The sequence below is a fragment of the Triticum aestivum genome, chromosome 4A (genome assembly GCF_018294505.1).
Source record: "Triticum aestivum cultivar Chinese Spring chromosome 4A, IWGSC CS RefSeq v2.1, whole genome shotgun sequence".
Classification (NCBI taxonomy): Eukaryota; Viridiplantae; Streptophyta; class Magnoliopsida; order Poales; family Poaceae; genus Triticum; species Triticum aestivum.
The window spans coordinates 123,757,194-123,829,282 of NC_057803.1; the positions used below are offsets into that span (position 1 = coordinate 123,757,194).

General features: G+C 43.6%; 1 protein-coding gene and 1 pseudogene across 4 annotated transcripts; both read left to right on the forward strand.

Annotated features, from left to right (window-relative positions):
• Positions 1-30,065: 30,065 nt before the first annotated feature.
• On the forward strand, positions 30,066-32,413 carry LOC123085548 (uncharacterized). Of its 4 annotated transcripts, none has more exons than XM_044507206.1 (3): positions 30,066-30,257; positions 30,857-31,060; positions 31,488-32,413. In XM_044507206.1, the coding sequence occupies exons 1-3, from the start codon at positions 30,169-30,171 to the stop codon at positions 31,507-31,509; spliced, it is 315 nt and encodes a 104-aa protein (XP_044363141.1). In that variant the 5' UTR covers positions 30,066-30,168; the 3' UTR covers positions 31,510-32,413. The 4 variants fall into 4 exon arrangements, 2 of the variants coding, with proteins under 2 accessions (XP_044363141.1, XP_044363140.1); XM_044507205.1 differs by having other exon boundaries at positions 31,493-32,413; XR_006439821.1 differs by having other exon boundaries at positions 30,099-30,257; positions 30,857-31,315.
• Positions 32,414-37,560: 5,147 nt separating this feature from the next.
• Positions 37,561-45,544, forward strand: LOC123083755 (tubby-like protein 4; annotated as a pseudogene).
• The last annotated feature ends 26,545 nt before the right edge of the window (positions 45,545-72,089 follow it).

The following is a 72,089-nucleotide window of genomic DNA, read 5'->3' on the forward strand; positions in this document are numbered from 1 at the left end:
TTAATAAAGGCATCTTTGTAAGCACACATCCTAGCGGTTCTTTCTTTGCACTCATCAATGGAAATTCTCATGGCTTTGAGAGACTCATTGATATCATGCTTAGGAGGAATAGATCTAAGCTTTAAAGAATCAACCTCAAGAGAAATTCTATCAACGTTCCTAGCCAAATCATCAACTTTAAGCAATTTCTCTTCAAGCAAAGCATTGAAATTCTTTTGCAAATTCATAAACTCTTTAACACTACTCTCAAATTCAGAGGGCATCTTATTAAAATTTCCATAAGAGTTGTTGTAGGAATTTCCATAATTATTAGAAGGATTACTAGGATAAGGCCTAGAATTAAAATTCCCTCTATACGCGTTGTTACCAAAACTATTCCTACCAACAAAATTCACATCCATAGATTCATTATTATTGTCAAGCAAAGTAGATAAAGGCATATTATTGGGATCAGAAGAAACACTCTTAACAAATAAATTCCTAAGTTCATCCATCTTTTCGCTCAAAACATTGATTTCTTCTATAGCATGCACTTTTTTATTAGTAGATCTTTCAGTATGCCATTGAGAATAATTGACCACAATATTATCTAGGAGTTTAGTAGCATCTCCTAAAGTGATTTCCATAAAAGTGCCTCCCGCGGCCGAATCTAAAAGATTTCTAGAAGCAAAATTCAATCCAGCATAAAATTTTTGTATAATCATCCATAAGTTCAAACCATGAGTAGGAAAATTACGTAGCATTAATTTCATTCTCTCCCAAGCTTGTGCAACATGTTCATGATCAAGTTGCTTAAAATTCATAATATCGTTCCTAAGAGAGATAATCTTAGCGGGAGGAAAATACTTAGAGATAAAAGCATCTTTGCACTTGTTCCAAGAATCAATGCTATTTTTAGGCAAAGATGAAAACCATGCTTTAGCACGATCTCTAAGCGAAAAAGGAAATAGCTTCAGTTTAACGACATCATTATCGACATCCTTTTTCTTTTGCATATCACATAAATCAACAAAGCCATTTAGATGAGTAGTGGCATCTTCACTAGGAAGGCCGGCGAATTGATCTTTCATAACAAGATTCAACAAAGCAGTATTGATTTCACAAGATTCAGTATTGGCAAGAGGAGCAATCGGAGTGCTAAGGAAATCATTGTTATTGGTATTGGTGAAGTCACACAATTTGGTAGCATCTTGGGCCATCACGACAAGCAAGCAAACTAACACACGAGCAAACAAAAGGCAAAGGGAAAGAGAGGGCGAATAAAACGGCAAGGGTGAAGTGGGGGAGAGGAAAACGAGAGGAAAATGGCAAATAATGTAATGCGAGAGATAGAGATTGTGATGGGTACTTGGTATGTTGACTTTTGCGTAGGCTTCCCCGGCAACGGTGCCAGAAATGGCTCGTTGACGGGAGAGTAAATCTTGACTTGACTTGGCGTAGGCCTCCCCGGCAACGGCGCCAGAAATCCTTCTTGCTACGTCTCGAGCTAGTGTTGGTTTTCCCCGAAGAGGAGGGGGTGATGCAGCACAATAGTGTAAGTATTTCCCTTAGTTTTTGAGAACCAAGGTATCGAAATACTGAAATAGGAAAAAAAACAGCAATTCTGGGCTGGGCCTCTGGTTAATAGGTTAGTCCCAAAAATAATATAAAAGTGAAAATAAAGCCCAATATAGTCCAAAACAGTAGATAAAGTAGCATGGAGCAATCAAAAATTATAGATACGTTGGAGACGTATCAAGACGCGCTGGCATATAAAGAGTGGACATCGAGTTGATCCATGCCAGTCGCTACCAGACAAGATGCGGTGATGCCGAATAAGGAAATGGAGAGGCGTCGCGTCGACTTTGACGGAATACGACACATACCCGACAATGGAGGCCAGGGACTACTCCTACCAACCGAGTTGTTTGGCAGCGTAGAACTACGGTGGTTGATATTGTTTTGGCCAGGGCGATGTGTACATGGACGACACTGGTGGCGGCACCCCTCATTGGAGAACGTAGTAATTTCAAAAAAATTCCTACGCACACGCAAGATCATGGTGATGCATAGCAACGAGAGGGGAGAGTGTTGTCTACGTACCCTCGTAGACCGGAAGCGGAAGCGTTAGCACAACGCGGTTGATGTAGTCGTACGTCTTCACGGCCCAACCGATCAAGCACCGAAACTACGGCACCTCCGAGTTCTAGCACACGTTCAGCTCGGTGATGATCCCCAGACTCCGATCCAGCAAAGTGTCGGGGAAGAGTTCCGTCAACACGACGACGTGGTGACGATCTTGATGTTCTACCGTCGCAGGGCTTTGCCTAAGCACCGCTACAATATTATCGAGGATTATGGTGGAGGGGGGCACCGCACATGGCTAAGAGAATGATCACGAAGATCAACTTGTGTGTCTAGAGGTGCCCCCCTGCCCCTGTATATAAAGGAGAAGGGGGAGAGGCCGGCCGACCCTTGGGGCGCGCCAAGGAGGGGGGAGTCCTCCTCCTAGTAGGAGTAGGACTCCCCTTTCCTAGTCCAACTAGGAAGAGAGAAGGGGGAAGGAAAGAGAGGGAGAGGGAGAGGGAAAGAGGGGCCACGCCCCCCTCCCCTAGTCCAATTCGGACTCCCCATGGGAGGGGGCGCGCCACCTCTTGGGCTGCTGCCCTCTCTCTCCCCTCAGGCCCACTAAGGCCCAATACTTCCCCGGGGGGTTCCGGTAACCCTTCCGGCACTCCGGTTTTCTCCGAAATCACCCGAAACACTTTCGGTGTGCGAATATAGCCGTCCAATATATCGATCTTTATGTCTTGACCATTTTGAGACTCCTCGTCATGTTTGTGATCATATCCGGGACTCCGAACAACCTTCGGTACATCAAAATATATAAACTCATAATGAAACTGTCATCGTAACGTTAAGCGTGCGGACCCTACGGGTTCGAGAACAATGTAGACATGACCGAGACACGTCTCCGGTCAATAACCAATAGCAGAACCTGGATGCTCATATTGGCTCCTACACATTCTACGAAGATCTTTATCGGTCAGACCGCATAACAACATACGTTGTTCCCTTTGTCATCGGTATGTTACTTGCCCGAGATTCGATCGTCGGTATCTCAATACCTAGTTCAATCTCATTACCGGCAAGTCTCTATACTCGTTCAGTAATACATCATCCTACAACTAACTCATTAGTTGCAATGCTTGCAAGGCTTAAGTGATGTGCATTACCGAGAGGGCCCAGAGATACCTCTCCGACAATCGGAGTGACAAATCCTAATCTCGAAATACGCCAACCCAACAAGTACCTTCGGAGACACCTATAGAGCACCTTTATAATCACACAGTTACGTTGTGAAGTTTGGTGGCACACAAAGTGTTCCTCCGGAAACGGGAGTTGCATAATCTCATAGTCATAGGAACATGTATAAGTCATGAAGAAAGCAATAGCAACAAACTAAACGATCTAGTGCTATGCTAACGGAATGGGTCAAGTCAATCTCATCATTCTCCTAATGATGTGATCCCGTTAATCAAATCACAACTCATGTCTATGGTTAGGAAACATAACCATCTTTGATCAACGAGCTAGTCAAGTAGAGGCATACTAGTGACACTCTGTTTGTCTATGTATTCACACATGTATTATGTTCCCGGTTAATACAATTCTAGCATGAATAACAAACATTTATCATGATATAAGGAAATAAATAATAACTTTATTATTGCCTCTAGGGCATATTTGCTTCAGTCTCCCACTTGCACTAGAGTCAATAATCTAGTTCACATCGCCATGTGATTTAACATCAATAGTTCACATCACCATGTGATTAACACCCATAGTTCACATCGACATGTGACCAACACCCAAAGGGTTTACTAGAGTCAATAATCTAGTTCACATCGCTATGTGATTAACACCCAAAGAGTACTGAGGTGTGATCATGTTTTGCTTGTGAGAGAAGTTTAGTCAACGGGTCTGCCACATTCAGATCCGTAAGTATTTTGCAAATTTCTATGTCAACAATGCTCTGCATGGAGTTACTCTAGCTAATTGCTCCCACTTTCAATATGTATCCAGATTGAGACTTAGAGTCATCTGGATCAGTGTCAAAACTTGCATCGACGTAACCCTTTACGACAAACCTTTTGTCACCTCCATAATCGAGAAACATATCTTTATTCCACTAAGGATAATTTTTTACCAATGTCCAGTGATCTACTCCTAGATCACTATTGTACTCCCTTGCCAAACTCAGGGCAGGGTATACAATAGGTCTGGTACACAGCATGGCATACATTATAGGACCTATGGCTGAGGCATAGGGAATGACTTTCATTCTCTCTCTATCTTCTACCGTGGTCGGGTTTTGAGTCTTACTCAACTTCACACATTTGTAACACAGGCAAGAACTCCTTCTTTGACTATTCCATTTTGAACTACTTCAAAATCTTGTCAAGGTATGTACTCATTGAAAAAATTATCAAGCATCTTGATCTATCTCTATAGATCTTGATGCTCAATATGTAAGCAGCTTCACCGAGGTCTTTCTTTGAAAAACTCCTTTCAAACATTCCTTTATGCTTTGCAGAATAATTCTACATTATCTCCGATCAACAATATGTCTTTCACATATACTTATCAGAAATGCTTTAGTGCTCCCACTCACTTTCTTGTAAATACAGGCTTCACCGCAAGTCTGTATAAAACTATATGCTTTGATCAACTTATCAAAGCGTATATTCCAACTCCGAGATGCTTGCACCAGTCCATAGCTGGATCGTTGGAGCTTGCATATTTTGTTAGTACCTTTAGGATTGACAAAACCTTCTGGTTACATCATATACAACTCTTCTTTAACAAATCCATTAAGGAATGCAGTTTTGTTTATCCATTTGCCAGATTTCATAAAATGCGGCAATTGCTAACATGATTCGGACAGACTTAAGCATAGATACGAGTGAGAAACTCTCATCATAGTCAACACCTTGGACTTGTCGAAAACCTTTTGCGACAATTCTAGCTTTGTAGATAGTAACACTACTATCAGCGTCCGTCTTCCTCTTGAAGATCCATTTAATCTCAATGACTCGCCGATCATTGGGCAAGTCAACCAAAGTCCATACTTTGTTCTCATACATGGATCTCATCTCAGATTTCATGGCCTCAAACCATTTGGCGGAATCTGGGCTCATCATCGCTTCCTCATAGTTCGCAAGTTCGTCATGGTCTAGTAACATGACTTCCAGAACAAGATTACCGTACCACTCTGGTGCAGATCCCACTCTGGTTTACCTACGAGGTTCAGTAGTAACTTGATCTAAAGTTACATGATCATCATCATTAGCTTCCTCACTAATTGGTGTAGTAGTCACAGAAACAGATTTCTGTGATGAACTACTTTCCAATAAGGGAGCAGGTACAGTTACCTCATCAAGTTCTACTTTCCTCCCACTCACTTCTTTCAAGAGAAACTCCTTCTCTAGAAAGGATCCATTCTCAGCAATGAATATCTTGCCTTCGGATCTGTGACAGAAGGTGTACCCAACATTTTCTTTTGGGTATCCTATGAAGACGCACTTCTCTGATTTGGGTTTGAGCTTATCAGGTTGAAATTTTTTCACATAAGCATTGCAACCTCAAACTTTAAGAAACGATAGCTTAGGTTTCTTGCCAAACCATAGTTCATACAGTGTCGTCTCAATGGATTTAGATGGTGCCCTATTTAACGTGAATGCAGCTGTCTCTAGTGCATAACCCCAAAACGATAGTGGTAGATCGGTAAGAGACACCATAGATCGCACCATATCTAATAAAGTACGGTTACGATGTTCGGACACACCATTATGCTGTGGTGTTCCAGGTGGCGTGAGTAGTGAAACTATTTCACATTGTTTTTAACTGAAGGCCAAACTCGTAACTCAAATATTTTACTTCTGCGGTCATATCGTAGAAACTTTCATTTTTGTTACGATGATTCTCCACTTCACTCTGAAATTCTTTGAACTTTCCAAATGTTTCAGACTTGTGTTTCATCAAGTAGATATACTCATATCTACTCAAATCATCTGTGAAGATCAGAAAATAATGATACCTGCCACGAGCCTCAATATTTATCGGACCACATACATTAGTATGTATGATTTCCAACAAATCTGTTGCTCGCTCCATTGTTCTGGAGAACGGAGTCTTAGTCATCTTGCCCATGAGGCATGGTTCGCAAGCATCAACTGGTTCATAATCAAGTGATTCCAAAAGCCCATAAGCATGGATTTTCTTCATGCGCTTTACACCAATATGACCTAAACGGCAGTGCCAAAAATAAATTGCACCATCATTATTAACTTTGCATCTTTTGGTTTCAATATTATGAATATGTGTATCACTACGATCGAGATCCAACGAACCATTTTCATTGGGTGTGTAACCATATATGTAAACAGAACAACAATTTATTCTCTTAAATGAATAACCGTATTGCAATAAACATGATCAAATCATATTCATGCTCAATGCAAACACCAAATAACACTTATTTAGGTTCAACACTAATCCCGAAAGTATAGGGAGTGTGCGATGATGATCATATCAATCTTGGAACCACTTCCAACACACATCGTCACTTCACCCTTAACTAGTCTTTGTTCATTCTGCAACTCCCGTTTCGAGTTACTACTCTTAGCAACTGAACTAGTATCAAATACTGAGGGATTGCTATAAACACTAGTAAAGTACACATCAATAACATGTATATCAAATATACCTATGTTCACTTTGCCATCCTTCTTATCCGCCAGTTACTTGGGGTAGTTCCGTTTCCAGTGACCAATTCCTTTGCAGTAGAAGCACTCAGTTTCAGGCTTAGGTCCAGACTTGGGTTTTTCACTTGAGCAGCTACTTACTTGCCGTTCTTCTTGAAGTTCCCCTTTCTACCCTTTGTCCCTTTACTTGAAACTAGTGGTTTTGTTTACCATCAACACTTGATGCTTTTCTTGATTTCTACCTTCGTCGATTTCAGCATCACGAAGAGCTTGGGAATCATTTCTGTTATCCCTTGCATATTATAGTTCATCACGAAGTTCTACTAACTTGGTGATGGTGACTAGAGAATTCTGTCAATCACTATTTTATCTGGAAGATTAACTCCCACTTGATTCAAGCGATTGTAGTACCCAGACAATCTGAGCACATGCTCACTGCTTGAGCTATTCTCCTCCATCTTTTAGCTATAGAACTTGTTGGAGACTTCATATCTCTCAACTCGGGTATTTGCTTGAAATATTAACTTCAACTCCTGGAACATCTCATATGGTCCATGACATACAAAACGTCTTTGAAGTCCCGATTCTAAGCCGTTAAGCATGGTGCACTAAACTATCAAGTAGTTATCATATTGAGCTAGCCAAACGTTCATAACGTCTGCATCCACTCCTGCAATAGGTCTGTCACCTAGCGGTGCATCAAAGACATAATTCTTCTGTGCAGCAATGAGGATAATCCTCAGATCACGGATCCAATCCGCATCATTGCTACTAACATTTTTCAACATAATTTTTCTCTAGGAACACAATAAACTAGGAGCAACATCGCGAGCTATAGATCTACAACATAGATATGCTAATACTACCAGGACTAAGTTCATGATAAATTAAAGTTCAATTAATCATATTACTTAAGAACTCCCACTTAGACAGACATCCCTCTAATCTTCTAAGTGATCATGTGATCCATATCAACTAAACCATAACCGATCATCACGTGAAATGGAGTAGTTTTCAATGGTGAACATCATTATGTTGATCATATCTACTATATGATTCACGCTCGACCTTTCGGTCTCCAGTGTTCCGAGGCCATATCTGCATATGCTAGGCTCGTCAAGTTTAACCCGAGTATTTCTGCGTGTGCAAAACTGGCTTGCACCCGTTGTAGATGGACGTAGAGCTTATCACACCCGATCATTACGTGGTGTCTGGGCACGACGAACTTTGGCAACGGTGCATACTCAGGGAGAACACTTTTATCTTGAAATTTAGTGAGAGATCATCTTATAATGCTACTATCATAACTAAGCAAAGTAAGATGTATAAAAGATAAACATCACATACAATCAAAATATGTGACATGATATGGCCATCATCATCTTGTGCCTTTGATCTCCATCTCCAAAGCATCGTCATGATTTCCATCGTCACCGGCATGACACCATGATCTCCATCATCTTGATCTATATCAATGTGTCGTCACATGGTCGTCTCGCCAACTATTGCTCTTGCAACTATTTCTATCGCATAGCGATAAAGTAAAGCAATTATTTGGCTCTTGCATCTTATGCAATAAAGAGACAACCATAAGGCTTCTACCAGTTGCCGATAACTTCAACAAAACATGATCATCTTATACAATAACTTATATCTCATCACGTCTTGATCATATCACATCACAACATGCCCTGCAAAAACAAGTTAGACGTCCTCTACTTTGTTGTTGCAAGTTTTTACGTAGCTGCTACCGGCTGAGCAAGAACCGTTCTTACCTAGCATTAAAACCACAATGATAGTTTGTCAAGTTAGTGCTGTTTTAACCTTCTCAAGGACCGGGCGTAGCCACACACGGTTCAACTAAAGTTGGAGAAACTGACACCCGCCAGCCACCTGTGTGCAAAGCACGTCGGTAGAACCAGTCTTGCGTAAGCGTACGCGTAATGTCGGTCCGGGCCGCTTCATCCAACAATACCGCCGAACCAAAGTATGACATGCTGGTAAGCAGTATGACTTATATCGCCCACAACTCACTTGTGTTCTACTCGTGCATAACATCAACGCATAAAACCTAGGCTCTGATACCACTAATGGAGAATGTAGTAATTTCAAAAAAATTCCTACGCACACGCAAGATCATGGTGATGCATACCAACAAGAGGGGAGAGTGTTGTCTACGTACCCTCGTAGACCGGAAGCTGAAGCGTTAGCACAACGTGGTTGTTGTAGTCGTACGTCTTCACGGCCCGACCGATCAAGCACTGAAACTACAACACCTCCGAGTTCTAGCACACGTTCAGCTCGATGACGATCCCCGGACTCCGATCCAGCAAAGTGTCGGGGAAGAGTTCCATCAACACGACAGCGTGGTGACGATCTTGATGTTCTACCGTCGCAGGGCTTTGCCTAAGCACCGCTACAATATTATCGAGGATTATGGTGGAGGGGGCACCGCACACGGCTAAGAGAACGATCACGAAGATCAACTTGTGTGTCTAGAGGTGCCCCCCTACCCCTGTATATAAAGGAGCAAGGGGGAGAGGCCAGCCGGCCCTTGGGGCGCGCCAAGGAGGGGGGAGTCCTCCTCCTAGTAGGAGTAGGACTCCCCTTTCCTAGTCCAACTAGGAAGAGAGAAGGGGGAAGGAAAGAGAGGGAGAGGGAGAGGGAAAGAGGGGCCGCGCCCCCTCCCCTAGTCCAATTCGGACTCCCCATGGGAGGGGGCGCGCCACGTCCTGGGCTGCTGCCCGCTCTCTCCCCTCAGGCCCACTAAGGCCCAATACTTCCCCGGAGGGTTCCGGTAACCCTTCCGGCACTCCGGTTTTCTCCGAAATCACCCGAAACACTTCCGGTGTCCGAATATAGCCGTCCAATATATCAATCTTTATGTATCGACCATTTCGAGACTCCTCGTCATGTCCGTGATCATATCCGGGACTCTGAACAACCTTCGGTACATCAAAATATATAAACTCATAATGAAACTGTCATCGTAACATTAAGCGTGCGGACCCTACGGGTTCGAGAACAATGTAGACATGACCGAGACACGTCTCCGGTCAATAACCAATAGCAGAACCTGGATGCTCATATTGGCTCCTACATATTCTACAAAGATCTTTATCGATCAGACCGCATAACAACATACGTTGTTCCCTTTGTCATCGGTATGTTACTTGCCCGAGATTCGATCGTCGGTATCTCAATACCTAGTTCAATCTCGTTACCGGCAAGTCTCTTTACTTGTTCCGTAATACATCATCCTGCAACTAACTCATTAGTTGCAATGCTTGCAAGGCTTAAGTGATGTGCATTACCGAGAGGGCCCAGAGATACCTATCCGACAATCGGAGTGACAAATCCTAATCTTGAAATACGCCAACCCAACAAGTACCTTCAGAGACACCTGTACAACACCTTTATAATCACCTAGTTACGTTGTGACGTTTGGTGGCACACAAAGTGTTCCTCCGATAAACGGGAGTTGCATAATCTCATAGTCATAGGAACATGTATAAGTCATGAAGAAAGCAATAGCAACAAACTAAACGATCAAGTGCTATGCTAACGGAATGGGTCAAGTCAATCTCATCATTCTCCTATTGATGTGATCCCGTTAATCAAATGACAACGCATGTCTATGGTTAGGAAACATAACTATCTTTGATCAACGAGCTAGTCAAGTAGAGGCATACTAGTGACACTCTGTTTGTCTATGTATTCACACATGTATTATGTTTCCGGTTAATACAATTCTAGCATGAATAATAAACATTTATCATGATATAAGGAAATAAATAATAACTTTATTATTGCCTCTAGGGCATATTTCCTTCACCCCTGGCCCCACCCACCTCCCCTGCCGCCATTCTTTTTGCCAGTCGCGTTGTCCTTTCCCTTCTTTTTGAGGCGGCGGCCTTGCCATGTCACCGAGTTGATATTCCGGGCAGCCACCTTCTCTGGATCCTCCACATGTGTCGGCTACAGTAGTTGCTCATACGGATCCATATGGCCGCGAAAGTGAAAAGCGCAAGAAAGAATTAGGGTAGAGACGGCAACGAGGATCGGAGCAGAGAGCATGGGTAAAGGAAGATTGGTGTGGAAATAATGCGGAATGCTTCAAATGCATGTGCTCCGACTCGGTTTTGGGCAGGTAGGGGGTGTCGGAGTCCAACGTGGTGGAGGTTCGGTCTCCCACAAAGCCCCCCCCCCCCCCGACGGTTTGCTTCCAGTTTGTGGGAAACGGACATGCGGACGTGTTCACGAACAAATACAAGTCCATGGTTGATGGCTTGCAGTGTCCAAACAGCTCGGTCCGGACGTTTGTGAGCGTTTTGAGGGTTCATGTTTGAGATGCCCTTAGCTATGTTAGTGCCTACAAATCATGCAGACAATAAAGATTGTGAAACTTAAACTACTATTCAAAAGAATTCCGTATTGTATTCTTTTAAGCCAATTTATATTTCTACTTCCGGCCTCTGCATTCCTAGTTGTAGGTGGACTTATTTTCACCTTAAACATGAATTGTTTAATAAATACTCCTTGTGTAAATTAATTTAAGATCATTTTTACAGAAATGATTTAAGAGGTAATATCATTGCTGGTGCTTAAACTTGACACTGATGCTCACGTGAGCGCCTAAACTTGAAAAATATGTTGAACTCGTTCTAGAACTTGACACGAGTGTGCAAATACGGTGATAATCTCATCTGTTGACATATAATGGCACTGTATTTTAATTAGCATGCACACATGGCATGGGACCCACTAATTTGAAGCAGCCAGGACTCGACTTGGGACGGCGCTATAGCGAACAACCTGCTGTATCCATAGTGCCATTCGTATTTTCATGTCAGGAATGATAATTAACTTTAATATTTTGTTTAGCAACCCGTTCGTGGGTTTTACATGGGGTGCAGTCCATGCAACCCATTTGCACATGTTAGCTTCTTTTTTATAAATTTGTAAGAAGTTTGTAAATTATAAACACATTAATGGAAGTAAATCTAAAATATGTGTGTGTTATAAACATGGTTCGTACAAATAAAATAACTTATTTAAAAAACATTCATGTAATTTCAAAAAATATTTACTTATTTACATCTGGATTATATTTAAAACATTTAGTAAATACAACAATTATTAATTGTAGTACATGTAAAAAATATAACTAATGGATTATATCTAAATACAAAATTATAAATGCAAACATTTTTATTAATATTCACTTGTTATAACTTTCACTCGTGGCATATATTCTTAATTTCTATATAATCAAAATAAAGTCAGATGTATATATTTGTAAAAAGGAATCGAATTTTAAGTTTTTCATAATTATGAATATTTTTAAATTATACAATTTCATAAAAAAACAAACTTATGAACTATAAATTATGCTTATAAAAATTAAAATCTTTGTATAATTAAGATAATATTTATGAATTATAATTTGGAAAATATTTGCAGTATTATAACTTATATAAATATTTTTATAATCATAAATACTATTTTATTTATATGATTTTTCCAGATATAATACATTAATACTTTTTAAAACTACTTGAACATTTTGCTAAAGAATTTAATTTTTGTGTGTATGATATCCATAATATAATAATGTTTGAAATTTATTTATATTATTATCATTATAATTTACCTACTTTCTATTAAAAAATAAAAATAAAAGAAAGCTAACATGTGAAAGATGGGCCGCACAGACAGCGGCCCATTTAAACCACACGGGGGTGTTCTTGTACAATGTAGTACATCATTATCCACAGTGGACAGCAAAACATTAGTGTTTTTCTCGTTAGCGATGGTTGTTTGCACCCATGACGTTCCAAGTTCAACTCCTATCATCGCCAATTTTGGTTGTTGATTTTCCTTTACTCAGACATGTGAGAATACAGTGCCACGTCAGCACATTATACATCTACAGTTGAGATTATCATCGTATTTGCACACACTCATGCCAAGTTCTAAAACCAGTTAGGTGTATTTTTCAAATTCATGCACTAAAGTAAACATCGGTGACAGGTTTAAACACCACCGGTGATATTACCTCATGATTTAAAGATCTTATATTAGTTTACAGTGGGAGTACTTGCTAAAGTGATACCTAGAAGTGCATATATCACAACATCTCTTTGTGCTGCAAATGGTAATGATTTGCAAATTTAGGTTTTTCATATCAGAATGATTTACCTGAGAAATGGCAAATGATCAATGCAAAATTATGCAATTTCATGTTATGAAAATATTTTTAACTAATGATACTAGTTTCACCTTACTTGTTTAAATAATCTTATTCAAATTCCTTGTGTCGATGGACAAGGTCAATAGGAACCTCCCTGTTGGCATCCGACACGGCGATGTCGACTGACGGTGTCCTGGACTAGGGAGTACTCACCACGTCGTCTTCCGATCTATTAGATTGGACCGAGGCCCCCATGGCCGTATACTCATGGGCCAGTTCGGACAGCAGCCGCATACAAGGAAGATTCCACAAAGACTTGGCGATCAAGACAAGGACTTCTCCTCACCGGCGTATTCGGCTAGGACTCTTGTTAACCTAGGCCTCTGGTGCATTATATAAACCAGGGCCAGGCTAGTCGATAGAGGAGACAACTTCATCATACAACAATCATACCATAGGCTAGCTTCTAGGGTTTAGCCTCCTTGATCTCGTGGTAGATCTACTCTTGTACTACCCATATCATCAATATTAATCAAGCAGGACGTAGGGTTTTACCTCCATCAAGAGGGCCCGAACCTGGGTAAAACATCGTGTTCCTTGCCTCCTGTTACCATCCGGCCTAGACGCACAGTTCGGGACCCCCTACCCGAGATCCGCCGGTTTTGACACCGACATTGGTGCTTTCATTAAGAGTTCCGTTGTGTGATCGACAAAAGGATCGATGGCTCGCCTGCAGATCAACTGCGACTTCGGCATCTTCGTCACCAGCTCGACTGGTCACCTTGGTTCGACCAAGAATTGCACCCCATGTTTGGATCACCATGTTCGGACGAGGGCCTTCATCAAACATCAACTCCGATCTCTATCAAGATCACGGAGGAATCATCTATGGAGCTCGCGGGCTCAACGTCAACATTGCCCTCAAGCGACCGTGTTGTTTTTCCAAACAGCGAACTTGTAGCCGCTGCCACCACCTCTTAGAGCATCGCTTTGATGATCCCTTTGGTGGAATTGTGCGGAATTGAGTCTTCAAAGACCATGCAAAATTTCGTCGAGTTCCGATGGAGGAATCTCCGGCAATCTATAATATACCGGAGCCCTGTCAAATCTGGATGGAAATTTGGATGAGTTTAGGGCGTGGTGTCCAGATTCTAGCTCGGACGTCTTTTGGAAGATCCAATCGTTGATCGGCTGAGGAATTCCTATATCTACCACCTCTCAAAATTTCAGCTCGATCCGACCGTCCAAACTCCGGGAACCTTCCGATTAGTACATCACTTTTCGGATCTGTTTTCTGCGCGAAAACGAATCCGACCTAAGTTCATCTTTTTTTATGAACGGGATTTCGGACATCCCTTTTGAAGGAAGTTTTGTATGGGGTATTGTGTTTTGTTCCCGAACACATCCCACTAACTTTAAGATCTTTTGAACATAATCTTCAACATCATACTGGTGTCAAACCAGTTCGGCAATATTGCTCCACGGCTGCTGACCTGCGCTAGACGCGTCGTCACTTTGTTGAGCCGAGCTCAACTTCTTCGGATCATCATCTCGGCAAGCCGAACAAGAGTCCGGCATCGCGAAGGATACACGGAGCGGGCATACCGGCATCGCCGCACGGTCGCTTCATCAAGCCGGCATCGACCACGTCACGACCTGCATCAACAGGGCCACACTATTGCTTCTTCAAGCTGGTGTTCATCACGCCGACCTACTTCGACTCATCGGCTGACGTCGAGACTTCAACATCTCGGCTGGACCGGGGACTTCGTCATCTCTTCATCAACCTTCTCCGGACGCTTCGGCGTCACTAGCCGACCAGCTCCGTCACGTTAGCTGGGTCGAGGGCTTTGCCTCGGCGAGTCAACCTTTACCAGCATTGCCATGCCGTCGTTTTATCGCCCATTAGGCAATGGGTGTGCGGAGCGAGTCCCAATTTTGGGAATCACCTTCCTTCGGATTGCTACAACAAATAAACCAGATGCTATTAATCCCAGTATTTTTTGCTTGTTTGGGGCTATTTTTCCCAAGGAATTATTACTCTTGTTTGTCCATGATATGTACACAGGTCTATCAAATGGTGACCGCATTAACGACGGTCACATGGTGGTTCGATCAGTTTCCGTACATAGTCCGGCGAACGCCGCATCCGGAGCTCGGACCGACCTGTGAATTCAGGCTTTGCCACGCCTTTACTACATCACGCCGATGCCCTGCATCGACATTGACTTCGGCGCCAGGCCATATTTCTTCTATTCCTCATTTTGCATAAATTATTTATTATGCAACATTTTTTTTAATTATCATTATTACTATTATCTCCAGTTTGGACTATTTTTTGTGCACAGGAAAATGATCCGGGGACTTCGGCGTCACTCTGCCGGTCTGCATTGACCGTGCTATGTCACCACTTCGGCGTGTCGAGCTCTTCGCTCCGCCACATCGGGACCAGCTTGGGGGATGGAACCTTGCCCCGCATCAAGCTCGGACCGCGTCATCAATACCCAGCACATTAACCAGCTAAGTCGCTTTCATGCTCAAAGCTTTAATTTCTAACTTGTGTTCGGTTCGACCAAGCATTATACTTTTTTGGAAAAAAGTTGCTTGTAAAATATTTTCTTGTCCAAACTTTTTTTGTGACGCATAAATTCAAATACCCCGTTTACTTGGGGGCTTCTTTTATGAAGCTTTTTCCTGTTGCATATGATTATACTTGTACGGCTTCGTTCCTTGTTCGTGTATTACGCCACAATATGCACCATATTGACTTAAGCGATTTGCAAGCTGGGTTGCCTCGCTCCTGTGTTTACCCCTACGTTCCCGATTGTTCGGCTAGGGAGTAAAGGGAGCACCTCTGCGATTGTCACGATCGGGTCAACCGAGCCGGACCTCAGACTGGGTGAAGCCGAAAGCTAGCGCTCTTATAGTTTTCAATGATGGTCGGCACACAACGGAACTCATGAGTACAAAAAATCTATTGCACAAGTCTCATAATAACAATGAGCACCGAAGAAAGGTATCGGTGGGGGTACTATTTTCTTCGAAGATGCTTCTTACACTTCACGGTAATATAGCATAAGTTCCCTGAGCGCGCTTTGTCTGTTACAGCCTTATGGCCTGATTGCCTGGTTATTGGAAACACCGTCGATATTCTCGACCGATGGAGTACATAACACTTTTCGGTCCTTGACCGAAGAGGGAGAAGCTGACGGTCGGTTAAGACGCGTTTAAAGTTCGGTTGAACATAGATATGATATAAGTACTTCGGTACATGCAATCATTCTTCTACCCAAGTCACTTGGGGGCTCTTAAGTTTATTTGAGCCGTTTTATAATAAGTGTTCTTCTTCTTAGTCGTTGCAAAGTTTTATTATTATTTATCACTCCTTTTTTCGACACGAGTGTGCGGTCACTAGCCGGGGAGCCTAATTTCTCTCTCAAAGCCGCTAGAGTTTAGTTTGCTAAACTGGCCTGATGAGAAGTACTCCGCCCTCGGGATAGGAGGTTGAAGCCGTAGGCTGACCCGCTCGAAGTCTTGAGATAGGATGTATCATGTTAAAGCACGACAGAAGCACTTCTTTTTTCTAAGACCAACTTTCGGATTGGCACCGAACACTTGATATTGTTCGGACGTCATGTTTTTACTGACGTTTCTTGGTTTTCCAAGCTTTTTGGCACTTTTAAACTATTTGTGCTTTTCCAGCATTAGTCTCGCAGTGCAACGCCGGACACCTTTAGGGATTCGGCAAAAACATTCTCAGATATTGCTATATATGCATCGGTTTCGAATTGTGTCTTCGGTCAATAGTTGGGTTGCCCGGCTCCTGCACTTGCTTCCTACGTTCCGTTTTGTTCGGCTAGGCGTGCAAAGGGAGAACCACTGCGATTGTGCTTCCAGCTCACATGGTTAAGCACCTCAGTGGAGAAAGCCGAAAACTGACTTTCACAATAAGCGTAAACTGGTCAGCGATCCGATGACTATGTTAAATGATGGGCCGTTCATAACATTGGCCGAAGTGTTTACGGCTTGACCCCGACTGTCGCCGAACACTACCGGGGGCTATTAACTGGCCTCCCAAACTAAATCCTCAATATTTTGCTCTTACATTAGAGCTGAGGTTTAATGATCATGCTTAGCATGACAACCCAAAGAAAGGAACCGATAGCGGGACTATTTTCTTTGGAAGACATTTCTTCTGTTAAACAGTAATATAACTCTCTGCGTACCTTTGTTTATAAAACCGTATGGCCAGATTGCCTTGTTTGTTGTAAATCTTTGCCCTCATAAAGGCTTTATAAAGTAGGACAAACACTCCTCGGCTACTGGCCGAGGAGGTGGAAGCCGATGGTCGGTCAACAAAGTTTTGTACAATGCGGATCCGAGCATTAATGACGTAAAGTACTTGGATACATAGAGTCATTACACATAATTTGTGATTTTACTATGGATATTGATCCTTAATTCGGCCACCCGTGCCCGCATTAAGGCTCGGGGGCTACTGGGCTTCGGGCTTATTATTTACAAATATTAAAGGGGCACATCGATCCCCTGATCTGGTGTTGCCACCCGACCAGTGTCTCGGGGGCTACTGCATTGCTTGTCCAATGCAGAAAATTTTATGTGCAATATAGTTTCCGAGGAGATTTTGATCCTCAGGTTGGTCGGCCGCACCCAACCTGAGTCTCGAGGACTGAGCACGCCGCTTTTAGTGTCCCGAAGTATTCTACCGAGCTTGGACTTGATCCTCAGGCCGATTTTGCAAATCAACCTGAGTCTCAGCGGCTACTGGGATCAGCGGTCTTACACCATCCTTCAGGTGCATCTCGGGTTTTAGACCGATACACACCTTGAGGGCTACTGGCTATATATCTCGGCAGAGAATAAATTGCACCAACAAAAAATATTCACAAAAATCGGCCCACATTCGGGGTGGTGCACCGCCTCGGAAGCAGTCCGGCATAAAGCTCGGGGGCTAGTGGCTGGCTCCGTAGAGGGCATTTCCGGCGTTAAGCTCGGCTAAACTCCTTCAAACTTTTTTGAACCAAGGTGATATGACACCTCGGATATAGTCCGGCGTTGGAGCTCGGATACATAGTCCGGCGTTGGAGCTCGGATACATTCCGGCGTTAGAGCTGGGAAGCGGTCCGGCATTGGTGCTCGGCTGCAAAAGATACCTCGAATACAGTCCGGCGTTAGAGCTCGGACGCAAGAGGACACTGCCTCCCGGGAACAACTTCAAACCCGAGGTGTGGCATAAAAATAATAAGGCATTGATAAAGGCCGGAAACTTAAAGGGGCTCCTCGGATACCCGACGTGTAAACTCGTCGAATGCATTTCGGCGATCCTCAAGATCGAAGATGAGAAGATTTGTTGAACCAGTTTTCAAGACCGACGACCGAAGATGAAGAACAGTTCGGAAGAATCGAGGAGCGTCCCTAACTTGAAGACCGGTTCAGGGGGCTACTGACGGTGTCCTGGACTAGGGGGTACTCACCACGTCGTCTCCCGATCTATTAGATTGGGCCGAGGCCCCCATGGCCGTATACTCATGGGCCAGTTCGGACAGCTGCCGCATACAAGGAAGATTCCACAAAGACTTGGCGATCAAGACAAGGACTTCTCCCCACCGGCGTATTCGGCTAGGACTCTTGTTAACCTAGGCCTCTGGTGCATTATATAAACCAGGCCAGGCTAGTCGATAGAGAGACAACTCATATACAACAATCATACCATAGGCTAGCTTCTAGGGTTTAGCCTCCTTGATCTCGTGGTAGATCTACTCTTGTACTACCCATATCATCAATATTAATCAAGTAGGACGTAGGGTTTTGCCTCCATCAAGAGGTCCCGAACCTGGGTAAAACATCATGTTCCCTGCCTCCTGTTACCATCTGGCCTAGACGCACAGTTAGGGACCCCCTACCCGAGATCCGCCGGTTTTGACACCGACATCGACCCTCTTCACCGTCGGCAAGATCCCGCACACACTTCTTGTGTAGGACCCCGAGTCAGCGTAGGCTTTGCGGGGCTATTCTTTCACAAGCTAGTTCACATTGAGGATGCTAGGGCGGCGACCCCGGGGTCGTGCCGGATGCTGCAAGTGTTGGAAATATGCCCTAGAGGCAATAATAAAAGTGTTATTATTATATTTCTTTGTTCATGATAATAGTCTTTTATTCATGCTATAACTGTATTATCCGGAAATCGTAATACACGTGTGAATACATAGACCACAATATGTCCCTAGTAAGCCTCTAGTTGACTAGCTCGTTGTGATCAACAGATAGTCATGGTTTCCTGACTATGGACATTGGATGTCGTTGATAACGGGATCACATCATTAGGAGAATCATGTGATGGACAAGACCCAAACCTAAGCATAGCACAAAGATCGTGTAGTTCGTTTGCTAGAGCTTTGCCAATGTCAAGTATCTCTTCCTTTGACCATGAGATCGTGTAACTCCTGGATACCGTAGGAGTGCTTTGGGTGTATCAAACGTCACAACGTAACTGGGTGACTATAAAGGTGCACTATAGGTATCTCCGAAAGTATCTATTGTTTTATGCGGATCGAGACTGGGATTTGTCACTCCGTGTAAACGGAGAGGTATCTCTGGGCCCACTCGGTAGGACATCATCATATGCGCAATGTGACAAGGAGTTGATCACGGGATGATGTGTTACGGAACGAGTAAAGTGACTTGCCGGTAACGAGATTGAACAAGGTATTGGATACCGACGATCGAATCTCGGGCAAGTAACATACCGATAGACAAAGGGAATTGAATACGGGATTGATTAAGTCCTTGACATCGTGGTTCATCCGATGAGATCATCGTGGAACATGTGGGAGCCAACATGGGTATCCAGATCCCGCTGTTGGTTATTGACCGGAGAACGTCTCGGTCATGTCTACATGTCTCCCGAACCCGTAGGGTCTACACACTTAAGGTTCGATGACGCTAGGGTTATAAAGGAAGCTTGTATGTGGTTACCGAATGTTGTTCGGAGTCCCGGATGAGATCCCGGACGTCACGAGGAGTTTCAGAATGGTCAGGAGGTAAAGATTTATATATAGGAAGTCCTGTTTCGGCCATCGGGACAAGTTTCGGGGTCATCGGTATTGTACCGGGACCACCGGAAGGGTCCCGGGGGCCCACCGGGTGGGGCCACCTGCCCCCGGGGGCCACATGGGCTGTAGGGGGTGCGCCTTGGCCTACATGGGCCAAGGGCACCAGCCCCAAGAGGCCCATGCGCCTGGGGAAACCCTAAAGGAAGAGTCCCAGCAGGGGAAGGCACCTCCTAGGTGCCTTGGGGGGGGGGGGAGGACTCCTCCCCTGGCCGCCGCCCCCTTGGAGATTGGATCTCCTAGGGGCTGGCGCACCCACCCCTTGGGATCCCTATATATAGTGGGGTAGGAGGGCCTCCCAAACACACCTTATGCCTTTGGTGCAGCCCCTCCCTCTCTCCCAAGTTCATCTCCTCTCCCGTAGGTGCTTGGCGAAGCCCTGCAGGATTGCCACGCTCCTCCACCTCCACCACGCTGTTGTGCTGCTGTTGGATGGAGTCTTCCTCAACCTCTCCCTCTCTCCTTGCTAGATCAAGGCATGGGAGACGTCACCGGGCTGTACGTGTGTTGAACGCGGAGGTGCCGTCCGTTCGGCACTTGATCATCGATGATCTGAATCACGACGAGTACGACTCCATCAACCCCATTCACTTGAACGCTTCCGCTTAGCGATCTACAAGGGTATGTAGATGCACTCTCCTCCTTCTACTCGTAGCTGGTTTCTCCATAGATAGATCTTGGTGACGCGTAGGAAAATTTTGAATTTCTGCTACGTTCCCCAACAGTGGCATCATGAGCTAGGTCTATTGCGTAGATTCTTTGCACGAGTAGAACACAAAGTAGTTGTGGGCGTTGATGTTGTTCAATATGCTTACCGTTACTAGTCCAATCTTGTTTCGACGGTATTGTGGGATGAAGCGGCCCGGACCGACCTTACACGTACTCTTACGTGAGACAGGTTCCACCGATTGACATGCACTTGGTGCATAAGGTGGCTAGCGGGTGCCAGTATCTCCCACTTTAGTCGGAACGGATTCGATGAAAAGGGTCCTTATGAAGGGTAAATAGCAATTGGCATATCACGTTGTGGTCTTGCGTAGGTAAGAAACGTTCTTGCTAGAAACCCATAGCAGCCACGTAAAACATGCAAACAACAATTAGAGGACGTCTAACTTGTTTTTGCAGGGTATGCTATGTGATGTGATATGGCCAAAAGGATGTGATGAATGATATATGTGATGTATGAGATTGATCATGTTCTTGTAATAGGATTCACGACTTGCATGTCGATGAGTATGACAACCGGCAGGAGCCATAGGAGTTGTCTTTATTTTTGTATGACCTGCGTGTCATTGAAGAACACCATGTAAACTACTTTACTTTATTGCTAAACGCGTTAGTCATAGAAGTAGAAGTAGTCGTTGGCGTGACAACTTCATGAAGACACGATGATGGAGATCATGATGATGGAGATCATGGTGTCAAGCCGGTGACAAGATGATCATGGAGCCCCGAAGATGAAGATCAAAGAAGCTATATGATATTGGCCATATCATGTCACTACTCTATTTGATTGCATGTGATGTTTATCATGTTTATGCATCTTGTTTACTTAGGACGACGGTAGTAAATAAGATGATCCCTTACAAAAATTTCAAGAAGTGTTCTCCGCTAACTGTGCACCGTTGCTACAGTTCGTCGCTTCTAAGCACCACGTGATGATCGGGTGTGATGGATTCTTACGTTCACATACAACGGGTGTAAGACAGTTTTACACAGCGAAAACACTTAGGGTTAACTTGACGAGCCTAGCATGTGCAGACATGGCCTCGGAACACGGAGACCGAAAGGTCGAGCATGAGTCGTATAGCAGATACGATCAACATGAAGATGTTCACCGATGATGACTAGTCCGTCTCACGTGATGATCGGACACGGCCTAGTTGACTCGGATCATGTAATCACTTAGATGACCAGAGGGATGTCTATCTGAGTGGGAGTTCATAAGATGAACTTAATTATCCTGAACATAGTCAAAAGACCTTTTGCAAATTATGTCGTAGCTCGCGCTTTAGTTCTACTGTTTTAGATATGTTCCTAGAGAAAATATAGTTGAAAGTTGACAGTAGCGATTATGCGGACAGTAGAACGCTTATGTCCTTAATGCACTGCTCAGTGTGCTGAACCCCAAACGTCGTTTGTGGATGTTTCGAACATCGAACATACGCGTTTTGATAACTACGTGATAGTTCAGTTAAATGGTTTAAGTAGAGGCACCAAAGACATTTTCAAAACGTCGCGGAACATATGAGATGTTTCGAGGGCTGAAATTGGGATTTCAGGCTCGTGACCACGTCAAGAGGTATAAGACCTCTGACGATTTTCTTAGCCTGCAAACTAAGGGAGAAAAGCTCAATCGTTGAGCTTGTGCTCAGATTGTCTGAGTACAACAATCACTTGAATCAAGTGGGAGTTGATCTTCCAGATGAAATAGTGATAGTTTCTCCGAAGTCATTACCACCAAGCTGCTAGAGCTTCGTGATGAACTATAACATATCAGGGATAGATATGATGATCCTTGAAATATTCGCGTTGTTTGACACCGCGAAAGTAGAAATCAAGAAGGAGCATCAATTGTTGATGGTTGATGAAACCACTAGTTTCAAGAAGGGCAAGGGAAAGAAGGGATACTTCATGAAATGGCAAATCAGCTGCTGCACCAGTGAAGAAACCCGAGGTTGAACCCAAACCCGAGACTAAGTGCTTCTGTGATAAGGGGACTAGCCGCTAGAGCAGAATTACCCTAGATACTTGGTAGATGAGAAGGCTGGCAAGGTCGATAGAAGTATATTGGATATACATTATGTTAATGTGTTCTTTACTAGTACTCCTAGTAGCACCAGGGTATTAGATACCGGTTCGGTTGCTAAGTGTTAGTAACTCGAAATAAAAGCTACGGAATGAAACGGAGACTAGCTAAAGGTGAGCTGACGATATGTGTTGGAGGTGTTTCCATGTTTGATGTGATCTAACATCGCATGCTCCCTCTACCATCAAGATTAGTATTAAACCTGAATAAGTGCTCTTGCACCTATAGGAATGGTTTATTGAATCTTGATCGTAGTGATACACATTTTCATGACAAAAGATATAAGATAGTAATGATAGTACCACTTACTTGTGGCACTGCCATGTAAGTCATAATGGTATAAAACGCATGAAGAAGCTCCATGTTGATGGATCTTTGGACTCACTCGTTTTTGAAAAGTTTGAGACATGCGAACCATGTCTATTGGTGTATATGCATGAAGAAACTCCATGCAAATGGACCGTTCGGACTCACTTGATTTTGAATCACTTGAGATATGCAAATCATACCACATGGGCAAGATGACTGAAAAGCCTCGTTTTCAGTAAGATGGAACAAGATAGCAACTTATTGGAAGTAACACATTTTGATGTGTGCAGTCCAATGAGTGCTGAGGCATGCAGTGAATATCGTTATGTTCTTACTTCACAGATGATTCGAGTAGATGTTGAGAATATTTACTTGATGAAACACAAGTCTGAATTATTGAATGGTTCAAGTAATTTCAGAGTGAAGTAGAAGATCATTGTGACAAGAGGATAAAATGTCTATGATATGATCATAGAGATGAATATCTGAGTTACGAGTTTTGGCACACAATTAAGACATTGTGGAAATTGTTCCGCAATTAATACCGCCTGGAACACCATAGTGTGATGGTGTGTCCGAACATCATAGTTGCACCCTATTGGATATGGTGCGTACCATGATATCTCTTATCGAATTACCACTATCGTTCATGGGTTAGGCATTAGAGACAACCACATTCACTTTAAATAGGGCACCACGTAATTCCGTTGAGACGACACCGTTTGGAGAAACCTAAGTTGTCGTTTCTTAAAGGTTTGGGGCTGCGACGCTTATGTGAAAAAGTTTCAGGATTAAGCTCGAACCCAAAGCGGATAAAATGCATCTTCATAGGACACCCAAAACAGTTGGGTATACCTCCTGTCTCAGATCCGAAAGCAATAAGGGATTGTTTCTAGAATCAGGTCCTTTCTCGAGGAAAGGTTTCTCTCGAAAGAGTTGAGTGGGAGGATGGTGGAGACTTGATGAGGTTATTGAACCGTCTCTTCAACTAGTGTGTGGCAGGGCACAGGAAGTTGTTCCTGTGGCACCTACACCAATTGAAGTGGAAGCTTATGATATTGATCATGAAACTTCGGATCAAGTCACTACCAAACCTCGTAGGACGACAAGGACACGTACTACTTCGGAGTGGTAAGGTGATCCTGTCTTGAAGGTCATGTTGCTAGACAACAATGAACCTACGAGCTATGGAGAAGCGATGGTGGGCCCGGATTCCGATAAATGGCTCGAGGCCATAAAATCCGAGAACGGATCCATGACTTTGGAAGAAATACTTGATGGTCATAAGGCCATTGAGTACAGATGGATTTCAAAAGGAAGACGGACAATGATGGTAAATGTCACCATTAAGAAAGCTCGACTTGTCGTTAAGATGTTTTCCGACAAGTTCAAGGAGTTGATTACGGTGAGGTTTTCTCACTCGTAACGATGCTAAGAGTCTGTTGGAATTGGATTAGCAGTTACTGCATGATTGATGAAATCTTGCAGATAGGATGTCAAAACATTGTTTCCTCGACGTTATACTTGAGGAAAGGTTGTATGTGATACAACCGGAAGGTTTTGTCAATCCCAAAAGATGCTAATAAGTATGCAAAGCTCCAGCAATCCTTCTAAGGACTGGAGTGAGCATCTCGGAGTTGGAATGTATGCTTTGATGATGATCAAAGATTTTGGGTTTGTACAAAGTTTATGAGAAACTTGTATTTCCAAAGAAGTGAGTGGGAGCACTATAGAATTTCTGATGAGTATATGTTGTTGACATATTGTTGATCAGAAATGACGTAGAATTTCTGGAAAGCATATAGGGTTATTTGAAAAGTGTTTTTCAATGGAAAACCTGGATTAAGCTACTTGAACGTTGAGCATCAAGATCTATAAGGATGGATCAAAACGCTTAATGGTACTTTCAAATGAGCACATACCTTGACATGATCTTGAAGGTGTTCAAGATGGATCAGTCAAAGAAGAAGTTCTTGCCTAAGTTGTAAGGTACGAAGTTAAGACTTAAAGCTCGACCATGGCAGAATAGAGAGAAAGGACGAAGGTCGTCTCCTATGCTTAAGACATAGGCTCTACAGTATGCTATGCTGTGTGCCGCACCTAAAGTGTGCCTTGCCATGAGTTAGTCAAGGGGTACAAGAGTGATCCATGAATGGATCATAGGACAGCGGTCAAAGTTATCCTCAGTAACTAGTGGACTAAGGAATTTTCTCGGTTATGGAGGTGGTAAAAGAGTTCGTCGTAAAGGGTTACGTCGATGCAAGCTTAACACCTATCCGGATAGCTCTAAGTAGAGATACCGGATACGTATAATGGGGCAACAATTTAGAATAGCTCCAAGTGGAACAGTTATTTGGAATGGCTCCAAATAGAGCGTGGTAGCTGCATCTAGGAGATGACATAGAGAATTGTAAAGCACACACGGATCTGAAAGGTTCAGACCCGTTGACTAAAACCTCTCTCACAAGCAACATGATCAAACCCTAGACTCTTTGGGTGTTGGTCACATGGTGATGTGACCTGTCAGTGTTAATCACATGGTGATGTGAACTAGATTATTGACTCTAGTGCAAGTGGGAGACTGTTGGAAATATGCCCTAGAGGCAATAATAAAAGTGTTATTATTATATTTCTTTGTTCATGATAATAGTCTTTTATTCATGCTATAACTGTATTATCCGGAAATCGTAATACACGTGTGAATACATAGACCACAATATGTCCCTAGTAAGCCTCTAGTTGACTAGCTCGTTGTGATCAACAGATAGTCATGGTTTCCTGACTATGGACATTGGATGTCGTTGATAACGGGATCACATCATTAGGAGAATCATGTGATGGACAAGACCCAAACCTAAGCATAGCACAAAGATCGTGTAGTTCGTTTGCTAGAGCTTTGCCAATGTCAAGTATCTCTTCCTTTGACCATGAGATCGTGTAACTCCTGGATACCGTAGGAGTGCTTTGGGTGTATCAAACATCACAACGTAACTGGGTGACTATAAAGGTGCACTATAGGTATCTCCGAAAGTATCTATTGTTTTATGCGGATCGAGACTGGGATTTGTCACTCCGTGTAAACGGAGAGGTATCTCTGGGCCCACTCGGTAGGACATCATCATATGCGCAATGTGACCAAGGAGTTGATCACGGGATGATGTGTTACGGAACGAGTAAAGTGACTTGCCGGTAACGAGATTGAACAAGGTATTGGATACCGACGATCGAATCTCGGGCAAGTAACATACCGATAGACAAAGGGAATTGAATACGGGATTGATTAAGTCCTTGACATCGTGGTTCATCCGATGAGATCATCGTGGAACATGTGGGAGCCAACATGGGTATCCAGATCCCGCTGTTGGTTATTGACCGGAGAATGTCTCGGTCATGTCTACATGTCTCCCGAACCCGTAGGGTCTACACACTTAAGGTTCGATGACGCTAGGGTTATAAAGGAAGCTTGTATGCGGTTACCGAATGTTGTTCGGAGTCCCGGTTGAGATCCCGGACGTCACGAGGAGTTCCGGAATGGTCCGGAGGTAAAGATTTATATATAGGAAGTCCTGTTTCGGCCATCGGGACAAGTTTCGGGGTCATCGGTATTGTACCGGGACCACCAGAAGGGTTCCGGGGGCCCACCGGGTGGGGCCACCTGCCCCCGGGGGCCACATGGGCTGTAGGGGGTGCGCCTTGGCCTACATGGGCCAAGGGCACCAGCCCCAAGAGGCCCATGCGCCTGGGGAAACCCTAAAGGAAGAGTCCCAGCAGGGGAAGGCACCTCCTAGGTGCCTTGGGGGGGGGGGGGGAGGACTCCTCCCCTGGCCGCCGCCCCCTTGGAGATTGGATCTCCTAGGGGCTGGCGCACCCACCCCTTGGGATCCCTATATATAGTGGGGTAGGAGGGCCTCCCAAACACACCTTATGCCTTTGGTGCAGCCCCTCCCTCTCTCCCAAGTTCTTCTCCTCTCCCGTAGGTGCTTGGCGAAGCCCTGCAGGATTGCCACGCTCCTCCACCTCCACCACACCGTTGTGCTGCTGTTGGATGGAGTCTTCCTCAACCTCTCCCTCTCTCCTTGCTGGATCAAGGCGTGGGAGACGTCACCGGGCTGTACGTGTGTTGAACGCGGAGGTGCCGTCCGTTCGGCACTTGATCATCGGTGATCTGAATCACGACGAGTACGACTCCATCAACCCCGTTCACTTGAACGCTTCCGCTTAGCGATCTACAAGGGTATGTAGATGCACTCTCCTCCTTCTACTCGTAGCTGGTTTCTCCATAGATAGATCTTGGTGACGCGTAGGAAAATTTTGAATTTCTGCTACGTTCCCCAACAGCAAGTTGCTTCACGTTGGTGTGAAGTGGCAACAGCCAAATCTACGCTCCGACATGGGAAGTCCTCTGGCGGCAAAGGTGCGAAGATATCCCGCCCATCTACTAGGCCACTCTAGCATGGCTTGGAGTACCGGCTGTCGTGACTATCCAAAGTTCATGACGAAGATAGTGACCGGAGCACCACTTCATGTCCAAGGTGAAAACTCTTGTTCTGACTTTTAATAGTCGTTCCTTGTAGCGCGAACTGACGTTTTTATCATGTTGAAGGCGGAGTCTACTTGCTGATGTGTTGGCCTTTCACTAGTTTGCTTTGGTAACTAGGATGAAAATCCTTGTCCTGGTCGTCTTCGGACGGACGTGGCAACTACATCGCGAGGGTGTTTATCCCTTCTTAAAGGCGTTGATAAGAAAGATGTCAACTTAGTGGTATGTGTTAATCTATATATTTTAATGGTTTTATCTTACTTTTCTATGTTATGTACTACTTTGCTTGCTGACAACTTTAGCTTTATTGCCATGCTTCAAGTTCAATGAATATGATTTTGTGCAACAAAATGATGCAGATGTCAGAGGTTTCTTTTTCAAAAGGTCAAAGTTGGGAAATTTTGACTATATACTTTGTAGACAGTCATTTACACTCATAAATGGATGTATTAAGACAACGTGTAGTTTTTTTTTCCAAATTAAGGGGCCTCGGCTCCGGATTTCATGAAAATGAAACATCTGATTAGATTTTACTTGCCATATGAATTTGCACACCGGGTCTAAAGTTCTGAAACCAAGTCCTAGAGCAACTCTTGTAGATGCACCATATTTTGGATCACCAAAACGGTTATGGACGCGATTGCTATAAAGCACTAGAGTCCACAATCACTAGTATTGCTATAAATAGAACCACAAAAGATGGCCTTCTGGTAGAACATGTTTGTCATTGGGTAATAAGAACTATTTCTTTCACATCTCATCGGACAACAATTGAAGAAGCATCAAACTTGCTTTGAACTTGATTTCAACAAGCAAAACAGAAATACAACTAAAAATATTTATTTAAACTTACAATCTATTTTAGTTTGACCTCTTTCTCTGTTTGGAAGTAACCTCACAGCAGGGGGTGCTTCGACTACTACGACCTCATGCGGTCACGAGGTCTACAACACTTGTGCATCCTTCATGCGGGAAAAGGCCACAACTTTGTAGCCCTTCATGAGTGCGGCTTCTCTTTCTGCCAAGGTGGTTGTCTTGACGCGGAAATGGTAGCGGTGGGCGGCAGGGAGGCGTTCCGGCCTGACGGCAGATTCAGCCTGAGCTGGGCATCCTCGACCCACTTGGGCCACCACCAGGTCCTCTCACGAAACTTTTTTTTGATGCAACCGTCAGGTCCGCGAGGAGGCTCGACCGATGTGACATGGCGGTTGGGGGGAGTGTGGCGGCGACGATGAAGATGGGTGCTGAGTGGCATCAGCGCCAATGGGGAAGATGGGTAATGAGTGACATCGCCGAGTGAGGTTAGGTAGGTTTATATATGCGAAAGGGTGCGCTTCGGTGGGAAACAGGGCAGAATTGACTCGCGGGGGTGTGAAATGGATGAGACATGCGGCGGCAGCCATTAATGGCCGCTTTCATGGCAAAAACACGGCTATGGCATTGATAGGAGTAGAACGACAGTACGGATAAATGCGTCATTGCTAAGAATAGATGCGGGAGAAATAGAACAGCCTAAAATTTTGACGGTTGGGTGTGAAGCTCACTCGAGATGAGCGTCACCAGCCTTCAAATTTGAAGGTTAGGCCCGTGTCAAAAAAATCATATATTATGGGACGTAGAGGGTACTATTTAGAGCGGCCTCAAAAATTATGAAGCCCGAGGTCAGCATAACCGATTCTGCTAGGTCGATTTTGTGCCGCAATATAAATGTTTATGATGGTGAACCGATGATATGATGACTCTCTTAGAGTTGTTCTTTATCATACAGACCTCATGCAATTTGTGATGCGTATCGTCAATCCTAAGTTGTTGCTTCTGACCCTGCTTCTCCATACCAGACTAACTTTTTTCATGGCAACGTCTTTCAGTCGGACATACGAGCTGAGTGACCTCCTGATGAAGACGTGAACAGTTGCCGCTGCCAACCAAACGCTGCAAGATTTGCTTCCACTTTAATGACTGCATCTCTGGCCAGCTATTGCCACGGACAACACACCCTCCGTTGGTGGAGGTGGACAATACATCGGAACCTGGGGAGGATAATGGAAAGGCTAGAGTTCTTTGATAGTACTAACGGAATGCTAGAGAACGGCGATTGTGCGGACGGGCTCGCCTGCTCTCAGAACGTTTGCCAATCAGACAACGACGCGTTCCATACAAGATTGAATGCGATCGTATATATACCCAACGTATACAAACAGTGGAACAGTGATTGGCGGTGACGGAGCCGTGCGAAGTAACACTGGCTTATCGGTACAGCATGCTCCTGTCCCGGTGGTACATTACAGCACGCGTGAAAACCGGGACGGCATGGAAACGACGCTATCCGGACGGATAAGTCAAGGGTTGCAATGTGGGTCCACACTCGTGCCCGACAGTAAATAAAGGGAAAAAAGAAGTCTATCCTTTCGAGCGCCGCGCGGGGCGAGAAGCTCAACGCTATGGCGATGCGGCGCTCGAAGCTTAGCGCTATGGCGATGGCGGAGGCGGCAGACGACGGATTTCAGTTCCTATTAGATCCAACCGGCAGGTATTTTTGGTTCCCCTCGTTTTTTGTTCTCAAAATTGGCCCCTGCAGTTAGAGGGTCATCTTATCAGTAAAGAGTAAAGACTCCAGAGCCTTGTTTTTTCATAGATTCCCATTGCCGGATCTCGCCGTAGACGAGTATTTGCTGCGCGGCGAAACAGATCAATCTCTGCTATGCGCCGTCGCTCAATCCAGCAATAGTGGTGTGGCCATGCGGCAGTCACGGTACAACAAGAATATGACAGTCGTTCCAAAAGGATCGCCCTGTCGAGTTCAATGCATTCGACAGACAGAGACGATGGACAAGCATCTGACTTGCCCAACAAGTATACATATGCGGCGGAGTGGTTCTACTTGAAGCACATACTAATTCTGATTGTTGTGCATGATCCTAGAGGGTTGACATATAATGAACTTTCTTGATTATGCCAGAGAAGAGTGGTTTATAGTTATACTCATGATACCTTGACCAGTGTAGCACTCTGACTTGGTATTGAAACTGATACATATTTCTGAACAATGCATTCGAAAATTTGGTTACAATTATATGTCACTAATTCCTACTACTATGTGAAACATGGTTTTCGCTTCCCGGACCTCAGCGGCAGTAAATCATTACTGGATGGCGAAGCAATTCAAACTTTGGTGTGCACAGCCACTGAATCCAGCATTGGTGATGTGGGCGATACAGAAGAGACAATACAAGTAGATGTCAACAGCACTTGCAATGGAGTGGCCCTGTCCCTGGCAAACTCAGAACATTCAACAAGCAAAGATAACCCGCAAGCACCTGGCTGGACAAAGAGGTATACAAGTGTCAATGCGTGTTTCTATTTCGAACATATGCCAACTTTGACTGGCATGTATGTTCCCTCAAAAAATACAAAAGTGTAGTTAAAGTGTTGAACATTTGTATTGTTTGTGGGAGTCAACAATCACTTCCAAAGTGTGATTTTCGGTGGGGGTCTTAGTAAGGGATGAGACAGTGGAAACATTTACATTGGTGTTCACTGGATTTATCCGCATGATGGGCGGCAAACATCCACAGAACTTGCTCACAGGTGGGCAAAAACATGCATTTGTATTTTCAAGTTTTATTATCTTGTGTTTCCACACTTTGCCACTTTTCATCATTTCCCTGTTCGCGGGGTTGAATTTTGCTTTACATTAGGTTTCTCTGTGTATCGGTCTGATGATTGTAAAACTGTGTCTTGTTATGTTTGTGCAAATCAGTGCAGAGCCGTGGAGGTTGTAGCAATAGATAAGGTGATGCCAAATACCAGACATCGCTGGTGCAAGTGGCATGGCCTGAAGAAGGCAAAAGAATCTCATGGCTCAAATTGCACAAAGAGAAGCAAGTTTAGAACGGACTTCCACAAGATAATACACCACGTGCTGACAGCTGATGTGTTTGAGACTGGATGGAATTGATTGACAGAAACACATGGTTTGCAAAAACACCCTTACCTTACTCAAATCTACTCCGTGCAGAACCATATTTCAAGAACACAACCGCCACCGTGCATCACATGTAGTTGTTGTGCACGACACAATGTGTTTAGAAGATAGAATTCAGTCGAACAAGTCGAAAGGTAAAGAAGTGATTGTGTTGCATGAACCACACAATGGATATGGGCTGATGTTGTAGGTAGTGCAGTTGGAAATTTCATTGGGTTAACTACTACAGAGCGTAAATGGAAGGTCGGTCGACCAACCAGCAGCAGGGACAAGCCTCCATATATGATGATCGCTATGCAAAGAGCCAAAAATGTAAGTTGGTGCCACATATGGGTGTTGCTGGAGAATTTGGTACAAGCAAGCATACACGCTTTTGCAGTATATGTCGTCAGCCAGGGCACAAGAGCACCACGTCTCCATAGAGCGGTGACCTCCCTCAAATGGCATGAAAAGAAGCAAAATGCTCGAACTGCGGAGTGGGAGGGATCGGAAGAACACCTGCAACAACCCTGAGGTTGTGCTACATGTTGCCGAGAAAGGTGCCCTTGTACGGGCTGTAGCTCTGTGATTGAACTGAATAAGCAGTGCGTAGCACTGACATTTGGCTGTTTTTCCTTGTATGATGAGGCTTAGTAGCCATTGGTGTGAAATGGATTATGCATTGTCGGGTTAGTAATTGTGATGATGTTTCTCTTCGATTAGTCTCAACCTCTGACTTATGTGGCGATGTGTTGTTTAAATCTAACTTCCTGAATTACTAGCTGAGTAGGTTCTCATGCTATCTATGTCTGCTGCTGAGATCGATATTGCAGTATTAATCTTCAGAGTGATTTTGGTCTCTTGTCTTCTATTCATTTTTCTGGTGATTTTTCAAGCATCACATACATGATTGTTTTGTTCAGATAGGCTTATATGCTCGGCAGACAACTCAACCGAGCTGGCACCGACCAAACAGCTGTGTACACGCCCGTGGTTTAGGCCATGGACGGGGCATAGCACTGTACCATGTAGTTGATTTTTGAATGCTTTTGGAACGCCTGTCCAGCAAACCCTGTAGTACTTAATAGCATGCTTTTGGAGTGCCTGCCCAGCTTTATTTGGTGGTGCGATTTGCTGCTGGCCTGGATCAATTTGCGCCAGCAAAGCTGTCCACGGCCCAACCGAATCCAGGTGCTCTGTGTAGGCTTCCTGCCATGCATTCCACCTCGTCCCGGCTGCCATCGACTGAGGAAGCGCTCGCCGGCGAACTGACCTTGGCAGGCGACGTATGTCACCACTACCCTGCCGCAATCCGGGTAGGGGACTACAGGGAGGGCGATCAGATTTGCATCTTGGTTGGCGTTCGCCATGAGCTGTAGCTAGGGTTCTTAAATCAAATTTGGGGAATCGAGTGAGCAAGTATGTGCGGGTCAGCTAAATCAACGACATGCGCCAACGATGGACCGAGCAAGCGCTGCCTCCCACCATGTGTGACGGCGTCGCGGTCGTAAACGGCAGGGGCGATGACGCGCCGTGAGAAACCAACGGCCGTCTAGGACCAAGTTCTGTATATAAATAGCTCTTTATGACGTACAGATACCCTGCAAGCCTACAATTCAACGTACGGACCACATTCCAAAACGAGTTGAATGGGTAGCGATACCGGGAGCGTGCGCGCTCGTCCGCGCCTATCAATTTCCGCGGAATGCTACTGCTTTACGTACCAATAGATCGCTGCTGTTTTCAGGTTGACATCTCGCGACTTGACGGGTGGCCCGTCAAGCTGTGTCCTGATTGATATTTTCGCTGTCTACCGACTACCAGTCGAGTTCATCTCTGATTCTCTGATAATATGGCTGGGATCCACTACTCTGCTATGATGACTGAACCTGACAGTGTCACTTTGATTGAGCTTTTAGCCACAAGACGCCACGCACAATTGGTTACACATCAAAAATGTCTGGTGCAGAAGTCTAAATCAAAGATGAAGTGCAGCACAATCTCACCATGCACATGTTGCGGCGTGCAACGTTCAACCTCCTCCATGATGTCTTGTTGAGAAGAGAAAAAAAATGGGTTGTTCTCTTTTGGGCCATGAAATACAGCCCATTAACCATGGCCCGATGCAGCACGCAAGAAGCTGAAAGCAGTTAAAGCCTCACACTCACATCAAAAAGCCCAGCCCACGTAAGCCCAGATGCGGAACTTTATAGTAGTTTGTTTATTATGCGTCTGTGCATTCGGTGGTGCCAAGTGAAAAATCTTTTAAAGTCCCATCGTTGCTTGTGGAGACAACTTACTTTCTGGCCGTACATTATTCTGCTGCTGCATGAGACCACAATTGCTCAATGTTTAACGAATCATTTAGCAAAAGGAGAAGGGAAGTTTACATAAAGTGTATATATGCCTATATGGTATGGTCTTTTCCCCATCAAAAGTTCAACAAGTGTCTACCTCATCAAAAAAAAGTTCAATAAGTGTCTCTCCGTTTGTTAGAACATCATACGGACATATCAAGGTGGTATATATACTTTATAAACATGATTACTGATGGTGATGTTGAGTTATACTAAGAGAGATACACTGACAAATATGCAAGACATTTGGACCGAAGCCATGTCAACTAGTACGTATTCTTTCCCGGCAGTTCTGTATGGTAACCAATAGGAAGCAGTAGGTAAAACGTAGCGTGCAACACCGAACACTTATAAATTTCATTCTGCGTTTAACAATTATCGCGACCGCCCTCGCGCCACGGCACAATATGCACCGAAGCACTCGCAAAAATTGACGGCCCAACGACGCTAACCGCAGCTCGGCCGAACTCCATGAGCCATGAGCCGCTGTTCACATAACCCCATCACAAAAGTCAAGATCGCCCATGGATTCATACGCTGCAGCGTACGCGTCTCGTCGCGGAACAATTAATGAGTATCTAGTATCTCCGTGTGTGTCTATCTCTCGCATAACGCCAAACCAAGTTTTGGTCAGTGCAAGTGACATTCAGAAAAAGAAGTGCAGTACAGTTGTTGGAGAAGCAAATATACATAAAGTCTGCAAAGACCTGATGATTAGGTTAGACGGAAGCGCTTGTGATTGAGTCGTGGCACCTACATTTTGCGTGTGCTTAAATAGTGCAATATCGTTACGTACTAATAAACCTGTCCCTTTTTCAAAAGAAAAGGACGTAGATAAACTAGTAGCCCACCCAACGAACGGGTCTGCTCCGCGTCGGTGCATGAGCCACGAGGGCGCCGAACCACCAGCAATGCTCATAAACAACAGCTCATACAATGATCCATCGCGATCCGAGAAGGAACTATACTAGTATGTACACAGGGTTAGCTTTGGCTTCTTCTTCTTCTTCTTCTTCTTCTTCTTTTTTCTTTACTCTGCAAGCGGCAAGGTCTTAAGAAATTAAACAAATCGCTCTCGTCTCAGTCGATCGGAAGCAGGATGACGGCTTCGTCCACTGGAATAATCTCTGGACTCTGTTGCTCCTGGCGACCGACAGAATGGAAAATACTGTGCGTCGTAGGGGCAGCGGGCGGGAGAAGAAAACGTTTTCTCCTACTTAACGTGTGCATGCATGGCCGACGCGGGGAGAAAATTTTATATTGTTTCCGTGCGAGTAGGACGAAAGCGTTTGGCGCGTCGCTCCATGTGCGAGTTCGCAGGAATTGACCAGACAGGCGATAGCCAGGTGGGCCTGCCCGACGACTGCAATTTATTGAGGTCTTGAGAAGCACACCTACTAATTAATTAATTAATTGCAACTCAGAAAAGCCTACGTATTAATTCGCCGGAAATCGTGTTTTTTATTCGCCCGCTTTGTTTCATTTTTTTCTTCGGAAAAAAGTTGAGGTGATGGGTTCATCCTAACCAATGTCTCGCTTCATTCTCAAGAGATCAAGCACCAGAAATGGAGTGCGTAGAGGGGCCCCACGTCCCCAACCGGAATTCATTTGAGCTTGCTAAGAACGGCGCACATAAAGTGATTGTTGGATTGAGACTTTGTGCCAAAGTGGTTGATGGAGAATGTCCACGTTTTCACCAGGGTGGCGACAAACATCAGACAAAAAATAGCTGAAATTTGCATCCTATAAAGGCATTTCTGATAGTAATAAGGATCAAGGCTTTGCAACATGTCGGCACTTTGGTTACTTGCTTATCTTGGTGCCCTTCAAGAAGAAGAAAAAATGTATCGTTTTCATAAAAGAAAATTGTGATTTACATATATCTTGGTTTAACATTTGACAAAATTTACTGGAAACATTTAAATATATTTAGTTCATGCCAATATTTTCTTGTTACATGGAACACCTATCCTATAAAACCCATGGTGGCACTGCTAGAGTTATGGCCTCGATTGGCGAAGCTTCTGAAGTGTGCAATTGTTCTATTTATGTGATGTCAGTGGCTGGTTCAGTTCCAGTGTTCAGAGTATATTAAGTTGTAATGTTTGTGTTGGCTCTGGTGAACTTAATATGTTCAAACTGTTTGATCTGATCCTGATGTAAGAACTTGATGTAATACTGAAGTCTGATGAATTGAAGTTTGATGTTGCATTACACTAGGGGTGGCCCCATCAGCCAGGGAGCCCAGTATAGGGCTGGCCTTGGGGATCATGAGGCCTGGCGATGACCCAGATCCATGAAGAAGTCCACGGGGCTGGAAAGCAGATATGAGACCATCTTGGTGTGCAAGCCAAGGAACCCTCGAAAAGAGGTCGGTTAGGATCCTATAAACCGTAGATCTTGTCCCCCATATAAGGCGAGGCTAGGGGTAGACATTCCCATCTACTCTCGTAGACTAGATTCTTGGTAGCCATATTCATCATCATCCATGTAACCCCCTCGCACAAGGTGCTCCATCATCAATACAAAACACAAAGCATGATGTGGGGTATTACCTCACTATGAGGGCCCGAACATGGGTAACACCCTTGTGTGAACTCCCTTCTAGCACTTCTGGCCACGCCCACCACCATACCGAGAGACTAGCAGTTTCCTGTACCATCAGTAGGCGCGCCAGGGAGGGGTTGCGTTAGCCGAAGATCGATTCTAGATCAGATATCTAGTCATGCCCGATGACTTCATGACGGGACAAATGTTCATCTATGGCCCCCTCAAGTTCATCAAGGACAGTCAAGGGCTCCTCTATGATGAGACCACACCTTCCCCCCATTGACCCCATGCACTTCGAGAGCCTCGAGTTCCAGTTTGATCAACATGACGACACCATATGCCTATATGCTCCTTTATCACCCTTGGCGCCCGAGGCTTGGCCAATCTCGGCCAAACTCGAAATGGCTGGATCTTCATGAACCCGCCAGCCCACCCAATCAGGAAGTGTCAACAAGATCTTCCAGGTCGCCGATACGTGTTGGGCCCAGAAGCTCGCATGACAAACGGGCTATGTGATTGCACCAGCAGCTACAGAGCACCTAGAGTGGTTGGACTGCACGGTCACCTTCGGCCGTAAGGACCACCTAGCTTACATCCCTCACCCAGGGAAGTTTGCCATTGTAGTAGACTTGATCGTTAGCGGCTTCTGGCTCCCAGGATTGTGATGGACGGGGGCAGGGGGATCAACATCATCTTCCAGGACACTCTGGCAAAAATGGGTATCTCGAAGTCTCGTTTGCAACACCCACATTGACCAGCTTCCACGGCTTCATGCCAAGCCGCCCGGTGAAACCCCTCGCTCACCTCGACCGACAGGTTGTGTTTGGAGATGAAGAAACTTCAGGTCAGAAACATTCCTCTTTGAGGTCGTGCCATTATGCATGGGATACAATGTCATCCTTGGCAAGCCAACTTATGTAAAGCTCATGGCGCTACCGACCTATGTGTATCTCTAGCTCAAGATGCCAGGACCAAATGTAATGATCACCGTCCACGTCAAAACTGAAAAAGGGCTCGAGGCAGATGTCACCAACATTGACCTTGTGAAAGCCACTACGGCTTTCGTAGAGCTCGAAGAAATCAAGAAGTACATTGAACCGACCACAACAACACAACCACTAAAGCCCAAGCCCGGACTAGCCTTCTAATGGGCTGTTGATAAGAAGAAGTTCCAAGTTCACTCCAAAGACCCAAAAAAAATAGTAGACATAGGGAGAGACTTACTTCTCGAGCAGGAGACGGTATGAAGAATATTTTGTGTGCTTGGTAATTGTCGGATCCGGGGCTCCACAGACCCAAGAAGGTTCGAACTCTGGGGCGTGTGCGAAGATCTCAACCTCTCAAGTCTCAAGCTCGTCACCCAATAGCCTAGCCTCGTCGGGTACACGCTCGAGCGGGGGAAAGCTGAGGACGAACAAGTATAGAGGATGAATTGCCTCGTGAGGGCTATGGTGCTGAGGGTGGAAAGGATCCGATCTGGGTCGACCCCCCTCTACGGTGGTGGCTAATTTATATTTATAGTGGTCTCGGTCCTCTTCCCCCAAACTTAGGCTTGAAGGGATCCCACAGTGGCCAATTCGAAGGGGACAAGAAGTACATCTAATCTTGACGAAAGGTGGTCTTCGCCTGCAAAGCTTCTGGTCGTGAGGTTGTGGTGGGCTCGATGATGACATCCGCCATGCCGAGCTCGTGGTCTTGGTCTTGTTGCACTATAATGGAAACCTTTGGGGGATTCCTCAGGAACCCGCGCTTGTCCTTGCCTCCTTAGCACCAAAGAGGAAACTGTCTCCTCTGTGCCCATTGGCGCCCGCCTGGCCATGGTCATCATGGCTCACGTTGTCGTAGCCTCGTGAGGCTGGGTACCTGCATAGAAATCTCCGCTCCCTGGGAGGCCACCTCCTTCGGAGGTCTTGGCGTCGTTTGCCACGCGAGGCTAGGGCCCTCGTGAGGGTCTTGTCTTGAAGATCTTGCCGCTGGGCCGTGCCGGGCCGTCGAGGGAGCCACGTCGTGGGCCGCAGGCAGGTAGGTCTGGGTACCCTGGTTTCCAGAATGCCGACAGTAGCCCCCGAACCCAAGGCACACCTGAGCTGGCTTCCAGGCAAACCAAGGGGCATGGTCGAAGCGCCGCGGGCCCTAACCGCCTGCGAGCCCCGGCACAACGCGTGGAGCCTGACGGGACGCGGACGCCTCCACTTCCACACGTCGACTCGGCAACTGCCCAGGCTGACAAAAGACTGGCGCATGTCTGTAGAGCCATCATTGCTTCCCCTTGCCTTGCTCCAGATCCCCTTCTTCCCATCGAAGGCTTCTCCAGATCCAATCGCACTCCGCCCCCTTTCTCCTTCCCCGACACCGGTGACCACACGAAGGCGCCCTGGAAGTGTGCGCCGCAAGCTCCTCCTCCTCTCTTGCACCAGCACTTGGCGCGTCCTCCATCACTGAGGAGGCGCACCTCGCCCCCGTGCTCCCGCAGACGACGAGTGACGACAACGGGATTTAAATATTATCGCAAACATATTCATCATGAGATTTAAATAAATTTTCAAGATCATAAGAATCATCACCCCAATCATTATCATTGCAACAAGTAGTGGACATAGCAAAATTAGTGTCCCCAAGCTTGGGGTTTTGCATATTAATTGCACAATCTACATTAATAGAATTTATAGTAAAATCATTGCAATCATGCTTTTCATTCAAGTAGCTATCTTGAATCACTTCATATATTTCTTCATCACAATTTTTAGATTCACGAATCTCAAGCAAAACTTCATAAAGATAATCTAGTGCACTCAACTCACTAGCAATTGGTTCATCATGATTGAATCTTTTAAAAAGATTAGCAAGTGGATGAGGATCCATATCAAGAGATGTTTAGAAAGCAAAGATGCAAGCGAATAGAAGACACATGGCACACAAGCAAAGAAGAGATCTGACGAGAAAATGACGAACGAAAAATAGGGCGGATAAAACGGCAATTTTTTGTGAAGTGGGGGAGAGGAAAATGAGAGGAAAATGGGAAATAATGTAAATTGCGACAAGATGAGATTTCAGATTAGGAACCTGGTAGATGTTGAAGATCCTCCCTGGCAACGGCGCCAGAAATTCCTTTTGATGGTCGCTTGAAGCTACGTCGGTATTTCCCCAAAGAGGAAGGGGTGATGCAGCATGGCGGTGGTAGGTATTTCCCTCAGTTATGAAACCAAGGTTATCGAACCAGTAGGAGAACCAAGCAACAGAACGTAAACAACCCTGCTCACAAATAACAAATACTTGCAACCGATGTGTGAAAGGGGTTGTCTATCCCTTTCGGGTAGCGGCGCCTCAAGATAGGCAAACATGTGTGAGATAAATTGTAGTAGATAGATCGAACGCCAAATAAAATAAATGAGAATAAATTACAGCAAGGTATTTTTGTATTTTTGGTTCAATAGATCTGAAAATAAAAGGAAAGGAAAAGTAGATCGCAAAGGCAAATAATATGAGAAAGAGACCCAAGGGCCGTAGGTTTCACTAGTAGCTTCTCTCAAGAAATATAGCAAATGGTGGGTAAACAAATTACTGTTGGGAAATTGATAGAACTTCAAATAATCATGATGATATCCAGTCAATGATCATTATATAGGCATCACATCCTAGATTAGTAGACCGACTCCTGCGTGCATCTACTACTATTACTCCACACATCGATCACTATCCAGCATGCATCTAGTGTATTAAGTTCATGGAGAAAAGGAGTAATGCAATAAGAACGATTACATGATGTAGACAAGATCTATCTATGTAGAGATAGACCCAATCGTTTTATCCTTAGTAGCAACGATACATACGTGTCGGTTCCCCTTCTGTCACTAGGATCAAGCACCATAAGATCGAACCCACTACAAAGCACCTCTTCCCATTGCAAGATAAATAGATCAAGTTGGCCAAACAAAACCCTAATATCAAAGAAGAAATACGAGGCTATAAGCAATCATGCATATAAGAGATCAAAGAAACTCAAATAACTTTCATGGATATAAAAAGATAGATCTGATCATAAACTCAACGTTCATCCGATCCCAACAAACACACCGCAAAAAGAGTTACATCATATGGATCTCCAAGAGACCATTGTATTGAGAATCAAACGAGAGAGAGGAAGCCATCTAGCTACTAACTACAGACCCGAAGGTCTACAAAGAACTTCCCATGCATCATCAGAGAGGCACAAATGGAAGTGATGAACCCCTCCATGATGGTGTCTAGATTGGATCTGGTGGTTCTGGACTCTGCGGCGGCTGGAATTGATTTTCGTCAACTCCCCTAGGGTTTCTGGAATATTGGGGTATTTATAGAGCAAAGAGGCGGTCTGGGGGGCACCCGAGGTGGGCACAACCCACCAGGGCGCGCCTGGGCCTCTTGGCGTGCCCTGGTGGGTTGTGCTCCCCTCGGAGCACGGTGCTGACTTGGCCCATTGGGTGTCTTCTGGTCCATAAAAAATCTCCGTCAAGTTTCATTGCATTTGGACTCCATTTGGTATTGATTTCCTGCGATGTAAAAAACATGCAGAAAACAGCAACTGGCAATTGACACCATGTCAATAGGTTAGTGCCAAAAATGATATAAAATGACTATAAAATGATTATAAAACATCCAAGACTGATAATATAACAGCATGGAACAATAAAAAATTATAGATACATTGGAGACATATCAGCACCCAACGTCTCCAGTAGCAGGAGGAGGACCTCAAGGCCCGTGAATCAAAGCTTGCCGATCGTGACTCCAAGCTGGCCCAGGTGACCACTGAACAGGTTGCGGAGCACGATCGCCTGGCCAAGCTGAAGGAGGAGGTGGATGAAGCCTAGGCATCCCACGCCCAAGATGTCTCCGAGTTGACAACCCAGCTGGAGGCCAGGGAGAGGATCCTTACTTCCGCCAAGAAATAGGCGGCCGTGGAACATGAAGCCTTCCTCTTATTCGAGCTTAGGTCTCGCGAGGTGCTACGCTCCATCTGTAGGGGAGGATACGAGGAGCCCGCTGGCGACCCTAAGGACGGCCTTGCAGGGCTCTCCTCCAAGCTTGCCGGAGCGCTTGAGGGCGCTGCCGCTGAAGAGGAATCCATCCTGGAGGAGGAGTGTCGTTCTCGCTTCACCGCAGCTCTAACACGCGTCCTCAGCTAGCTCTACCTCCAGGATCCGGGTTTCAACTTCGACACGGTGATCCGCCCAGTTGCTCCTGAGTCCCGCGCTACTGCTGCGAAGGCTGTGAAGGATCACGTGGATGTGCTACTGAAGAAGTTCCTCTACATCCCCGACGCTACGCCCACGGTGGTGGGGGACAGCAACGGCGATGATGGCGGCAACGACGTTGACGACGGGCTCCCAGCGACCGGGGCAAGCGGCGGCGATGGCCAAGGTGATGGTGGCGCTTCTTTCTAGTTTTTATCTTGCGACATTTACCGTGCCTCGTGGAGGCGTAAAACTTCTGTTTGAATTTTTGGAACACTTTGTGCTTGTAATAACTATTAGGACTCCATGATTTTCTTATTCGTGCTTGGTTTCTTTCATGTTTAATTTTGCGCTCTGCGTCGGCAGGGCCCAGCCTTGCGCATACCTCGACCGGCGTTGGGGCGTCCGGATCGCCGGGACGACACCAAGGGGCGAGGGGCTATGTGACTAGTGAGGCCCCTGAGTCACGATGCTCAGGGGTCCCCCTTGACGTACGAGCAACTCTCATCAAGGAAACGTGGGTAGAGATGAAGTTAATCCGGAGCCCTCCATACCTTTCCCCGCAAGCTTTCGCCTGGGAGGGGCACGAGAAGACTAGGTACAAGGGACCTGGAAGGTGGCGTGCGCAAGGCCGGGCCTGAGTGTAGCCCCCGTATCCAGCCCCCTCGTGCACACATTTCAGGGGAATGTGGCGTGATAGGGCCGTGGATCCATCCTGAGGTTGGTGCATCCCCTAGGGTGCCCTCAGTTGTTTATCCACCAGCGCGGAGCATGGGGCTTCCACTTGGGCATGGGCATAGCTGCTATGGGACCGTGTCGTCCGCCAGCGCGGAGCATGGGGCTTCCACTTGGCGTGGGTGGGAGTTCCTGTGTGGGGGGGGACACTCCGGGGCGTGTATAGCCCCGTTCGTACACGTGGCTAGCACAACAGAACTGGAGGAGGTGTATTTGGGCACCTGTGAGCTAGCGCGGTACTCACGAGGCCTTACCTCATGGTGGGTTGCGCCTGAATCTTTTGGCGTAGAGCATGCTTATGCGACCTGTGTGGTGGGGGCTCCCTGCACCGAATGAACCTCAGGAGGTTATCACATGAGAAGGCCGAACACCAATGACCGCAGTGTTGGGAAACGTAGCATGCAATTTCAAAAAAAATCCTACGCTCACGCAAGATCTATCTAGGACATGCATAGCAACGAGAGGGAGAGAGTGTGTCCACGTACCCTCATAGACCGAAAGCGGAAGCGTTTGACAACGCGGTTGATGTAGTCGAACTTCTTCTAGATCCGACCGATCAAGCACCGAACATACAACACCTCCGAGTTCTGCACACGTTTAGCTCGATGACGTTCCTCGTCCTCTTGATCCAGCAAAGGTGTATAGGAAGAAGATGAGTTCCTTCAGCACGACGGCATGGTGACGGTGATGGTGAAGTGATTTGCGCAGGGCTTCGCCTAAGCACTATGAAGATATGACCGGAGGCGTAAACTGTGGAGGGGGGCGCCGCACACGGCTAACAATTGTTGGTGTGTGTTCTAGGCGCCCCCTCCCCATATATATATATATATATATATATATATATATATATATATATATATATATATATATATAGGACAACACTATTCTAATCCTGGGATTAGAATAACTATTTGGATCATGGAGCCCTATATAGGAGCAGCGAAGGTGTTCCCGAAATCACAAAAAGAAAAAAAGAAATCCCACCCCCGAACCCCCGTTCCCCACCTCTCCATCACTCTCTCCCTGATCCCCGTCACCGCCAACCCCGCTGTCGCGCGCCTCCTCCCTCACGGCTCCTCTCCCCACGGTTGGCGGGCCTCCTCCCAACGACCGGCGTGCCTCCGCCCTCCACCCCCGGTCGGCGCGGATCCTCTCATGCAGTCAGGCCGAGGGGGCAGGAGCTGCTGCCGCCCCCGCCGGTGTCGTCATCCTACGAGGCGTGGGACCTCTCCGACAACGAGACGGTTCCGGCCACGTCCTGGGCCACCCTGCCCAACAGGGCGCTGTTGTGCCACCTGCCGCCGCTTGATGTCGGGAGGTGCACCTGCATCATTGTCAGGGAGAAGGCCACCGGGGCCAGAGGCGTCGCGTTCTACTCACTCTACACCAACGTGAGCTAATCCTCGTCCTCCCCCTTCTCTTTCTCGGCTTCAAACTTTCAAAATCCGGGGGAGAGTAGTGTGATTAGTTGCTGAGATTGGTTTCATAAGGATTCGTGTGTGCCCATCTCTCTGTTGTGCAATTGCAGGAGGGGAAGAGGCGGCAGGACCGGAAGCTGGCGGTGGCCCGGCACCGGAGGATAGGGAGGTCGGAGTTCATCATGGCGCAGAAACAGGACAGTGTCTTCTGCAGCTCCGACAAGAACTTCCTCAGAACTATGCGTGCCAATCTTGTTGGATCCAAGTACCAGATTTGGGGCCAGGTACATGATGTTCCCCTTCGTGATTCTTGATGTCGCTCTCCTGGATTCCGGACTGATTTACCATGGTATACATGAACCAATGATGAGTGTTAATGGTCGCCGATGTAGGGGAACCGGGTCGATGAGCTTAAGAGCCAGTCCAAGCGGCTTCTTGGCATTATCGCGTAAGATTCAATCTCCGTGCATGACATGTCCATGAATTGTATGGATTTCTTGACCAATTTTTTATTTTTGCAGGTTTGCCCCTACTATTACTACGCTCATGGGGAGTTTCAGAAGCATGAGGGCATGGATCCCCAAGAACCAGTCCATGCAGGTGAGGACCAACAGTTCTGCTCAGGTAAATCCATTTGCAACACTGGGAGATTCATTAGTGAACTTGAATGGATTCGTTTAAACCAAGGAGGCATATGGCCTTTAGTTGTGGAATGTTGCTGCAGATTCAGCACGTCAGTGGGCTTCCAAAGGATTGGCGGGAGAAGAGGAGCAGAGCTGACCAACTCTGCTCAAGATCACCTTTCTACAACAATGTAAGCAGCTTCCCTTAAGAAACTTATTGACCCTTCAGATCCACGTGTCGGGAATTGGGAGCTAAGCTTTGAGATGTAATTGTTTCACGAGTACCTAAAATGCAATGTGTCTGTTTTCTGCATTTGCAATAGATGACGAAGCACTACGAACTAGATTTCAGAGAGAGGGTTGGGAGGATGGATACAAGGTGCAGACATCAGTGAAGAACTTCCAGATGACTTTGGAGGTAAAATTCTGCTTCGACCAGATCCCGCCGCTGTGGCTAGTGCCCCGACCTGATCCTGACGCCCAGCACTCTCCCGCATCCCATGGCCTACGCGCCTCCAACCATGGCCACTGCCTTCCCCACCCACGAGAGCCACCAACCCCCCACCGGCTGGGACGGCCAGGGAGGATACTGCGACCATCCAGCGGCCGCCGTGCCATCCAGCTGCAGTTCAGAGCCGCCAATAGCTGCAGGTCACACCCATACCCAATAGCGCCGCTGGCGCAAAGGTCTTCATGCTTGTACCGGTGCTTGGGGGTGCGTCGGAGCACTGCTGCCCACCTTGGCAGCTGCATAATTGATTCACCTAGTTTTAACAAGTATGTATTGTGTTTCAGTGACTGATCTCTACCCGTTTCACATCAAGCATGTATTTTGTCTTGTAGATGCCGGTGAGGCCAAAAGTGCTGGTGGGGATCAAAGGAGGAAGCAACAAAAGAAGTAGCCACGCGATCCAGTACAACAAGCTGCAGGCAGTGCAACATTTTTGTGCACTTTAGTTCAGCTTCTACTCGCGTGCCATGCTGCCACTACCCTGGTGGCGCAACCCGCCTCTCCCTGTTAATTACTGTGTGCGAGAGCAATGCAGGTGTTGCCCCTGCACACGCAGCCTCAACAGGCATTGTATATTTTAGTAACAGTTTCATGATGTTGTAGATAGGTGGCATTTGTGCCCGTGGGTGTTTGTGATTATTCCTAAATGGGGATATCTCGTTTCATATTTCTGTTGCTTACCACATGGGTGTGTAGTGTGTGCTGATGCATGCGACACAACCACTGCCTGGCAGGACACGCATGCCACCAAACATCCTAGTAGTATCTTTTTTAGGTCAAATGTGTGTACTACAACATGTTCAGTTGTCAGTTGTGAATTAGATACATGATATTTCGACATTTCCCATTTCAAAAATATTGATGAATATTTCTACATGTGTATATTGAACTTAAGAATTTGCATCCGATTTTTATAGACCAAAACACCGTAGTTTAAAAATGCAATAAATAAAAAAAAATCACGTGAAGTTCACTAGGAATACATAGGAAATATGGAGAACAAAAACGTTGACATTATTTTTTTCAAAAGTAAATTTTTTAGAAAACCATCAAGTTAAAAGAAACAAACATTTGTAAATCCAGCATCGCTGAATAAAGAAGTTCAAAGGAAAAACTAACAAACACAAAACTCAGGTAGAGCAATTAGATATTATATAAAATATAAAAAAATCACATTTTGAAAATAAACTAGGATTTTCCCGGCTTCTAAAAAAACCCTAGAATTTCAAATTTAAATAACTAAGGGTTCAATGTTTATTAAATAAGTAATACTTTCCTCATTGCTAATGAATAAATAAGTAAGTTAGAAAACAGAGCGTTTCATAACTTGTAAAACAATGATTTTCTCTGTTTTTAAAAAAAATCTAGAAGTTCAAATTTTATGACACAAAAGTTCAATGCTTATTACAAACCAAGAAGGTCAAATTGACAAAACAAAATAGTTTTAAAAAGTTCATAAAATACGGGTTTCCTTGTTTCTAAAAAAATCTAGAAGTTTCAATATAAATAATAGAGCGGTTCGATGTTTATTACAAAATCAATAAGGTTAGATAAAATATTTTTCAAAAAGGTTTATAAAAAAGAGAAGTTCAAATGAAAATAACGAAGCGGTCTGATCTTTATTCTGAAACTAGGATTTCCCTGTTACTCAAAGAATAAACCAAGAAGTTCAAAATTAAAAAAAGGGGCAGTTCAAAAAATATTGAAAAACGGAGGCCCCTATTTCTAATAGAAGCAAGAGGTTCAAATTTAATGACGAAGAATTTCGATGCTTATTACAAATCCAAGAAGTTCCAATTAATAAAGATTAGTTCCAAAAAAATATATAAATCAGATTTTCCATGTTTATATACTAAGAAATAGAAAAAGGCTCACTTTGAAAATGTTAACTCTCAAAGTTCAAATTTAATAAATTGGATAGTTCGACAAAAAATAGAAAACAAAAAAGAGACATACATATCTTTGTACAAAAAAATCCCATGGAATTTTATTTTTGTCTTTGGAAAATGGATGTTTCTCGTTCCTTAAAAACACCTGAAAGTTCAAATTTAAATAATGAGCGGTATGATATTTATTAAGGAATTAGGATTTTCCCCATTACTAAAGAATAAATTAAGAAGCTCAAATTAAAAAAATAGATAAGTTACAAATTTTATAGAGAAAATCGATTTTCACCGTTTCTAGAAAAAACCTAGAGTTTCAAGTTTAAATACCGGAGAAGCTCAATGTTTAAATAGCGGCAAAGTTGTGTGTTTTCAATAGCTTTCCATCGGTATATCATTTGCTCAATTCTGGTAATTGGTTGGGGATTTATGGATAAAAAACAATACATGAAAAATAGTGTGAAGTTCAAAAAGAAGTGCTCCAGAAGTTCAACCTCTCCACAAAGTGCATTTTTGGAGACTCTGTTTTTCCAATGAAGGCATAACACATGTTCTCAGAAGTTCAGTTTGATAACTGCCAGAAGTTCACGTACTACACGGTGTGCATTTTGTATTAAAAAGAATAAAAATGCAAGGCCTAAAGTTTTGTTGCTAGAAGTTCAAGTGCTCGGCCCAAGAAAGTTTAAAAATTCTTGTGAGAGAGGTTGAACAAAAATACGTAACAAAAGTTCAAGCTAAAAACAACGAGAAGTTCAACTACTGCAAGGATTGCATTTCAGGTGAGAACAAAATTATAGAAAAATAAAAGCTTAAAAGGTTTGTTGAAAGAAGTTCAAGTGCTCTGTCCGGAGAAGTTCAAAAATTCTTGCGAAAGAGGTTCACCTTGTATTTCCATGATCGGTTTTTTCCGTATAAAAATCAAATACAATTCTTTACCCAAAATATAAAAAGGTGAAGTTCAAATTGAAATAACAGAGAAGTTTAGAGTTTATTAAAACGTAGGATTTACCTGTTCAAAAAATGAAAAACACAACGCCCTCTTTTACACTTAAAAAAACTCATAAACGAAAAAAATGGTTGCTAGAAGTTCAACTGCTCGGCGAGGAAAAGTTCAAAAAATTTCTTCTGAGAGAGGTTCACCGTGTATTTAGATGTCCAAAATACATAAAAAATATGTTGTTTTTTTGTTTTAAAATAATTCTCTCAAACCAGAGAGAATTTCAAAGTGATAACAACCGGAAGTTCACGTACTACATGGTGTGTATTTCATATAAGAAAAATACAATAAAGTGAAACAGAGTGAAGTTCAAACAGACATGCCCCAGAAGTTCAACTACTTCACGCAGTGCGTTTCCATTCGCAATGAAGGAAAAAATCACGATCTTGTCATTTCTCTAATTTACTTCAAAACAACGGGAAATATCATCTGTGTAAGTTCAAGTCCTCGATCGAAGAAAGTTAAAAAAATATTGTGAGAGAGGTTTGTACAAAAAGAGTATCATTTGTGTAACACTGACGAAATGGATGAGAAAATTACAAAGGAAAATACATCACAGAAGTTCAACGTGAAAACAGAATGAAGTTCAACTACTATAGTGAATGAATTTGAGATGAAAAACTTTTAAAATTGTCGGGAGTATGAAAAAATGATCAACACGTGAAAGTTGCGTGTTTACAATAGCTTTCCATCGGTATGTCACTTACTCAATTCCAGTGAGTGAATGGAGAGTTACGAGCAGTGGATGAAGAGCTACGAGCAAGAAAAGAACGTGAAAAAACAGAGTCAAGTTCAGGTACACGCGCCGAGAAGTTCAGGTTCTTCACGTGGTGCATTTTCGAAGAATCTGTTTCACGATGAAGGCAGAATGCATCATCCTGCCGTTTTCGAAATTACTTGAAAACGGTTAGGAATCAGAGAAAACCATCAACATGAAAAAGTTTCACATTTTCTGTAGCTTTTCAGCGGTATATTATTTGCCCCATTCCGATAACGTTTGTAGAAATTACGGCAAAAATACGTTTTTAACCATTTTCAAAACTGACATAAAACCGTAATGAATTAGGAGAAACAATATATACAAAAAAGTTTCGCATTTCTTCAAGATTTCCAACGCCATATCATTTGCTGCATTTGGACATATGGTTAAAAAATTAGCCCGAAAATATGAACTCGGTGGAACTTGTACTGTTTTCTAAATTACTTTTAAACCATTCAAAATTAGAAAACAGGTTTAACATAAAAAAGTAGCACATTTTCATAAGCTTTCCAACGCCATATTATTTGCCTTAATTGGATTAGCCATTTAGAAATGGCGTCAAAAATACGAACTCGGGTGTTTGGTTTGCGAAATTTTTTGATTTTCCGAATTACTCTTTAACCGTAGGGAATTAGAGAAAATTTTCAACATGTGGAAGGAGCGGTTTTGCAGCAGCTTTCCAACGCCATATTATTTGTCTCATTCCGATAAACGGTTTAAAAATGCGATCGAAAATACGATTCACATTTTTTGTATGAAGAAAAAACGGTTTTCAAAACTGCTCTTAAACCGCTTACATTTTCCCAAAAATTTAACTTGGGTCATGATACTGATGTCCATAGCTATCCAACGGTATATCGCAAGCCCCATTTGGACACCTTTTAGCTGAAGTTCTACCTAGTACTCGGGAAAGGTCAGGCGCGTTACTCGGGAAGTTCAGAATAAACACTATTCTGATCACGGGATCAGAATAATATTCTGATCACAACCTGACCTGCCCCGCTAGTAGTATGTTGAACTTCCCTGTGAACTAGGTTGAACTTCCGCCAACATTGCCTAAATGGGGCTTGCGATACACCATTGGAAAGCTATGGACACCAATATCATGACCTAACTTAAATTTTTGGCAAATATAAGCGGTTTAAGAGCAGTTTTGAAAACCGTTTTTTCTTTGCACAAAAAACGTGAATCATATTTTTGGTCGCATTTCTAAACCGTTTATCGGAATGAGGCATATAATATGGCGTTGGAAAGCTGCTGCAAAACTACTCCTTCCACATGTTGAAAGTTTTCTCTAATTCCCTATGGTTAAAGAGTAATTTGAAAAAACGTAAAATTTCATAAACCGAACAGCTGAGTTCGTTTTTTCGATGTCATTTCTAAACGGCTAACCCAATGGAGGCATATGATACGGCGTTGGAAAGCTTATGAAAATGCTCTACTTTTTCATCTTGAAAGTTGTTTTCTAATTTTGAATGGTTTAAGAGTAATTTAGAAAATGGTCCAAGTCCTACCGAGTTCGTATTTTCGAGCTAATTTTTTAACCATGCGTCCGAATGCAGCAAATGATATGGCGTTGAAAAGCTTGAACAAATGAATTTTTTTTTGGTATGTGTTGTTTCTCCCAATTCTTTACGGTTTTAAGTCAGTTTCGAAAATGGTGAAAAACATATTTTCGCCGTAATTTCTACAAACTTTATCGGAATGGTGCAAATAATATACCGCTGAAAAGCTATGGAAAATGCGAAACTTTTTCATGTTGATGGTTTTCTCTGATTCCTAGACGTTTTCAAGTAATTTCGAAAATGACGGGATCACGCGTTCTGCCTTTATCCCGAAACAGATTCTTCGAAAATGCACCGCATGAAGATTCTGAACTTCTCGACGCGTGTACCTGAACTTCACTCTGTTTTTCACATGACTTTTTTGCTCGTAGGTCTCCATCCACTGCTCGTAACTCTCCATCCACTCACCAGAATTGAGCAAGTGATATACCAGTGGAAAGCTGATGTAAGCACATAACTTTCCCGTGTTGATCATTTTTTCATACCCGTGATGATTTTAAAAGTTTTTCATCTGAAATTCATTCAACGTAGTAGTTGAACTTCATGCTGTTTTCACGTTGAACTTCTTTGACGTATTTTTGTTTGTAATTTTCTCATCCATTCATTAGTGTTACACAAATGCTACTCCTTTTGTACAAACCCCTCTCACAATATTTTTTTAACTTTATCCAATCGAGGACTTGAAACTTACACAAATGATATTCCTGTAGTTTTGAGGTAAATTAGAAAATGGCGAGATCATGATTTCTGCGTTCGGAAATGCACTGCGTGAAGTAGTTGAACTTCAGGGGCATGTCTGTTTGAACTTCACTGTATTTTTTATGTGTTGTTTTTCGCACTGCGTGAAGTAGGTGAACTTCTGTGGCATGTATGTTTTGAACTTCACTCTGTTTCACTTTATTGTATATTTCTTATATGAAATACACACCATGTAGTACGTGAACTTCCGGTTGTTATCACTTTTGAACTTCTCTCTGGTTTGAGAAAATTATTTTAAAACACAAAAAACATATTTTTATGTATTTTGGACATCTAAATACACGGTCAACCTCTCTCACAAGAATTTTTTGAACTTTTCCTCGTTGAGCAATTGAACTTCTAGCAACCATTCTTTTCGTTTATGAGTTGTTTTTAATAGTGCACAAAATGGTGCTGTGTTTTTGATTTTTTTTCAACAGGTAAATCCTAGGTTTTAATAAACTCCAAACTTCTCTGTTATTTCAATTTGAACTTCACCTTTTTATATTTTTGAGTAAAGAATTGTATTCGATTTTTATACGGAAAAAAATCTTAGTTTTGTAATAAACATTATACAAATTCTTCGTTATTTCGAACTGAACTTCTAGGTTTATTGGTTAGCAATGGGAAAAATTAAGTTTTTGTGATAAATATTGAACTGCTCCATTTTTTGAAATTGAACTTCTTGGTTTATTATTTATTATCGAGGAAATCGATTTTTTCATATACATTGAACTATTGTATTTTTAAAATTGAACTTCTTGGTTTTTTCAATTTTGGACTTGGGTGGCGAACCCGGGAGACGCGGCGGCCGCGGTCGATCCTGTCACGATGATGCCGTCCATGTCGGCTCCTGTGTCGTCGGTGTCGCCAAGGTGCGAGAAGGGCAGTGGTCCACGGCGGAGATGGGGCGTCGGTGTGGACGCATAGGCGGGCGGCGAGTAGTTGTATGGAGGGTACTGCACGCCGACGAAGGCTGGCGAGGGTGTGCGCGTCGCGGGGTGGCCATGGGGGAAGGTCATGTTTGGGTTGAACCCACCGTGCGCGTCGCCGTCGGCATAGCCGGGCGACGATGATCCCCATGGAGATCCGGCGCCTTGCTGTCCCCAGGGCGCGTACTGGGCGTGGCTGACGATGGGTGGATTCATCATCCCCGCGTGGTCGACCGATGAGGAGGACGCCGCCGCGCGCGCCGCGTTGTCGCGGGCCTTCTTGGCGATGGCCCTGTTCCGCCGGTCGGTGGTGACTGCGTTGCGTCGCTGAACTTCCACCCTCCACTCGGCGTTCGACATGCCCGGTGGCTTCAATGGCGGTGCCCTCGGCTTCCTCTGCTTCGGCTAGGCCACGGTGCCAGTCGTGGTTGCCGCCGCGCGCGGCATGGCGTACTTCTTCAGCGGCATGGCGGCGACTGGAAGGCGAGCGGGAGGGGGTTTGGCAGGAGAAAGGGAGGGAATGGTGGGAGGAAGGCGAGCGAGCGGGAGGGATGCGAGGGAAAAGCGTCAAGAAACGGTGGGAAAAGGCCCTCGGGTCGCCGCCAGGGCGGACCCATGCGCCTTTTTCGCTTGTGCCGGCTCCCCAAGCGCCCCCCAGGGCGCCGGGTTCGGCCTCGGTCCGCCGGCACCAGTTTTGGCCCGAGCCGGCGAAAAACGGGCTTCTGGGGGGCGCGATTGGGCTGTTTTTTGGCACCGGCGTGGCAAAAACGCCTGGGGAGGGCCGGTTGGGGGCGCGGCTGGAGATGCCCTTATGATGTGCATTACCGAGAGGGCCCAGAGATACCTCGTTGATACTCAGAGTGACAAAACCTAATTTCGATCTATGCCAACTCAACAAACACCTTCGGAGACACCTGTAGAGCATCTTTTATAATCACCCAATTACGTTGTGACATTTGATAGCACAGAAGGCATTCCTCTCGTATTCGGGAGTTGCGTAATCTCATAGTCGAAGGAATATGTATTTGACATGAAGAAAGCGATAGCAATAAAACTGAATGATCATTATACTAAGCTAAGGGATGGGTCTTGTCCATCACATCATTCTCATAATGATGTGATCCCGTTCATCAAATGACAACACATGTCTATGGTTAGGAAACTTAACCATCTTTGATTAACGAGCTAGTCTAGTAGAGGCTTACTAGGGACATGGTGTTTTGTCTATGTATCCACACATGTATCAAGTTTTCGGTTAATATAATTCTAGCATGAATAATAAACATTTATCATGATATAAGGAAATATAAAATAACAACTTTATTATTGCCCCTAGGTCATATTTCCTTCAGTCTCCCACTTGCACTAGAGTCAATAATCTAGTTCACATCGCCATGTGATTTAACACCAATAGTTCACATCGCCATGTGACCAACACCCAAGGGTTTACTAGAGTCAATAATCTAGTTCACATCGCTATGTGATTAACACCCAAAGAGTACTAAGGTGTGATCATGTTTTGCTTGTGAGAGAAGTTTAGTCAATGGGCCTGCAACATTCAGATCCGTATGTATTTTGCAAATTTCTATCTCTACAATGCTCATCATGGAGCTATGATACATCCATTTTGCATCATGTTTTCCTACTGTTATTTATGATGTTTTTATGCATAATAATGCTTTTTGGAGTAATTATAATGCCTTTTCTCTCATAATTTGCAAGGTACTCACAAAGAGGGAGAATTCCGGCAGCTGGAAATCTGGACCTGGAAAAGCTATGTCAGGCTACCTATTCTGCACAACTCCAAACAAGATGCAACTTTATGGAGAAATTTTATGGAATATATGAAGAATATTGGAGCAAATAAGTACTAGAGGGGGCCCACCAGGTGGGCACAACCCACCTGGGCGCGCTAGGGAGCCCAAGCGCGCCCCGGTGGGTTGTGCTCACCCAGGCCCACCTCCGGTGCCCATCTTATGGTGTATAAGTCATTTTGACCTAGAAAAAGTAAGGAGAGGAATTTCGGGACGGAGCGCCGCCGTCTCGAGGCGGAACTTGGGCAGGAGCACTTTTGCCCTCCGGCGGAGCGATTCCGCCAGGGGAACTTCCCTCCCGGAGGGGGAAATCATCGTCATCATCATCACCAACAACTCTCCCATCTTGAGGAGGGAAATCTCCATCAACATCTTCATCAACACCATCTCATCTCAAAACCTAGTTCATCTCTTGTGTTCAATCTTGTTGCCGGAACTATAGATTGGTGCTTGTGGGTGACTAGTAGTGTTGATTACATCTTGTAGTTGATTATTGTATGGTTTATTTGGTGAAATATTATATGTTCAGATCCATTATGCTATTTAATACCCCTCTGATCTTGAGCATGTTTATCACTTGTGAGTAGTTACTTTTGTTCTTGAGGTCACGGGAGAAATCATGTTGCCAGTAAGCATGTGAACTTGATATGTGTTCGGTATTTTGATAGTGTGTATGTTGTGATTCCCTTAGTGGTGTCATTTGAGTGTCGACTACATGACACTTCACCATATTTGGGCATAAGGGAATGCATTGTGGAGTAGTTATTAGATGATGGGTTGCGAGAGTGACAGAAGCTTAAACCCTAGTTTATGCGCTATTCCCTAAGGAACCGATTGGATCCAAAAGTTTAATTCTATGGTTCGGATTTATCCTTAATACTTTTCTCATAGTTTCAGATGCTTGCGAGGGGGTTAATCATATGTAGGAGGTTTGTTCAAGTAAGAACAACAACTAAGCTCCGGTCCACCCACATATCAAATTATCAAAGTAGCAAACACAAATCGAATCAACATGATGAAAGTGACTAGATGAAATTCCCGTGTGCCCTCAAGAACGCTTTGCTTACTACAAGAGACCATTTTGGCCTATCCTTTTCCTCAAAAGGATTGGGCTACCTTTATGCACTTTTGTTACTATTATCATTACTTGCTCGTTACAAAATATCTTGCTATCAAACTACTCTGTTACTTACAGTTTCAGCACTTGCGGACATTACCTTGCTGAAAACCACTTGTCATTTCCTTCTGCTCCTCGTTGGGTTTGACACTCTTACTTATCGAAAAGAGCTACAATTGATCCTCTGTACTTGTGGGTCATCAAGGCTATTTTCTGGCCCCGTTGCCAGGGAGTGAAGTGACTTTGGTAAGGAAACATTTATATAGTGTGCTGAAATTTACTGTCACTTGTTACTATGGAAAACAATCCTTTGAGGGGTTTGTTCAGGGTATCTTCACCTCGACCGGAACCACAATTAGCTACCCCTCAACCTACTGCACCTACTGAAAATATTGAATATTAAATTCCTTCGGGTATGATAGAACAACTGCTAGCTAGTCCTTATGCAGGAGATGGAACCGAACATCCTGATAGGCACTTGATATATGTGGACCAAATTTGTGGATTGTTTAAGCTTGCAGGTTTACTCGGAGATGAAGTTAATAAGAAGGTTTTCCCTTTATCTTTGAAGAGAAAAGCATTGGCATGGTATAGGCTATGCGATGATATTGGATCTTGGAATTGGAATCGATTGAAATTGGAGTTTCACCAAAAAAATTATCCCATGCATCTAATTCATCGTGATCGGAATTACATATATAATTTCCGGCCTCGTGAAGGATAAAGTATCGCTCTAGCTTGGGGGAGGATTAAGTCAATGTTATATTCATGCCCCAATCATGAGCTCTCAAGAGAAATTATTATTCAGAATTTTTATGCTCAGCTTTCTCGTGATGATCAACCCATGCTAGATACTTCTTGTACTGGTTCTTTTATGAAGAATACTATTGAATTCCGGTGGGATCTTTTGGAAAGAATTAAACACAACTCTGAAGATTGGGAACTCGATGAAGGTAAAGAGTCAGGTATTAAGCTTAAGTATGATTGTGTTAAATCATTTATAAATACCAATACTTGTCAAAAGTTTAGCACTAAATATGGACTTGACTCTGAGATAGTAGCCTCCTTTTGTGAATCATTTGCTATGCATGTTGATCTCCCTAATGAGAAGTTGTTTAAATATCACCCACTATTAAAGAAGAAATTAAAGAACCAAAACTATATAAGGAAGAAACTATACTTTATAATGTTGATCCAGTTGTTCCTACAACTTATATTGAGAAACCACCTTTCCCTGTTAGGATAAAGGAACATGTTAAAGCTTCAACTGTGGTCAACAAAAGTTATATTAGAACACCTAAACCCAATGAACAAATTAAAGTAGAACTTGGAAGAAAATATAGATGGGCATGTTATTTACTTCTGTGAAGAAGCTGCTAGAATTGCCAAACTTGATAAAAGGATAAACAAAGACCTTTTGTTGGCATGCCTGTTGTCTCAGTTAAAATAGGAGATCGCCGTTATCATGGTTTATGTGACTTAGGTGCTAGCATGAGTGATATTCCTTATTCCTTATATCAAGAAATTATGAATGACATAGCACTCACAGAGATAGAATACATAGATGCTACTATTGAACTTGCTAATAGAGATACTATATCACCAATTGGGATTGTTAGAGATGTTGAAGTCTTGTGTGGGAAAATAAAATACCCTACAGATTTTCTTGTTCTTGGTTCCCCACAAGATGAATTTTGTCCCATTATTTTTGGTAGACCTTTCTTGAACACCATTAATGCTAAAATAGATTGTGAGAAGCAAACTGTCGGTGTTAGCTTTGGTGATGAATCTCATGAGTTTAATTTTTCCAAGTTTAGTAGAAAGCTTCATGAAAAAGAATTGCCTAGTAAGGATGAAATAATTGGTCTTGCTTCTATTGCTATGCCTCCTACTGATCCTCTAGAACAATATCTGCTAGACCATGAAAATGATTTACATATGCATGAAAGAAATGAAATAGATAGATTTTCTTTGAACAACGTCCTCTGCTTAAACACAATTTGCCTATTGAAAATCTAGGAGGTCCTCCTTCACCTAAAGGCGATCCTGTGTTTAAACTAAAACAATTGCCAGACACTTTGAAATATGCTTATGTTGATGAGAAGAAGATATATCCTATTATTATTAGTGCTAACCTTTCAGAAGATGAAGAAGGATGATTATTGAAAGTTCTGAGGAAGCACCGAGCTGCTATTGGATATACTCTTGATGATTTAAATGGCATTAGTCCCACTCTATGTCAGCACAAGATTAATATGCAACCGGATGCTAAACCCGTTGTTGATCACCAATGTCGGTTAAATCCGAAAATGAAGGAAGTGGTAAGAACAAAAATATTAAAACTTCTGGAAGCAGGTATAATCTATCCTATAGCTGATAGTAGATGGGCAAGTCTTGTTCATTGTGTCCCTAAGAAAGGAGGTATCACTGTTGTCCCTAATGATAAGAATGAATTTATTCCACAAAGAATTGTTGCATGCTATAGAATGGTAATTGATTTTAGAAAAATAAATAAAGCAACTAGAAAAGATCATTACCCTCTGCCTTTTATTGATCAAATGCTAGAAAGATTATCTAAGGACACACATTTTTGCTTCCTTGATGGATACTCTGGTTTTTCACAAATACATGTTTGTCAACCTGATCAAGAAAAGACCACTTTCACTTGTACCTTTGGAACTTATGCTTATAGATGTATGCCTTTTGGTTTATGCAATGCACCTACTACCTTTCAAAGATTTATGACTGCTATATTCTCTGACTTTTGTGAAATGATTGTTGAGGTTTTCATGGATGACTTTTCCATTTATGGGAAGTCTTTTGATGATTGTTTGAGCAATCTTGATCGAGTTTTGCAGAGATGTGGACAAACAAATCTTGTCTTGAATTGGGAGAAGTGCCACTTTATGGTTAATGAAGGCATTGTCTTGGGTCATAATTTTTTTGAAAAAGGTATTGAAGTGGAAAAAGCTAAGGTTGATGCAATTGAGAAAATGCCATGTCCTAAAGATATCAAAGGTGTTCGTAGTTTCCTAGGTCATGCTAGTTTCTATAGGAGATTTATCATAGACTTTTCTAAAATTTCTAGGCCTCTTACAAACCTTTTGCAAAAGGATGTTTCTTTTGTTTTTGATGATGATTGTTTAGAAGCCTTTCAAACACTCAAGAAAGCTTTAATTTCTGCACCTATCGTTCAACCACCTGATTGGAACTTGCCTTTTGAAATTATGTGTGATGTTAGTGATTATGATGTTGGTTCTATTCTAGGACAAAGAGTTGATAAGAAACTGAATGTCATTCATCATGCTAGTAAAACTCTAGACTGTGCTCAACGAAATTATGCTACTACTGAAAAAGAATTTCTAGGAGTGGTGTTTGCTTGTGATAAATTTAGATCTTACATTGTTGGTTCGAAAGTAATTGTTCACACCGACCATGCTGCTATTAAATATCTTATGGAAAAGAAAGATGCTAAACCTAGACTTACTCGATGGGTTCTCTTGCTACAAGAATTTTATTTGCATATCACTGATAGAAAAGGAGCTGAGAACCCCGTAGCTGATAACTTGTCTAGGCTTGAAAATGTGCTTGATGACCCACTACCTATTGATGATAGTTTTCCGGATGAGTAGTTAGCTGCAATAAATGTTTCTCATAACACTCCTTGGTATGCTGACTATGCTAATTACATTGTTGCTAAATATTTACCACCTAGCTTTACATACCAGCAAAAGGAAAAAATTCTTCTATGATTTAAGACATCACTTTTGGGATGACCCACATCTTTATAAAGAAGGAGTAGATGGTATTACTTATTAGACGTTGTGTACCTGAGCATGAACAGGGACAAATACTATGAAAATGTCACTCTGAAGCATATGGAAGACATCATGCTGGAGATAGAACTGCTCACAAGGTATTGCAATCTGGATTTTATTAGCCTACTCTCTTCAAGGATGCCCGTAAGTTCGTCTTATCTTGTGATGAATTTCAAAGAATAGGTAATATTGGTAAGCGTCAAGAAATGCCTATGAATTATTCACTTGCTGTTGAACCATTTGATGTTTGGGGATTTGATTACATGGGACCTTTTCCTTCCTTTGATGGGTATACACATATTTTGGTTGATGTTGATTATGTTACACTACTGCAGGATACTGCTAACGCGACACTACGATCAGAGACCCTTCGACGAAACTGTGTTTGATGCAATAATCACAAATGGTGGTGTGAAAACCCGTCAAAAAGGTGCAAAACATTTGTGATGGAGGATGCATCAAACACTGTTCAGATTTGAGTTGCGTGTGCAATGCAGGGCATACGGTTCAATTCAATTAACTGTTTGTGACGAGGAAGAACAAAAGAAACGAGCAGCCAGATGAAGGTGTGTTCGATACATAGCATACGGTTCACTCGGACGAACTATTTGTGATTAGGCAACACAAAAGAAACGATCAGCCAGATCAAGGTGTGTGCGATATACGGCATACGGTTCACTCGGATGGATTGTTTGTGTTGAGACAAGAGAACAAAAATGATTCAATATAACAAGATGTGTGTGATACGCAACAAACAGGTATGTAATCAGAAATTTGTGCGAAGACCGGTAATAACACAGACGGTTGCTGCTAATAAGACGCGTGTGTTGTGCGATGGGATTGCATATAGAACCACAACATATATAAATTGTGGATTAGAATAACTATTTGGATCGCAGGCAGCCCTATAAGGGCCCGATTGCTCCTTCCCGAACTCACGAACCCGCAGAAAAAAAGAAAGGCCACGCCCTGGCACACTCGTGCACCACCTCCCCCCGATCCCCAACCTCTAGATCTGTCGAGCTGTCACTCCCCAGCCATAACCGCCGTTGGCCCCTGGCTCCGGCGCGCCTCCAGGTACCGGTGCCGGTGCACCTCCAACAACTAGCCACCCCGGCGCCGTCACCGCCTCCTGACCCCGCCGCGCCTCCCGCCGCCAGCCACCACGACCTCGACGGGCTTCCTGCAGCCGGCCACCCCGACCCCAATGGGACTCCCATCCGTCACAGCCCCCCCCCCCCGAGCTCGACGCGCCTGCCGCTGCCGGCCACCCCGACCCTGGTCCCATCGGATCAGCCGTCCTCGTGCTGCCGAGGCTAGATCTCGGCCTCTCCTACCCCCGCCTCTTCTTGTCGCTGGCGCGTCGTGCGGCTAGAGCACGCGCAGATCCGGTGCTGGAGCTCGAGCTCTCGCCGCGTGGCCCTTCCCCTGCACCACCCTTCACTGGAGCCCCTGCCCCAGATGTCGGCCAAATGCCCTGCCGCCTAGTACCTGATGGCAGTACATGCTTGTGCAGTGCGCTTCCTACTGCTGTCCTGCTGCATGCCCGTGAAGATCCCCGCGCTGCCACAACTTTCAGTCACTTGAATTTAGTTCAACCCGCCCAGCCACATCAGTTCAATTGTGTATTTTGAAGAGAAAACAGATACGGCTGAAAATTTGTAGCAGTTCAATGTATCTCAAAGTGGAAGGAATTAAGTTGGAAAAAGTTGCTTCCACCCATTCATCCTCAGCCACCATCAGACTTGCAAGATGGGTCACTGCCAACGCCTACCAGCAAAAGTCCTCCACAGGCACCAACTTGTGCCCGGCGAAGTTTGACGTCTCCGTGATGATTCATAGAAACGGGGTCACTACTGAAGTCCTGGTCATCTTCTTCCTCGTATGAATGGGTGTTGCCTTGCTCGTCGCTAAATTGGGTGCATCTAACGCCATTAAAATAACTGGTTGCAGCTCATCCCAACCACACAACGTCCGCTCTTGTGCTCGGCCTCATCTCCCGACCATGCACTAGGTTCGTGGCTAAACTGATGGAGCTGTTTTAACCTTACTACTACTGCTAAGTACTAGCGTAGTGTAGTGAAGAGAGAAAATGGCTGAAAATTCAGAGATTTCTCGGCTAAAAGTTTAGAAAAAATAGAGACACGGAATAGTTGTGGTGTTCGTTGACGTCTGTTGAGTAGTAGCGCTAAAGCTATCTACTACTCATCCATAAGCGATCTGCTCAAAGTTCAGACAAAAGGGTGAAAAGTTCAGAATAGCAAGACATAATAGTTGTGTCTTTGGTCATGTGTGTTGAGTGGATACGGATAAGACAAATGAAGTTGTGGTGGAGAAGGTCGCTGCTTCTCACATGGCCCATGTTTGACTTTGCTAGGGGTAGTAAAATTAAGTTTTATTACTTTACTCTTAATCTAACTTACACCAAAGATGGCACAGTATAGTCGAGATATTTATTGTTACGCATATTCTTCTACACCAATCAAGGCTAATGCAAAAAAATGTGTTGTCAAGAAAGACGTGTGTGCGTGAGTGCATACGGTTTTGGATAGAGTGTGTCCAATAGTATTAAATAATGAAAACACGAAGTTTAAAAATAAAAAAACAAGAAGTTCAAATTTTAAAAATTGAGTAGTTCAAAATTTATGAAAAAGGATTTTCACCATTTCTAAATAAAAAACTATAGAAGTTCAGATTTAAAAAATGGACCAGTTCAATATTTATTACAAAACTAGTATTATTACGTTACTAAACAAATAAACCAAGAAGCCCAAATTACAAAAATAAAGAAGTTCTATATTTATAAAAAAACTCAGATTTTTTGTGTTACTAAAGAATAAAATCGAGAAGTTCAAATGAAAATGAAGTAATTTGATATATACGGAAAACTCAAAATCTTATCATTTCTAGGAAAAATAAAAGTATGAAGTTCAATTTTTTTGAAAAATGTTTGATCCTTATTTAAATACGTATTTTCATTACATAAAAGTATGAAACTCAAATCCTTTTTGTTTCTAATAAAAAATAAAAGTAAGTTCAAATTATAAAACATGTCTGACACTTATTAAAAAGAAATTTTTTATGCTTATTTAAAATAAAACTAAGAAGTTCAAATTAAAGTAACATAGAAGTTCGAATGTTATAAAAAATTCAGATTCTCTTTATTACTAAAGATTAAAATGAAGAAGTTCAAATTAAAAATTAGCCATTAATTTTTTTAATTGAAATGAAGAAGTTCAAACTTTAAAAACAAAGCACCTAGATATTTCTATACGAAGAACGAAACAAGGCAAAAAACAACGTTGTTTTACCATTTTAAAAACTGCTCTCAAACGACAACAAATTTGTAACACCTGTCTACATGAAAAACTTGCTGCTATTCATAAGCTTTCCAACGGTATATTATGTGCTACATTTCAATGAACGATTAAAATTTTTCATGTATACTATTTAAAGCATGTTTTTTTGCATTAAAAAAATTTCTTTTGAACCATCACGAGTATGAAAAACTGATCAAACGCGGGAAAGTTCCGTGTTTTCAACAGCTTTTCATCGATATATCATTTGCTCAATTCCGGTAAATGGTTTGAGACTTACGGGCAAGAAATAAAAAAGCAAAGACTAAAAGTTTGTTGATATAAGTTCAAGTCCCCCGTTGGAGAAAGTTAAAAAAAAATATTGTGAGAGAGGTTTATACAAAAGAAATACCATTTGTGTAACACTTGACGAATGGATGAGAAAATTACAAATGAAAAATACGCCACAGAAGTTCAACGTGAAAACAACAGGAAGTTCACCTACCACACTGAATGAATATCAGATGAAAAACTTTTAAAATCGTCGCGAGTATGAAAAAATGATCAACACGGGAAAGTTGCGTGTTTACAACAGCTTTACATCGGTATATCACTTGCTCAATTTCGATGAGTGAATGGAGAGCTATGAGTAGTGGATGGAGATCCACGAGCAAAAAAAGCACATGCAAAACAGAGTGAAGTTCAAGTAGACATGACGAGAAGTTCAGGTTCTTCACGGGGTGCATTTTCGAAGAATCTGTTTCGTGATAAAGGCAGGACGAAAGATCTCGCCAGTTTTGAAATTACTTGAAAACGGCTAGGAATCACAGAAAACCATCAACATGAAAAAGTTTCGCATTTTCCTTAGCTTTTCAGTGGTATTTTATTTGCCCCATTCCGATGAAGTTTGTAGAAATTACGGTGAAAATACGTTTTTAGCCATTTTCAAAATTGAATTAAAACAATAAGGAATTGGGAGAAACAATATATACCAAAAAGTTTTGCATTTCCTCAAGCTTTCCAACGCCATGTCATTTGCTGCATTTGGACATATGGTTAAAAAAATAGATTGAAAATACGAACTCGATGGAACTTGTACCATTTTCTAAATTACTCTTAAACCGTTCAAAATTAGAAAAAACTTTCTACATGAAAAAGTAGCGCATTTTCATAAGATTTCCAACGCCATATCATTTGCTTCAATTCAATTAGCCATTTAGAAATGACATCGAAAGTACGAACTCGGCTGTTCGGTTTGCGAAATTTTACGATTTCCCAAATTACTGTTTAACCGCAGGGAATTAGAGAAAACTTTCAACATGTGGAAGGAGCGGTTTTGCAGCAGCTTTCCAAGGCCATATTATTTGCCTCATTCCAATAAACGGTTTAGCAATGCGATCGAAAATACGATTCACGTTTTTTGTATGAAGAAAAAATGGTTTTCAAAACTGCTCTTAAACCGCTTATATTTTGCCAAAAATTTAACCTGGGTCATAATACGGGTGTCCATAGCTTTCCAACGATATATCGCAAGCCCCATTTGGGCAAAGTTGGCGGAAGTTCAACCTAGCACTGGGAGAAGTTCAGGTCGAACAACTCAGGCAGTAAAATTGCAGCACAGACATGTTTCATCACGACCCGAGAGCAAATCCTCCAATGAGCGAGATTCCTATTTAAAACATGCATTTAGTTGCTAAAAACCGTTTGTAGTTTATACTTACATCACATAGAACATGAGTAACCAAAAAAATTCGCGTGGGGAGACACGGTTGAGAAGATAGCCCAAAGGTCGGATTCCTATAGAGGGAAGTTCAGGCGTGTAACTCGGTCGGAGAAAGTTGAAATTTTTTTTGTGAGAGAGGTTTGTACAAAAGAAATATCATTTATGTGACATTGACGAATGTATGAGGAAATTACAAACGAAAATACGTCACAGAAGTTCAACATGAAAACAATAGGAAGTTCAACTACTACGCTGAATGAATTTAGATGAAAAACTTCTAAAACCATCGCGAGTATGAAAAAATGATCAACACGGCAAAGTTGCGTGTTTACAACAGCTTTCCATCGGTATATCACCCGCTGAATTCCGGGGAGTGGATGGAGAACTACGAGTAGTGGATGGACATCTGCGAGAAAAAAAAGCACGTCGAAAACAAAGTGAAGTTCAGGCAGATATGCTGAGAAGTTCAGGTTCTTCACGCGGTGCATTTTCGAAGAATTTGTTTCGCGATAGAAGCAGAACGTATGATCCCGCCGTTTTCGAAATTACTAGAAAACGGCTAAGAATCAGAAAAAACCATCAACATGAAAAAGTTTCACGTTTTCCGTAGCTTTTCAACGGTATATTATTTGCCCAGTTCCGATAAAGTTTTTAGAAATTAAGGCGAAAATATGTTTTCGCCATTTTTGAAACTAACTTAAAACCGTAAAGAATTGGGATAAACAATACATACCAAAAAGTTTCGCATTTGTTCAAGCTTTCCAACACCATATCCTTTGCTGCATTCGGATGCACGATTAAAAAATTAGCTCGAAAATACGAACTCGGTAGGACTTGGACCATTTTCTAAATTACTCTTAAACCATTCAAAATTATAAAAAAAACTTTCAAGATGAAAAAGTAGCACATTTTCATAAGCTTTCCAACGCCATATCATATGCCTCCATTGGATTAGCCGTTTAGAAATGACATCGAAAAAACGAACTCAGCTTTTCGGTTTACGAAATTTTACGTTTTTTCAAATTACTCTTTAACCGTAGGGAATTAGAGAAAACTTTCAACATGTGGAAGGAGCGGTTTTGCAGTAGCTTTCCAATGCCATATTATATGCCTCATTCCGATAAATGGTTTAGAAATGCGATCGAAAATACGATTCACGTTTTTGTGCGAAGAAAAAACAGTTTTCAAAACTACTCTTAAACCGCTTATATTTTGCCAAAAATTTAAGTTGGGTCATGATATTGGTGTCCATAGCTTTCCAACGGTATATCGCAAGCCCCATTTCGGCAATGTTGGCAGAAGTTCAACCTTGTTCACAGGGAAGTTCAACGTACTACTAGCGAGGCAGGTCAGGTTGTGATCAGAATATTATTCTGATCCTGTGATCAGAATAGTGTTTATATATATATAGAGAGCCGGTATATTCTGATAATATTATCAGAATAACTATTCTGATAACACTTCTGCACTGCACGCTCAATGCAAGTGCACGTCATTGTTTGAACCAAGTGTGCTGCAGTACTGAGGCGAGTGAACTTCCCGTGGCAAAAAACCGCACGCAATGTTTTCTCTGGTACTGTTTTCGCTCTAGTTTTTTAATCAGTTGTCAGAACGAGGCGTGTAATATATCGTTTAAAAGCTATGGATTAGGCGCAACATCGCCATGTTGAACGCAATTCGAGATTCCTCACAGTTTAAGAGCAGTTTTGAAAATGGTGTAGCCCACAACGAGTGTCAGCAAGCATTTTTTCGTATTTTTTTCTAAACGCCTGTCGGAACGAAGCAAATGATACACCGTTGGATAGATATCGTCGAGGCGCATCTTTTTCATATCTATTTCTTTCTCTAATTCATTACGGTTTAAGAGCAGTTTCAAATTTACTAAATTGTGGAATTCTATTTTTCAAAAAAAAATCAAATTTTCGGTACTGTTTTCGCTCTAGTTTTTTAACTGTTTATCTAAACGAGGCGTTTAATATTTCGTTGGAAATCTATGGACAAGGCGCAACTTTCATATGTAGAAATGGTTTTGAGATTCCTCACAGTTTTAAGTTAATTTTGAAAATCGTGTGGCAGACGACAAGTGGCAGCGGCCGTTTTTCGTGAAATTTTTACAAACTAGTCGTCGAAATGATTCAAATGATATGCCATTGGAAAGATATCGACGAGACGCAACTTTTTCATGTAGAACACTCTCTCTAATTCCTTACGGTTTAAGAGGATTTTTAAATTTACCGAAATGCGGACACTCTGTTTTTTGCGACACCCAAATCGACGTGGGTACTTCATCCGACTGAAAACCGCACTGCATCGGACCGCGCTGCATCAGACGTGTTAGAGAACTGCATGGTTTATTTTATTCAAACGTAATTTTTTGAAGGACGAAAAAGTAGAGTGCACTTCACATCGGGTGTAAATGAACCACAACACTATCAAGAAGTGAACCGCATTACTTTTTTTCGCTTTCGTAACAACTTTTTTGCACTTACGGGATGAACAACATCATACGACCGACCGCACTACTTCAGAATGAAAACCGCACTGCATCTGACGGGCAAGGGAGCTGCATAATTTCTTTTGTCGGACGTTGTTTTTCTCAGATGAGTTTTTGTTGTCTTTTTTTCAATTTTTTGGTAAATGAGAGTGGACCCCAGAGAGGAGGCAAGTGAACCACATCATATATCAAAGTTAACCGCATTACCATCTTGTTGTTTCGCTATGTTTTTGAATTTTCATGTTGGGGGCAAGTGAACGGCATCACTCTCAAAAGTGAACCACATTCGAGGGCCAATCGCACTGCAGCGTTGCATTTGATATAGTGAACAATGGAGGAGTTTTATTATAGTGAACCACGTGGGAGAACAAAGTGAGCTTCAAAACATATACTATACCTTTTCATTATTTTTACACAGCCATACACACAAAGTCCAGAATGTCACAAGCTGAACAACTGCACCTGCAAACTACACCATGCCACTGAACTGTATATTCGAAATAAAATAGGCTACTTGTGCTTGATGAGATGAAATTTTTTCCTATAAAAATAAAAGAAAAAATGCCGCCAGCGCCACCAAACTGTAATCACGCTGCAATTAACTGAATCTCCATGTGCACCAAACTGTTCGTGGGATCCGGGTGGACTGCTCACGGGATCCGGGTGCACGGCACATCCGAAATCCAAAAAAAGGAAAAACACTCCTATGATCTGCACGGTACGGCAAGGTGCACTGCACCTTGCATCGCCGGCGAGCTGCACTAGCATGGCAGCCACTGGTGGCTATTCGGCTACCATGTGCAGCAGCAGGATGTAGATGTAGTGGGAGCAGCAGCCTAGTTCCTTAAGTGAATTAGTGAACTACATGAAGCTCGTCGGGGTGTCGGGAAGCACGAGGAAGAGGACTATGTGCGTTAGGGCAGTTTACTGCATGGAGGAGGTGAGCACGGGAGTTGGGATCATGTCATCTCCTCGGGGACCAGCCAAACTGCAGGCGATGGCCACTCCCAAAGGGAGGCGGAGAGGTAATCCACGGCTGACTAGCTAGCGGTGCCCCTATTCTCGCCGGATCTGTCCTAGACGCACTACACTGCCGTGTGGACTGCATAGAGATGGCTGGGAGCTGCGTAGGAGCACTATCCAAACTGCACGGCAGCGCCACCGACGGGATGCCAGGCAGTAAAAAAATTTGAAAAAAACGCAAAAAAACAATGAAAATCGGGGGGAGCCACGAGTGAAGAGCTCGATTCCCATGGGGAAGGTGCTCGTGAGAGCTCTGTCGGGGCTAGCTACGCAAGGCAGATGGTGGTCGTCATTGAGACACCACCAAACTCTCAACCAAAATAAGAAAGAAAGCCAATCGGGATCCCCAGGGTGTGACCCGCGCGGCAAACTATAGCGTCCAAGCCGGTGAACAGGCACGCCCCTGAGTATCGCACTACATGCGTGGCCCTACCGCACTACAAGCGACGCCTGCCGCACTACATGCGCCCCTGCCACCAGAGCAAACCACAGGGGACGCAGAGGAAGAGGTGAATGGCGAAGAAGCTACGTCCATGCCGCGGGATGCGCCGGGGTGCCTGGGGGCGGCGCGACCAGATCTGCGCCGGCAGTCACGCGGGGGCGCCTGGTGTGGAGGCGGGCAGGGCGCCTGGCGAGGGAGGTGTGGGCGGTGGTGGAGGGAGGCTGCGTCGGGGGGAGGTGGCGGGTATGGCCGGGGCTGAGTGGGAGGTGGGGGCGGCGTGAGGATCCGGCAGGGCCGCTAGCCGGCGGCGGAGGAAGGTAGCATCGGGGGAGGGGAGCTAGTGGGTCAGGAGGGGATAGGAGGGCGAGCGGATAAGGTATGGGTGGCGCTAGGGGGCGGTCGGGGCTGGCGGCGGGAAGTGGTGGTGGGGGACTAGGTGGTGGCCGGGGCAGATGCGGAGGAAGGAGAGTGGAGGGGATCAGGGGGGTCGTGGGGAGGTGGTGCGATGGGTAGTGGGGGTTGTCTGTTTTTTAAGGAAAGGGGCCTGGTGAGGGGTGGCGCGGCGGGGGCCCGAGGAGGGGCAGCGCGGCTGCAGCCTGGGGAGGGGCGGCGCTCTGGCGACCGGTAGAAGGTGCACGAGGGAGGTGGGTGTTCGTGGGAAAAGGAGATGGATAAGGTAGTTTCTGTGCGGTTCGCTTCTAGGCAGCGAGACAGCTCGGTAGTGTTATCAGAATAAGCCTAGGCGTTATTAGAATAAGGTCTTAAGGGGTGTTATCATAATAGACCCAGCATATATATATATATACATACATACATTATAACTCAGCATGCTAGGAAGCCTCTCAGGCCATCAATAATTTTGGTCGTTAGATCACACCTCCAAATCATTTTTGGCCGTCCGATGCACATTTCCCTCCCGTGTGGGCCGCTACTCCAGAAACAAAATCAATGCCCTCTTGTTTGATGCTAGATAGACGGTCGTGATGAGGCTGTCTATTGACCCCGCACCACACCTAGCCCCTCCTGATCTCTCGATCTAGGGTGAAACCTACGAGCCAGCTCTACTTCCGCCGTCGCCACGCGCGCGCGCGCGCGAGAGAGAGAGAGAGACGTGCCGCCGTGATAGAGGAGAGAGATGCGCCGTCGCCGTGAGAGGAAGCAGCCCATTGTTAGATGCACGAAGAGGAAGTCCAAGACTATGAGCCAGTGACGGCTCGAGAGTTTGACGTTGTTGTCAGTCTACGATGGTGTTGGCTGAGTCTTGGTGGCACTCCATCTCTCCCTCCCGATGGGTGCGAATCCTAAAGCAGCGGCTTCTCTCATTGATCCTCTCTCTTCGTCTGTCGTTGTACTTCCTGACCTTTCAATCTCTAACCCTGTATTTGTTCTCAAGTCCTAGCTCAGTGACCGGTCAGCTTCAATGCGATGAGTTGCGGCTAGATCCGCTTATCAATATGTAACCTTGTATTTGTCCCCAAGTCGTAGCTTAGTGATCTGTACCACCTTGGTGCGGTTCCTGGTTGTTGATATCCATGGAGGGGATGGGACTGCAAAAGCTGGCACCAGGTAAGTTAAGTTATTATGTCTGCATATTCGTTTGGTGAAGTGCGCATAGGTACTTCAACATATGCTTTATTTTGAGTGATATACAATGCTTACCCCTTCTTGATGTTTTAGTGCTCCCAACTGGCGCTATTCAGTTTTGTATTGGGTGCAAATTTAGCAAACTGAAATCTTCTTGATCATGAAACAAACTGGAAATCATGATCTACTTGAACATGTGTTATGCTCCTTTGGACAAAATAAAAGGAGTTGTCTACAGATTTCTACATTCCATGTGTTTTCTTTATCAAGTTATTGAGATCATGAATGGATTGTCAAGTTAGAGAAATATCACATATGTATTAGTTGTTGTCATCCTTATCCTTTACCTGTTTGCTTCAACCAAAAGGAAAATTCGGCGCATGGAATAAAATATGTATGCTTCCATTATGAAATCGAAGTACATCTAGAAACAGTTCCATTTGACCATTGTTACATATTCTCTTCTCATGAACATGATATTGGGAAATAAAAGATAAAGCATTTATGTGAATGAGGATCAGTTCTTCCGCGCCCTGCTTAAGTCAAGATGAAACTTCCTCCCCAAATTCTTCATGATTGTTTCTCAATTTATTACATATCCAGTTATAGGTTGGTTTGATTTGTTGTATTTGGTGGAATGAGCTCTCCTCATTTGCATGTACAAATGGTTATTATAAATTTATGTAATGATGATGGAGTTACCTAGGATATTGTATCTGCCTCGGCATCAATATTTATTCGTGAACTTTGCCGCTTTTTTAACAGAAATGGACAAGCTGGGAACAACAAGCTTCACTTCCCTCCCCTTACTCTAAAGCCCCGCCTTTCTTGCACAACATCAATTGCTTTTTATTTTATATTTTTATTGCTAATAATTTTGCTCAGGAAAGTTTAGAGGGATGATATGCTATTTGCTAAGCACGAGCTTCATTGTTCATCAGTTTATGGTTCACTTGCCCAAATCAAAATTAATAATTGCAGTTCACCAAAAGCAACTAGATCATGCTATTGCATCAGTTAAATAAACAATCTTGACAAACCTAGAATCTGGGTTGTGCATTGTGATATGTTTTACTAATTGATGATCCACTAATATAAACAGACAAGTTGTACAAATGAAGACATGGGCGCCAACTATTAACATTTGGGGGGAAAGCAGACTATTTAACATATCTTATTTTTTCCTAAACCTTGATATTTCGCCTGGTGCTTATGGTTCTATTCCATTCAAGGCCGAGAAAGCACAATTTAAAGCTAAGCACGCGATGTTGTAAAAATTAGGATTAATAGATGTGCTATGCAATTTTTGCTGGTCCTTCTAAATAAGGAATAGCTTGATGGTGACAATGACATGCCAACTTATAGGACTATTGTATGTTGGTACTTGGTTGCTCTTTTACTGGAAGAAAATGATGTGTGTTTGTTTCTGGTTCGTTTGAAAAAATTGCTCTATAATGGCACAGAACTTATTTTCTTCCTTTGAACTGCTATGCATACCTGTAAATATTTGGACTAGGAAATGGATCTCAGCCATTGACTGAGAAAGAAGGGTATGATCTTTCATCGAAGGTAAGTCCTTGTTAGAATAACTTTGTACTCCCTCCGTCCCATAATATAAGAACAATTTTTACACTACATTAATGTCAAAAACGTTCTTATATTATGGGACGGAGGGAGTATATTGTAAGGATATACTATCTATATCCTATAAACTGCTATTCCTATTTTGGCAAGCAAAAAAATAAGAATGCCATGAAATCAGCAGGTAGACTTGCATATCCAATTGTAAGTGTTTCTTTTGTACTTTCCAGAACATTTTTGTGTTTATCTTCTACATTCTGAAATCTAGCTGGCAACAAACTCATATTTTACCAATGCAATTATATGCAGTACTGTTACAACTACAATATAAAGTGTGCTCTGTTGGAAAAAATGGCGTTGGTGTCTTGTATCATGGGTACGTACAAACCTTTGCCCTTTGAGTAAAGGTGCATTTTGGCACCCAAAAAATCATTACAAAATTTTTTATGTGTATTTTATACTGTCAAAATATTAACTCATTGTCCTAGGGTTAACGCCTTCCCAGTTCCATCTCAAACATTTTACAATCTTTCTAATTACTATCACTTCCTATCTTTGGTTGGTTAAATAAAATATACTTTAACTACATTTTACTCCAATCACAATTTATATAATTTAGTGTAGTAAGAAACTAAGAATCACTCCAAGGTTACATTTAAGCTGATTGGAGCACAACGTCGGCTTATGATTGGTATGTTGGGAACTTGGGATCAACAATTTGGATTCTTTGCCAACGGGCCATGATGTTGGTTTCTTATGTCATGTTGTGAATCGGGTTTCGTGGTTGTGCTAATAGTTCCTTAATTTTCTCTGAACATAAAACTTTTCCCTTCTCCAAGTGAACTAAACTGGATAGTCCACTGTCTTACTCCAATCAGGTACTGACAACAGAAAAGAAGTGTTCGGACAGGAGACCACCACCACTACAAAAAAATACACTTCCATGATGATACGTGTTTGTCACAGTACGTCGCGTTTTTTGTCATGCATGTACATCCATGACAAATTTATGACAGAATCAAGATAGTCATACATGTGCTGTCATAAAAGTGTTCCATGACATTACCAAAATTATCATCACGGAAGTGTCCACTTCCATGACAATAAATCGCGCGTCACAGAAGTGCTTTCGTCAAGGGTGACCGACATGTGGCATCCACCGTAACGGAACGCCGTTAAGCTATCGGGTCGGGTTTTGGATCAGATAACCCGTTAACAGCCCCG

Bases quoted from the DNA above. Each gene is read 5' to 3' on its own strand.
- LOC123085548 (XM_044507205.1), top strand. From the start codon at position 30,169: ATGGCGATGCGGCGCTCGAAGCTTAGCGCTATGGCGATGGCGGAGGCG. The intron at 30,258-30,856 runs GTATTTTTGGTT...CCCGGACCTCAG, and splicing joins CTATTAGATCCAACCGGCAG to CGGCAGTAAATCATTACTGG. The intron at 31,061-31,492 runs GTATACAAGTGT...AAATCAGTGCAG, and splicing joins GCACCTGGCTGGACAAAGAG to AGCCGTGGAGGTTGTAGCAA.